The sequence below is a fragment of the Oncorhynchus nerka genome, linkage group LG22, assembly GCF_034236695.1.
Source record: "Oncorhynchus nerka isolate Pitt River linkage group LG22, Oner_Uvic_2.0, whole genome shotgun sequence".
Lineage (NCBI taxonomy): Eukaryota > Metazoa > Chordata > Actinopteri > Salmoniformes > Salmonidae > Oncorhynchus > Oncorhynchus nerka.
Window position 1 is genome coordinate 4231726 of NC_088417.1, and position 72089 is coordinate 4303814.

The following is a 72089-nucleotide window of genomic DNA, read 5'->3' on the forward strand; positions in this document are numbered from 1 at the left end:
TCCTCCAGGCTCCTCCCATCTAGCTCACCTCCTCCAGCCTCCTCCCATCTAGCTCAACTCCTCCAGGCTCCTCCCATCTAGCTCAACTCCTCCAGGCTCCTCCCATCTAGCTCAACTCCTCCAGGCTCCTCCCATCTAGCTCAACCCCTCCAGGCTCCTCCCATCTAGCTCAACCCCTCCAGCCTCCTCCCATCTAGCTCAACCCCTCCAGCCTCAACCCCCAGGCTCCTCCCATCTAGCTCAACCCCTCCAGCCTCCTCCCATCTAGCTCAACCCCTCCAGCCTCCTCCAGGCTCCTCCCATCTAGCTCAACCCCTCCAGCCTCCTCCCATCTAGCTCAACGCCTCCAGGTTCCTCCCATCTAGCTCAACCCCTCCAGGTTCCTCCCATCTAGCTCAACCCCTCCAGGTTCCTCCCATCTAGCTCAACCCCTCCAGCCTCCTCCATGGTACTCCCATCTAGCTCAACCCCTCCAGTCTCCTCCCATCTAGCTCAACCCCTCCAGCTTCCTCCCATCTAGCTCAACTCCTCCACCCTCCTCCAGGCTCCTCCCATCTAGCTCAACCCCTCCAGGCTCCTCCCATCTAGCTCAACCCCTCCAGCCTCCTCCATGGTGCTCCCATCTAGCTCAACCCCTCCAGGCTCCTCCATGGTGCTCCCATCTAGCTCAACCCCTCCAGGCTCCTCCCATCTAGCTCAACCCCTCCAGGCTCCTCCCATCTAGCTCAACCCCTCCAGCCTCCTCCCATCTAGCTCAACCCCTCCAGCCTCCTCCCATCTAGCTCAACCCCTCCAGCCTCCTCCCATCTAGCTCAACTCCTCCACCCTCCTCCAGGCTCCTCCCATCTAGCTCAACCCCTCCAGGCTCCTCCCATCTAGCTCAACCCCCCCAGGTTCCTCCCATCTAGCTCAACCCCTCCAGCCTCCTCCATGGTACTCCCATCTAGCTCAACCCCTCCAGGCTCCTCCCATCTAGCTCAACTCCTCCAGGCTCCTCCCATCTAGCTCACCTCCTCCAAGCTCCTCCCATCTAGCTCACCTCCTCCAGGCTCCTCCCATCTAGCTCACCTCCTCCAGGCTCCTCCCATCTAGCTCAACTCCTCCAGGCTCCTCCCATCTAGCTCACCTCCTCCAGGCTCCTCCCATCTAGCTCACCTCCTCCAGGCTCCTCCATGGTGCTCCCATCTAGCTCAACCCCTCCAGGCTCCTCCATGGTGCTCCCATCTAGCTCAACCCCTCCAGGCTCCTCCCATCTAGCTCAACCCCTCCAGGCTCCTCCCATCTAGCTCACCTCCAGCCTCCTCCCATCTAGCCCTCCAGCCTCCTCCCATCTAGCTCAACCCCTCCAGCCTCCTCCCATCTAGCTCAACTCCTCCACCCTCCTCCAGGCTCCTCCCATCTAGCTCAACCCCTCCAGGCTCCTCCCATCTAGCTCAACCCCTCCAGGTTCCTCCCATCTAGCTCAACCCCTCCAGCCTCCTCCATGGTAGCTCCCATCTAGCTCAACCCCTCCAGGCTCCTCCCATCTAGCTCAACTCCTCCAGGCTCCTCCCATCTAGCTCACCTCCTCCAAGCTCCTCCCATCTAGCTCACCTCCTCCAGGCTCCTCCCATCTAGCTCACCTCCTCCAGGCTCCTCCCATCTAGCGCAACTCCTCCAGGCTCCTCCCATCTAGCTCACCTCCTCCAGGCTCCTCCCATCTAGCTCACCTCCTCCAGGCTCCTCCCATCTAGCTCAACTCCTCCAGGCTCCTCCCATCTAGCTCAACTCCTCCAGGCTCCTCCCATCTAGCTCAACCCCTCCAGGCTCCTCCCATCTAGCTCAACCCCTCCAGCCTCCTCCAGGCTCCTCCCCTAGCTCAACCCCTCCAGACTCCTCCCATCTAGCTCAACCCCTCCAGCCTCCTCCAGGCTCCTCCCATCTAGCTCAACCCCTCCAGCCTCCTCCCATCTAGCTCAACGCCTCCAGGTTCCTCCCATCTAGCTCAACCCCTCCAGGTTCCTCCCATCTAGCTCAACCCCTCCAGGTTCCTCCCATCTAGCTCAAACCCTCCAGCCTCCTCCATGGTACTCCCATCTAGCTCACCTCCTCCAGGCTCCTCCCATCTAGCTCACCTCCTCCAGGCTCCTCCCATCTAGCTCAACTCCTCCAGGCTCCTCCCATCTCTCACCTCCTCCAGGCTCCTCCCATCTAGCTCACCTCCTCCAGGCTCCTCCCATCTAGCTCAACCCCCTCCAGGCTCCTCCCATCTAGCTCACCTCCTCCAGGCTCCTCCCATCTAGCTCACCTCCTCCAGCTCCTCCCATCTAGCTCAACTCCTCCAGGCTCCTCCCATCTAGCTCAACTCCTCCAGGCTCCTCCCATCTAGCTCAACTCCTCCAGGCTCCTCCCATCTAGCTCAACCCCTCCAGGCTCCTCCCATCTAGCTCAACCCCTCCAGCCTCCTCCAGGCTCCTCCCATCTAGCTCAACCCCTCCAGGCTCCTCCCATCTAGCTCAACCTCCAGCCTCCAGGCTCCTCCCATCTAGCTCACCTCCTCCAGGCTCCTCCCATCTAGCTCACCTCCTCCAGGCCTCCTCCCATCTAGCTCACCCCCAGGCTCCTCCCATCAGCTCAACCCCTCCAGGCTCCTCCCATCTAGCTCAACCCCTCCAGGCTCCTCCCATCTAGCTCAACCCCTCCAGCCTCCTCCCATCTAGCTCAACCCCTCCAGCCTCCTCCCATCTAGCTCAACCCCTCCAGCCTCCTCCCATCTAGCTCAACTCCTCCACCCTCCTCCAGGCTCCTCCCATCTAGCTCAACCCCTCCAGGCTCCTCCCATCTAGCTCAACCCCTCCAGGTTCCTCCCATCTAGCTCAACCCCTCCAGCCTCCTCCATGGTACTCCCATCTAGCTCAACCCCTCCAGGCTCCTCCCATCTAGCTCAACTCCTCCAGGCTCCTCCCATCTAGCTCACCTCCTCCAAGCTCCTCCCATCTAGCTCACCTCCTCCAGGCTCCTCCCATCTAGCTCACCTCCTCCAGGCTCCTCCCATCTAGCGCAACTCCTCCAGGCTCCTCCCATCTAGCTCACCTCCTCCAGGCTCCTCCCATCTAGCTCACCTCCTCCAGGCTCCTCCATGGTGCTCCCATCTAGCTCAACCCCTCCAGGCTCCTCCATGGTGCTCCCATCTAGCTCAACCCCTCCAGGCTCCTCCCATCTAGCTCAACCCCTCCAGGCTCCTCCCATCTAGCTCAACCCCTCCAGCCTCCTCCCATCTAGCTCAACCCCTCCAGCCTCCTCCCATCTAGCTCAACCCCTCCAGCCTCCTCCCATCTAGCTCAACCTCCTCACCCTCCTCCAGGCTCCTCCCATCTAGCTCAACCCCTCCAGGCTCCTCCCATCTAGCTCAACCCCTCCAGGTTCCTCCCATCTAGCTCAACCCCTCCAGCCTCCTCCATGGTACTCCCATCTAGCTCAACCCCTCCAGGCTCCTCCCATCTAGCTCAACTCCTCCAGGCTCCTCCCATCTAGCTCACCTCCTCCAAGCTCCTCCCATCTAGCTCACCTCCTCCAGGCTCCTCCCATCTAGCTCACCTCCTCCAGGCTCCTCCCATCTAGCGCAACTCCTCCAGGCTCCTCCCATCTAGCTCACCTCCTCCAGGCTCCTCCCATCTAGCTCACCTCCTCCAGGCTCCTCCCATCTAGCTCAACTCCTCCAGGCTCCTCCCATCTAGCTCAACTCCTCCAGGCTCCTCCCATCTAGCTCAACCCCTCCAGGCTCCTCCCATCTAGCTCAACCCCTCCAGCCTCCTCCAGGCTCCTCCCATCTAGCTCAACCCCTCCAGACTCCTCCCATCTAGCTCAACCCCTCCAGCCTCCTCCAGGCTCCTCCCATCTAGCTCAACCCCTCCAGCCTCCTCCCATCTAGCTCAACGCCTCCAGGTTCCTCCCATCTAGCTCAACCCCTCCAGGTTCCTCCCATCTAGCTCAACCCCTCCAGGTTCCTCCCATCTAGCTCAAACCCTCCAGCCTCCTCCATGGTACTCCCATCTAGCTCACCTCCTCCAAGCTCCTCCCATCTAGCTCACCTCCTCCAGGCTCCTCCCATCTAGCTCACCTCCTCCAGGCTCCTCCCATCTAGCGCAACTCCTCCAGGCTCCTCCCATCTAGCTCACCTCCTCCAGGCTCCTCCCATCTAGCTCACCTCCTCCAGGCCTCCTCCCATCTAGCTCACCTCCTCCAGGCTCCTCCCATCTAGCTCAACTCCTCCAGGCTCCTCCCATCTAGCTCAACCCCTCCAGGCTCCTCCCATCTAGCTCACCTCCTCCAGGCTCCTCCCATCTAGCTCACCTCCTCCAGGCTCCTCCCATCTAGCTCACCTCCTCCAGCCTCCTCCCATCTAGCTCAACTCCTCCAGGCTCCTCCCATCTAGCTCAACTCCTCCAGGCTCCTCCCATCTAGCTCAACTCCTCCAGGCTCCTCCCATCTAGCTCAACCCCTCCAGGCTCCTCCCATCTAGCTCAACCCTCCAGCCTCCCTCCAGGCTCCTCCCATCTAGCTCAACCCCTCCAGCCTCCTCCCATCTAGCTCAACCCCTCCAGCTCTCCAGGCTCCCATCTAGCTCACCCTCCTCCAGGCTCCTCCCATCTAGCTCAACCCCTCCAGGCTCCTCCCATCTAGCTCACCTCCTCCAGGCTCCTCCCATCTAGCTCAACCCCTCCAGGCTCCTCCCATCTAGCTCAACTCCTCCAGGCTCCTCCCATCTAGCTCACCTCTCCAGGCTCCTCCCATCTAGCTCAACCCTCCAGGCTCCTCCCATCTAGCTCAACGCCTCCAGGTTCCTCCCATCTAGCTCAACCCCTCCAGGCTCCTCCCATCTAGCTCAACCCCTCCAGCCTCCTCCAGGCTCCTCCCATCTAGCTCAACCCCTCCAGCCTCCTCCCATCTAGCTCAACTGCTCCAGGCTCCTCCCATCTAGCTCACCTCCTCCAGGCTCCTCCCATCTAGCTCACCTCCTCCAGGCTCCTCCCATCTAGCTCAACTCCTCCAGGCTCCTCCCATCTAGCTCACCTCCTCCAGGCTCCTCCCATCTAGCTCAACTCCTCCAGGCTCCTCCCATCTAGCTCAACTCCTCCAGGCTCCTCCCATCTAGCTCAACCCCTCCAGGCTCCTCCCATCTAGCTCAACCCCTCCAGCCTCCTCCAGGCTCCTCCCATCTAGCTCAACCCCTCCAGCCTCCTCCCATCTAGCTCAACGCCTCCAGGTTCCTCCCATCTAGCTCAACCCCTCCAGGTTCCTCCCATCTAGCTCAACCCCTCCAGGTTCCTCCCATCTAGCTCAACCCCTCCAGCCTCCTCCATGGTACTCCCATCTAGCTCAACCCCTCCAGGCTCCTCCCATCTAGCTCAACCCCTCCAGGTTCCTCCCATCTAGCTCAACCCCTCCAGGCTCCTCCCATCTAGCTCAACCCCTCCAGCCTCCTCCCATCTAGCTCAACCCCTCCAGGTTCCTCCCATCTAGCTCAACCCCTCCAGCCTCCTCCATGGTGCTCCCATCTAGCTCAACCCCTCCAGGCTCCTCCATGGTGCTCCCATCTAGCTCAACCCCTCCAGGCTCCTCCCATCTAGCTCAACCCCTCCAGGTTCCTCCCATCTAGCTCAACCCCTCCAGCCTCCTCCCATCTAGCTCAACTCCTCCACCCTCCTCCAGGCTCCTCCCATCTAGCTCAACCCCTCCAGGCTCCTCCCATCTAGCTCAACCCCTCCAGCCTCCTCCATGGTGCTCCCATCTAGCTCAACCCCTCCAGGCTCCTCCATGGTGCTCCCATCTAGCTCAACCCCTCCAGGCTCCTCCCATCTAGCTCAACCCCTCCAGCCTCCTCCCATCTAGCTCAACCCCTCCAGCCTCCTCCAGGCTCCTCCCATCTAGCTCAACCCCTCCAGCCTCCCATCCAACCCCTCCAGCCTCCTCCCATCTCCAGCTCCTCAACCCCTCCAGGCTCCTCCCATCTAGCTCAACCCCTCCAGCCTCCTCCAGGCTCCTCCCATCTAGCTCAACCCCTCCAGGCCTCCTCCCATCTAGCTCAACCCCTCCCCTCCAGGCTCCTCCCATCTAGCTCAACCCCTCCAGCCTCCTCCCATCTAGCTCAACCCCTCCAGGCTCCTCCCATCTAGCTCAACCCCTCCAGCCTCCTCCCATCTAGCTCAACGCCTCCAGGCTCCTCCCATCTAGCTCAACCCCTCCAGCCTCCTCCCATCTAGCTCAACCCCTCCAGGTTCCTCCCATCTAGCTCAACCCCTCCAGCTCCTCCTCTCCCATCTAGCTCAACCCCTCCAGGCTCCTCCCATCTAGCTCAACTCCTCCAGGCTCCTCCCATCTAGCTCACCTCCTCCAAGCTCCTCCCATCTAGCTCACCTCCTCCAGGCTCCTCCCATCTAGCTCACCTCCTCCAGGCTCCTCCCATCTAGCTCAGCCTCCTCCAGGCTCCTCCCATCTAGCTCACCTCCTCCAGGCTCCTCCCATCTAGCTCACCTCCTCCAGCCTCCTCCCATCTAGCTCAACTCCTCCAGGCTCCTCCCATCTAGCTCAACTCCTCCAGGCTCCTCCCATCTAGCTCAACTCCTCCAGGCTCCTCCCATCTAGCTCAACCCCTCCAGGCTCCTCCCATCTAGCTCAACCCCTCCAGCCTCCTCCCATCTAGCTCAACCCTCCAGCCTCCTCCAGGCTCCTCCCATCTAGCTCAACCCCTCCAGCCTCCTCCCATCTAGCTCAACCCCTCCAGCCTCCTCCAGGCTCCTCCCATCTAGCTCAACCCCTCCAGCCTCCTCCCATCTAGCTCAACCCCTCCAGGTTCCTCCCATCTAGCTCACCCCTCCAGCCTCCTCCATGGTACTCCCATCTAGCTCAACCCCCTCCTCCCATCAGGCCCTCCCATCTAGCTCAACCTCCTCCAGGCTCCTCCCATCTAGCTCAACCCCTCCAGGCTCCTCCCATCTAGCTCAACCCCTCCAGCCTCCTCCATGGTGCTCCCATCTAGCTCAACCCCTCCAGGCTCCTCCATGGTGCTCCCATCTAGCTCAACCCCTCCAGGCTCCTCCCATCTAGCTCAACCTCCTCCAGGCTCCTCCCATCTAGCTCAACCCCTCCAGGCTCCTCCCATCTAGCTCAACCCCTCCAGCTCCTCCCATCTAGCTCAACCCCTCCAGCCTCCTCCCATCTAGCTCAACTCCTCCACCTCCTCCAGGCTCCTCCCATCTAGCTCAACCCCTCCAGGTTCCTCCCATCTAGCTCAACCCCTCCAGCCTCCTCCAGGCTCCTCCCATCTAGCTCAACCCCTCCAGGCTCCTCCCATCTAGCTCAACTCCTCCAGGCTCCTCCCATCTAGCTCACCTCCTCCAGGCTCCTCCCATCTAGCTCACCTCCTCCAGGCTCCTCCCATCTAGCTCACCTCCTCCAGGCTCCTCCCATCAGCTCAACTCCTCCAGGCTCCTCCCATCTAGCTCAACTCCTCCAGGCTCCTCCCATCTAGCTCACCTCCTCCAGGCTCCTCCCATCTAGCTCACCTCCTCCAGGCTCCTCCCATCTAGCTCAACTCCTCCAGGCTCCTCCCATCTAGCTCAACTCCTCCAGGCTCCTCCCATCTAGCTCAACCCCTCCAGGCTCCTCCCATCTAGCTCAGCCTCCTCCAGGCTCCTCCCATCTAGCTCAACCCCTCCAGACTCCTCCCATCTAGCTCAACCCCTCCAGCCTCCTCCAGGCTCCTCCCATCTAGCTCAACCCCTCCAGCCTCCTCCCATCTAGCTCAACGCCTCCAGGTTCCTCCCATCTAGCTCAACCCCTCCAGGTTCCTCCCATCTAGCTCAACCCCTCCAGGTTCCTCCCATCTAGCTCAACCCCTCCAGCCTCCTCCCTCCCATCTAGCTCAACCCCTCCCAGCTCCTCCCATCTAGCTCACCTCCTCCAGGCTCCTCCCATCTAGCTCACCTCCTCCAGGCTCCTCCCATCTAGCTCAACCTCCTCCAGCTCCTCCCATCTAGCTCACCCCTCCAGGTTCCTCCCATCTAGCTCAACCCCTCCAGCCTCCTCCATGGTGCTCCCATCTAGCTCAACCCCCTCCAGGCTCCTCCCATCTAGCTCAACTCCTCCAGGCTCCTCATCAGCTCACCTCCTCCAAGCTCCTCCCATCTAGCTCACCTCGTCTCCAGGCTCCTCCCATCTAGCTCACCTCCTCCAGGCTCCTCCCATCTAGCTCAAGCCTCCTCCAGGCTCCTCCCATCTAGCTCACCTCCTCCAGCTCCTCCCATCTAGCTCAACCCCTCCAGGCTCCTCCCATCTAGCTCAACCCCTCCAGCCTCCTCCATGGTACTCCCATCTAGCTCAACCCCTCCAGGCTCCTCCCATCTAGCTCAACCCTCCAGGCTCCTCCCATCTAGCTCAACCCCTCCAGCTCCTCCCATCTAGCTCAACCCCTCCAGGCTCCTCCCATCTAGCTCAACCCCTCCAGGCTCCTCCCATCTAGCTCACCTCCTCCAGCCTCCTCCCATCTAGCTCAACTCCTCCAGGCTCCTCCCATCTAGCTCACCCCTCCAGCCTCCTCCAGGTAGTCCCATCTAGCTCACCTCCTCCAGGCTCCTCCCATCTAGCTCAACCCCTCCAGGCTCCTCCCATCTAGCTCAACCTCCTCCAGCCTCCTCCCATCTAGCTCAACCTCCTCCAGGCTCCTCCCATCTAGCTCAACTCCTCCAGGCTCCTCCCATCTAGCTCACCTCCTCCAGGCTCCTCCCATCTAGCTCAACTCCTCCAGGCTCCTCCCATCTAGCTCAACCCCTCCAGGCTCCTCCCATCTAGCTCAACCCCTCCTCCAGGCTCCTCCCATCTAGCTCAACCCCTCCAGCCTCCTCCCATCTAGCTCAACCTCCAGCCTCCTCCAGGCTCCTCCCATCTAGCTCAACCCCTCCAGCCTCCTCCCATCTAGCTCAACGCCTCCAGGTTCATCCCATCTAGCTCATCCCCTCCAGCCTCCTCCCATCTAGCTCAACGCCTCCAGGTTCCTCCCATCTAGCTCAACCCCTCCAGGTTCCTCCCATCTAGCTCAACCCCTCCAGGTTCCTCCCATCTAGCTCAAACCCTCCAGCCTCCTCCCTCCCATCTAGCTCAACCCCTCCAGGCTCCTCCCATCTAGCTCAACTCCTCCAGGCTCCTCCCATCTAGCTCACCTCCTCCAGGCTCCTCCCATCTAGCTCACCTCCTCCAGGCTCCTCCCATCTAGCTCACCTCCTCCAGGCTCCTCCCATCTAGCTCAACTCTCCAGGCTCCTCCCATCAGCTCACCTCCTCCAGGCTCCTCCCATCTAGCTCAACCTCCTCCAGCCTCCTCCCATCTAGCTCAACTCCTCCAGGCTCCTCCCATCTAGCTCAACTCCTCCAGGCTCCTCCCATCTAGCTCAACTCCTCCAGGCTCCTCCCATCTAGCTCAACCCCTCCAGGCTCCTCCCATCTAGCTCAACCCCTCCAGGCTCCTCCCATCTAGCTCAACCCCTCAGCCTCCTCCAGGCTCCTCCCATCAGGCTCCCCCTCCAGCCTCCTCCAGGCTCCTCCCATCTAGCTCAACCCTCCAGCCTCCTCCCATCTAGCTCAACGCCTCCAGGTTCCTCCCATCTAGCTCAACCCCTCCAGGCTCCTCCCATCTAGCTCAACCCCTCCAGCCTCCTCCCATCTAGCTCAACGCCTCCAGGTTCCTCCCATCTAGCTCAACCCCTCCAGGTTCCTCCCATCTAGCTCAACCCCTCCAGGCTCCTCCCATCTAGCTCAACCCCTCCAGCCTCCTCCCATCTAGCTCAACCCCTCCAGCCTCCTCCAGGCTCCTCCCATCTATCTCAACCCCTCCAGCCTCCTCCAGGCTCCTCCCATCTAGCTCAACCCCTCCAGCCTCCTCCCATCTAGCTCAACGCCTCCAGGTTCCTCCCATCTAGCTCAACCCCTCCAGGCTCCTCCCATCTAGCTCAACCCCTCCAGCCTCCTCCCATCTAGCTCAACGCCTCCAGGTTCCTCCCATCTAGCTCAACCCCTCCAGGTTCCTCCCATCTAGCTCAACCCCTCCAGGTTCCTCCCATCTAGCTCAACCCCTCCAGCCTCCTCCATGGTACTCCCATCTAGCTCAACCCCTCCAGTCTCCTCCCATCTAGCTCAACCCCTCCAGCTTCCTCCCATCTAGCTCAACTCCTCCACCCTCCTCCAGGCTCCTCCCATCTAGCTCAACCCCTCCAGGCTCCTCCCATCTAGCTCAACCCCTCCAGCCTCCTCCATGGTGCTCCCATCTAGCTCAACCCCTCCAGGCTCCTCCATGGTGCTCCCATCTAGCTCAACCCCTCCAGGCTCCTCCCATCTAGCTCAACCCCTCCAGGCTCCTCCCATCTAGCTCAACCCCTCCAGCCTCCTCCCATCTAGCTCAACCCCTCCAGCCTCCTCCCATCTAGCTCAACCCCTCCAGCCTCCTCCCATCTAGCTCAACTCCTCCACCCTCCTCCAGGCTCCTCCCATCTAGCTCAACCCCTCCAGGTTCCTCCCATCTAGCTCAACCCCTCCAGCCTCCTCCATGGTACTCCCATCTAGCTCAACCCCTCCAGGCTCCTCCCATCTAGCTCAACTCCTCCAGGCTCCTCCCATCTAGCTCACCTCCTCCAAGCTCCTCCCATCTAGCTCACCTCCTCCAAGCTCCTCCCATCTAGCTCACCTCCTCCAGGCTCCTCCCATCTAGCTCACCTCCTCCAGGCTCCTCCCATCTAGCGCAACTCCTCCAGGCTCCTCCCATCTAGCTCACCTCCTCCAGGCTCCTCCCATCTAGCTCACCTCCTCCAGCCTCCTCCCATCTAGCTCAACTCCTCCAGGCTCCTCCCATCTAGCTCAACTCCTCCAGGCTCCTCCCATCTAGCTCAACTCCTCCAGGCTCCTCCCATCTAGCTCAACCCCTCCAGGCTCCTCCCATCTAGCTCAACCCCTCCAGCCTCCTCCCATCTAGCTCAACCCCTCCAGCCTCCTCCAGGCTCCTCCCATCTATCTCAACCCCTCCAGCCTCCTCCAGGCTCCTCCCATCTAGCTCAACCCCTCCAGCCTCCTCCCATCTAGCTCAACGCCTCCAGGTTCCTCCCATCTAGCTCAACCCCTCCAGCCTCCTCCATGGTACTCCCATCTAGCTCAACCCCTCCAGTCTCCTCCCATCTAGCTCAACCCCTCCAGGCTCCTCCCATCTAGCTCACCTCCTCCAAGCTCCTCCCATCTAGCTCACCTCCTCCAGGCTCCTCCCATCTAGCTCTACCCCTCCAGCCTCCTCCCATCTAGCTCAACGCCTCCAGGTTCATCCCATCTAGCTCATCCCCTCCAGCCTCCTCCCATCTAGCTCAACGCCTCCAGGTTCCTCCCATCTAGCTCAACCCCTCCAGGTTCCTCCCATCTAGCTCAACCCCTCCAGGTTCCTCCCATCTAGCTCAAACCCTCCAGCCTCCTCCATGGTACTCCCATCTAGCTCAACCCCTCCAGGCTCCTCCCATCTAGCTCAACTCCTCCAGGCTCCTCCCATCTAGCTCACCTCCTCCAAGCTCCTCCCATCTAGCTCACCTCCTCCAGGCTCCTCCCATCTAGCTCACCTCCTCCAGGCTCCTCCCATCTAGCGCAACTCCTCCAGGCTCCTCCCATCTAGCTCACCTCCTCCAGGCTCCTCCCATCTAGCTCACCTCCTCCAGCCTCCTCCCATCTAGCTCAACTCCTCCAGGCTCCTCCCATCTAGCTCAACTCCTCCAGGCTCCTCCCATCTAGCTCAACCCCTCCAGGCTCCTCCCATCTAGCTCAACCCCTCCAGGCTCCTCCCATCTAGCTCAACCCCTCCAGCCTCCTCCCATCTAGCTCAACCCCTCCAGCCTCCTCCAGGCTCCTCCCATCTATCTCAACCCCTCCAGCCTCCTCCAGGCTCCTCCCATCTAGCTCAACCCCTCCAGCCTCCTCCCATCTAGCTCAACGCCTCCAGGTTCCTCCCATCTAGCTCAACCCCTCCAGGTTCCTCCCATCTAGCTCAACCCCTCCAGGTTCCTCCCATCTAGCTCAACCCCTCCAGCCTCCTCCTCCCATCTAGCTCAACCCCTCCAGTCTCCTCCCATCTAGCTCAACCCCTCCAGCTTCCTCCCATCTAGCTCAACTCCTCCACCCTCCTCCAGGCTCCTCCCATCTAGCTCAACCCCTCCAGGCTCCTCCCATCTAGCTCAACCCCTCCAGCCTCCTCCATGGTGCTCCCATCTAGCTCAACCCCTCCAGGCTCCTCCATGGTGCTCCCATCTAGCTCAACCCCTCCAGGCTCCTCCCATCTAGCTCAACCCCTCCAGGCTCCTCCCATCTAGCTCAACCCCTCCAGCCTCCTCCCATCTAGCTCAACCCCTCCAGCCTCCTCCCATCTAGCTCAACCCCTCCAGCCTCCTCCCATCTAGCTCAACTCCTCCACCCTCCTCCAGGCTCCTCCCATCTAGCTCAACCCCTCCAGGTTCCTCCCATCTAGCTCAACCCCTCCAGCCTCCTCCATGGTACTCCCATCTAGCTCAACCCCTCCAGGCTCCTCCCATCTAGCTCAACTCCTCCAGGCTCCTCCCATCTAGCTCACCTCCTCCAAGCTCCTCCCATCTAGCTCACCTCCTCCAGGCTCCTCCCATCTAGCTCACCTCCTCCAGGCTCCTCCCATCTAGCTCACCTCCTCCAGGCTCCTCCCATCCAGCTCCTCCTCCAGGCTCCTCCCATCTAGCTCACCTCCTCCAGGCTCCTCCCATCTAGCTCACCTCCTCCAGGCTCCTCCCATCTAGCTCAACTCCTCCAGGCTCCTCCCATCTAGCTCAACCCCTCCAGGCTCCTCCCATCTAGCTCAACCCCTCCAGCCTCCTCCAGGCTCCTCCCATCTAGCTCAACCCCTCCAGACTCCTCCCATCTAGCTCAACCCCTCCAGCCTCCTCCAGGCTCCTCCCATCTAGCTCAACCCCTCCAGCCTCCTCCCATCTAGCTCAACGCCTCCAGGTTCCTCCCATCTAGCTCAACCCCTCCAGGTTCCTCCCATCTAGCTCAACCCCTCCAGGTTCCTCCCATCTAGCTCAAACCCTCCAGCCTCCTCCATGGTACTCCCATCTAGCTCACCTCCTCCAAGCTCCTCCCATCTAGCTCACCTCCTCCAGGCTCCTCCCATCTAGCTCACCTCCTCCAGGCTCCTCCCATCTAGCTCACCTCCTCCAAGCTCCTCCCATCTAGCTCAACCCCTCCAGGTTCCTCCCATCTAGCTCAACCCCTCCAGCCTCCTCCATGGTACTCCCATCTAGCTCAACCCCTCCAGGCTCCTCCCATCTAGCTCACCTCCTCCAGGCTCCTCCCATCTAGCGCAACTCCTCCAGGCTCCTCCCATCTAGCTCACCTCCTCCAGGCTCCTCCCATCTAGCTCACCTCCTCCAGGCTCCTCCCATCTAGCTCAACTCCTCCAGGCTCCTCCCATCTAGCTCAACTCCTCCAGGCTCCTCCCATCTAGCTCAACCCCTCCAGGCTCCTCCCATCTAGCTCAACCCCTCCAGCCTCCTCCAGGCTCCTCCCATCTAGCTCAACCCCTCCAGACTCCTCCCATCTAGCTCAACCCCTCCAGCCTCCTCCAGGCTCCTCCCATCTAGCTCAACCCCTCCAGCCTCCTCCCATCTAGCTCAACGCCTCCAGGTTCCTCCCATCTAGCTCAACCCCTCCAGGTTCCTCCCATCTAGCTCAAACCCTCCAGCCTCCTCCATGGTACTCCCATCTAGCTCACCTCCTCCAAGCTCCTCCCATCTAGCTCACCTCCTCCAGGCTCCTCCCATCTAGCTCACCTCCTCCAGGCTCCTCCCATCTAGCGCAACTCCTCCAGGCTCCTCCCATCTAGCTCACCTCCTCCAGGCTCCTCCCATCTAGCTCACCTCCTCCAGCCTCCTCCCATCTAGCTCAACTCCTCCAGGCTCCTCCCGTCTAGCTCAACTCCTCCAGGCTCCTCCCATCTAGCTCACCTCCTCCAGGCTCCTCCCATCTAGCTCACCTCCTCCAGGCTCCTCCCATCTAGCTCACCTCCTCCAGGCTCCTCCCATCTAGCTCACCTCCTCCAGCCTCCTCCCATCTAGCTCAACTCCTCCAGTCTCCTCCCATCTAGCTCAACTCCTCCAGGCTCCTCCCATCTAGCTCAACTCCTCCAGGCTCCTCCCATCTAGCTCAACCCCTCCAGGCTCCTCCCATCTAGCTCAACCCCTCCAGCCTCCTCCAGGCTCCTCCCATCTAGCTCAACCCCTCCAGCCTCCTCCCATCTAGCTCAACCCCTCCAGCCTCCTCCAGGCTCCTCCCATCTAGCTCACCTCCTCCAGGCTCCTCCCATCTAGCTCAACTCCTCCAGGCTCCTCCCATCTAGCTCAACTCCTCCAGGCTCCTCCCATCTAGCTCACCTCCTCCAGGCTCCTCCCATCTAGCTCAACTCCTCCAGGCTCCTCCCATCTAGCTCAACTCCTCCAGGCTCCTCCCATCTAGCTCAACCCCTCCAGGCTCCTCCCATCTGGCTCAACCCCTCCAGCCTCCTCCAGGCTCCTCCCATCTAGCTCAACCCCTCCAGCCTCCTCCCATCTAGCTCAACGCCTCCAGGTTCCTCCCATCTAGCTCAACCCCTCCAGGTTCCTCCCATCTAGCTCAACCCCTCCAGGTTCCTCCCATCTAGCTCAACCCCTCCAGCCTCCTCCATGGTACTCCCATCTAGCTCAACCCCTCCAGGCTCCTCCCATCTAGCTCAACCCCTCCAGCCTCCTCCCATCTAGCTCAACCCCTCCAGGTTCCTCCCATCTAGCTCAACCCCTCCAGCCTCCTCCATGGTGCTCCCATCTAGCTCAACCCCTCCAGGCTCCTCCATGGTGCTCCCATCTAGCTCAACCCCTCCAGGCTCCTCCCATCTAGCTCAACCCCTCCAGGTTCCTCCCATCTAGCTCAACCCCTCCAGCCTCCTCCCATCTAGCTCAACCCCTCCAGCCTCCTCCCATCTAGCTCAACCCCTCCAGCTTCCTCCCATCTAGCTCAACTCCTCCACCCTCCTCCAGGCTCCTCCCATCTAGCTCAACCCCTCCAGGCTCCTCCCATCTAGCTCAACCCCTCCAGCCTCCTCCATGGTGCTCCCATCTAGCTCAACCCCTCCAGGCTCCTCCATGGTGCTCCCATCTAGCTCAACCCCTCCAGGCTCCTCCCATCTAGCTCAACCCCTCCAGGTTCCTCCCATCTAGCTCAACCCCTCCAGCCTCCTCCCATCTAGCTCAACCCCTCCAGCCTCCTCCCATCTAGCTCAACCCCTCCAGCTTCCTCCCATCTAGCTCAACTCCTCCACCCTCCTCCAGGCTCCTCCCATCTAGCTCAACCCCTCCAGGCTCCTCCCATCTAGCTCAACCCCTCCAGCCTCCTCCATGGTGCTCCCATCTAGCTCAACCCCTCCAGGCTCCTCCATGGTGCTCCCATCTAGCTCAACCCCTCCAGGCTCCTCCCATCTAGCTCAACCCCTCCAGGCTCCTCCCATCTAGCTCACCTCCTCCAGCCTCCTCCCATCTAGCTCAACTCCTCCAGGCTCCTCCCATCTAGCTCAACCCCTCCAGCCTCCTCCCATCTAGCTCAACGCCTCCAGGCTCCTCCCATCTAGCTCAACCCCTCCAGGCTCCTCCCATCTAGCTCACCTCCTCCAGCCTCCTCCCATCTAGCTCAACTCCTCCAGGCTCCTCCCATCTAGCTCAACCCCTCCAGCCTCCTCCCATCTAGCTCAACGCCTCCAGGTTCCTCCCATCTAGCTCAACCCCTCCAGGTTCCTCCCATCTAGCTCATCCCCTCCAGGTTCCTCCCATCTAGCTCAACCCCTCCAGGTTCCTCCTATCTAGCTCAACCCCTCCAGGTTCCTCCCATCTAGCTCAACCCCTCCAGCCTCCTCCATGGTACTCCCATCTAGCTCAACGCCTCCAGGTTCCTCCCATCTAGCTCAACCCCTCCAGGTTCCTCCCATCTAGCTCAACCCCTCCAGGTTCCTCCCATCTAGCTCAACCCCTCCAGCCTCCTCCATGGTACTCCCATCTAGCTCAACCCCTCCAGGCTCCTCCCATCTAGCTCACCTCCTCCAGGCTCCTCCCATCTAGCTCACCTCCTCCAGGCTCCTCCCATCTAGCTCACCTCCTCCAGGCTCCTCCCATCTAGCTCACCTCCTCCAGGCTCCTCCCATCTAGCTCACCTCCTCCAGGCTCCTCCCATCTAGCTCAACTCCTCCAGGCTCCTCCCATCTAGCTCACCTCCTCCAGGCTCCTCCCATCTAGCTCACCTCCTCCAGGCTCCTCCCATCTAGCTCAACTCCTCCAGGCTCCTCCCATCTAGCTCAACCTCCTCCAGGCTCCTCCCATCTAGCTCAACTCCTCCAGGCTCCTCCCATCTAGCTCAACTCCTCCAGGCTCCTCCCATCTAGCTCAACCCCTCCAGGCTCTTCCCATCTAGCTCAACCCCTCCAGCCTCCTCCAGGCTCCTCCCATCTAGCTCAACCCCTCCAGCCTCCTCCCATCTAGCTCAACCCCTCCAGCCTCCTCCAGGCTCCTCCCATCTAGCTCAACGCCTCCAGGTTCCTCCCATCTAGCTCAACCCCTCCAGGCTCCTCCCATCTAGCTCAACCCCTCCAGCCTCCTCCCATCTAGCTCAACCCCTCCAGGTTCCTCCCATCTAGCTCAACCCCTCCAGCCTCCTCCATGGTACTCCCATCTAGCTCAACCCCTCCAGGCTCCTCCCATCTAGCTCAACCCCTCCAGCCTCCTCCCATCTAGCTCAACCCCTCCAGCCTCCTCCCATCTAGCTCAACCCCTCCAGGTTCCTCCCATCTAGCTCAACCCCTCCAGCCTCCTCCCATCTAGCTCAACCCCTCCAGCTTCCTCCCATCTAGCTCAACTCCTCCACCCTCCTCCAGGCTCCTCCCATCTAGCTCAACCCCTCCAGGCTCCTCCCATCTAGCTCAACCCCTCCAGCCTCCTCCATGGTGCTCCCATCTAGCTCAACCCCTCCAGGCTCCTCCATGGTGCTCCCATCTAGCTCAACCCCTCCAGGCTCCTCCCATCTAGCTCAACCCCTCCAGGCTCCTCCCATCTAGCTCAACCCCTCCAGGCTCCTCCCATCTAGCTCAACCCCTCCAGCCTCCTCCCATCTAGCTCAACCCCTCCAGCCTCCTCCCATCTAGCTCAACCCCTCCAGCCTCCTCCCATCTAGCTCAACTCCTCCACCCTCCTCCAGGCTCCTCCCATCTAGCTCAACCCCTCCAGGCTCCTCCCATCTAGCTCAACCCCTCCAGGTTCCTCCCATCTAGCTCAACCCCTCCAGCCTCCTCCATGGTACTCCCATCTAGCTCAACCCCTCCAGGCTCCTCCCATCTAGCTCAACTCCTCCAGGCTCCTCCCATCTAGCTCACCTCCTCCAGGCTCCTCCCATCTAGCTCACCTCCTCCAGGCTCCTCCCATCTAGCTCACCTCCTCCAGGCTCCTCCCATCTCGCGCAACTCCTCCAGGCTCCTCCCATCTAGCTCACCTCCTCCAGGCTCCTCCCATCTAGCTCACCTCCTCCAGCCTCCTCCCATCTAGCTCACCTCCTCCAGGCTCCTCCCATCTAGCTCACCTCCTCCAGGCTCCTCCCATCTAGCTCAACTCCTCCAGGCTCCTCCCATCTAGCTCAACTCCTCCAGGCTCCTCCCATCTAGCTCAACTCCTCCAGGCTCCTCCCATCTAGCTCAACCCCTCCAGGCTCCTCCCATCTAGCTCAACACCTCCAGCCTCCTCCCATCTAGCTCAACCCCTCCAGCCTCCTCCAGGCTCCTCCCATCTAGCTCAACCCCTCCAGCCTCCTCCCATCTAGCTCAACCCCTCCAGCCTCCTCCAGGCTCCTCCCATCTAGCTCAACCCCTCCAGCCTCCTCCCATCTAGCTCAACCCCTCCAGGTTCCTCCCATCTAGCTCAACCCCTCCAGGCTCCTCCCATCTAGCTCAACCCCTCCAGCCTCCTCCCATCTAGCTCAACCCCTCCAGGCTCCTCCCATCTAGCTCAACCCCTCCAGCCTCCTCCATGGTACTCCCATCTAGCTCAACCCCTCCAGCTTCCTCCCATCTAGCTCAACTCCTCCACCCTCCTCCAGGCTCCTCCCATCTAGCTCAACCCCTCCAGGCTCCTCCCATCTAGCTCAACCCCTCCAGCCTCCTCCATGGTGCTCCCATCTAGCTCAACCCCTCCAGGCTCCTCCATGGTGCTCCCATCTAGCTCAACCCCTCCAGGCTCCTCCCATCTAGCTCAACCCCTCCAGGCTCCTCCCATCTAGCTCAACCCCTCCAGGCTCCTCCCATCTAGCTCAACCCCTCCAGCCTCCTCCCATCTAGCTCAACCCCTACAGCCTCCTCCCATCTAGCTCAACCCCTCCAGCCTCCTCCATGGTGCTCCCATCTAGCTCAACCCCTCCAGGCTCCTCCATGGTGCTCCCATCTAGCTCAACCCCTCCAGGCTCCTCCCATCTAGCTCAACCCCTCCAGGCTCCTCCCATCTAGCTCAACCCCTCCAGGCTCCTCCCATCTAGCTCAACCCCCTCCAGCCTCCTCCCATCTAGCTCAACCCCTACAGCCTCCTCCCATCTAGCTCAACCCCTCCAGCCTCCTCCCATCTAGCTCAACTCCTCCACCCTCCTCCAGGCTCCTCCCATCTAGCTCAACCCCTCCAGGCTCCTCCCATCTAGCTCAACCCCTCCAGGCTCCTCCATGGTACTCCCATCTAGCTCAACCCCTCCAGGCTCCTCCCATCTAGCTCAACCCCTCCAGGCTCCTCCCATCTAGCTCAACCCCTCCAGGCTCCTCCCATCTAGCTCAACCCCTCCAGGCTCCTCCCATCTAGCTCAACCCCTCCAGGCTCCTCCCATCTAGCTCAACCCCTCCAGGCTCCTCCAGAAACTCATCCCCCCTTTAGTCGGTTATACAGTCGGTTATACAGTCGGGTATACTTTATTACTGGAAAACATGTTGACTACTAGAGAGGGAGACATGACAGTACCCGAGACACACATAAGCTACTCAAAGAAGGCAGTCTGAAGCCTATAGCACATTTTCTATATTTGCCGATTAGGATTGGGTGTGGGCCTCAGATTTGCACTTTATCACAGTCTGGCGGTTTGGGGATTTGTTATTAGTTTGTTTGTCAAAGAAATCCGCCATTGTTGATTGCGCTCGGGAAGGAGATGACCACGCCTCCGAGTGACGCTGCTCAAAGAGGGAGGGTGCGGCCTTCCAATTCAAAAACAAGAGCAATACCGGCTTTTGTTGACCAATAGGAAAACTGCAATAAATCTAAAACACAATTTTGCCTTAAGTAGGCCCCATTTTAAGCTTCAAACATTATAATATAAAAATGAAAATAAATAAATCATATGGAATATATACAGTCTTTTGCCTTGTCGTGTCGTGTATATATATATATTACGGCCCCATACATTTTATTTTTATTTTCCATCACTCAGCTATCCTTTAACCTGCCTCTCCAATTGATATGTATAAAAAATCTCAAATCTGCCAAATTTTCCAAGAAGCTAGCCAGAAGCTAGCCAGAAACTCCAAGAAGCTAGCCAGAAGCTAGCCAGGAGCTAGCCAGAAGCTAATCGGAACATACCGGACCGATTTTTTCTCTCCATGACCTGCCGGACGATTTTTTCTCTCCATGATCCCTGGATTTCAACTGTTCTCTGTACATTCACTCCCCGGATCTCACAGCTAGCTGGCTGCTATCCGTGTGTCTATCTGCTTTCCCGGATCGATTCCGGAGCAAACATCAATTACTCCGGAGCTAGCCAGCTCCGTCAACCACTCCTGAGCTCCGTCAATCACTCCTGGGCTGCAGTCACCTATCCGGACCCGTTTTACTGCCTACACGGAGCCCCTCCGGGCCTTCACAACTGGACTGCCGCGTTATCTACCCGAAGGAGATCCGGCTGGCTCCTCCGTCGCGACGTTACCTGAATGCCCATCTGCGGCCTGCTAACCGTTAGCTGTCTTACCGGATGCTCTCAGAATAGACAATCGGACAATTTATTTATTTTTATTATTACTATGTTTCTTCTTGGGCCTCTATAACTATATCTATTGTTTTTATTTTTTTGTTGTTGTGTGATTTGGACTAATCCCCTCTACAACACGGAACTCCACTAATCTACTGACGGAACGCAAGAGGTGGCTAACAACAGACCTCCATCCTATGCTAGCTTGCTACCGATGTCCTGGCTAGCTGTCTAAATCGCCGTGACCCCCAAACCAACCTCTCCACTCCCTGGACCCTTTTGATCACTCGACTAAGGATGCCTCTCCTTAATGTCAATATGTCTTGTCCATTGCTGTTCTGGTTAGTGTTTATTGGCTTATTTCACTGTAGAGCCTCTAGTCCTGCTCACTATACCTTATCCAACTTATTAGTTCCACCACCCACACATGCAATGACATCTCCTGGTTTCAATGATGTTTCTAGAGACAATATCTCTCTCTTCATCACTCAATACCTAGGTTTACCTCCACTGTACTCACATCCTACCATACCTTTGTCTGTACATTATACCTTGATGCTATTTTATCGCCCCCAGAAACCTCCTTTTACTCTCTGTTCCAGACGTTCTAGACAACCAATTCTTATTGCTTTTAGCCGTACCCTTATTCTTCTCCTCCTATGTTCCTCTGGCGATGTAGAGGTGAATCCAGGCCCTGCAGTGCCTAGCTCCACTCCTATTCCCCAGGTGCTCTCTTTTGATGGCTTCTGTAACCGTAATAGCCTTGGTTTCATGCATGTTAACATTAGAAGCCTCCTCCCTAAGTTTGTTCTTTTCACTGCTTTAGCACACTCTGCCAACCCGGATGTTCTAGCTGTGTCTGAATCCTGGCTTAGGAAGACTACCAAAAATTCAGAAATTTTAATTCCAAACTACAACATTTTCAGACAAGATAGAACTGCCAAAGGGGGCGGTGTTGCAATCTACTGCAAAGATAGCCTGCAGAGTTCTGTCCTACTATCCAGGTCTGTACCCAAACAATTTGAACTTCTACTTTTAAAAATCCACCTCTCTAAAAACAAGTCTCTCACCGTTGCCGCCTGCTATAGACCACCCTCTGCTCCCAGCTGTGCTCTGGACACCATATGTGAACTGATTGCCCCATCTATCTTCAGAGCTCGTGCTGCTAGGCGACCTAAACTGGAACATGCTTAACACCCCAGCCATCCTACAATCTAAACTTGATGCCCTCAATCTCACACAAATTATCAATGAACCTACCAGGTACCCCCCCAAAGCCTTAAACACGGGCACCCTCATAGATATCATCCTAACCAACTTCCCCTCTAAATACACCTCTGCTGTCTTCAACCAAGATCTCAGCGATCACTGCCTCATTGCCTGCATCCGTAATGGGTCAGCGGTCAAACGACCTCCACTCATCACTGTAAAACGCTCCCTGAAACACTTCAGCGAGCAGGCCTTTCTAATCGACCTGGCCGGGGTGTCCTGGAAGGATATTGATCTCATCCCGTCAGTAGAGGATGCCTGGATATTTTTTTAAAATGCCTTCCTAACAATCTTAAATAAACATGCCCCATTCAAGAAAATTAGAACTAAGAACAGATATAGCCCTTGGTTCTCCCCAGACCTGACTGCCCTTAACCAACACAAAAACATCCTATGGCGTTCTGCATTAGCATCGAACAGCCCCCGTGATATGCAGCTGTTCAGGGAAGCTAGAAACCGTTATACACAGGCAGTTAGAAAAGCCAAGGCTAGCTTTTTCAAGCAGAAATTTGCTTCCTGCAACACTAACTCTAAAAAGTTCTGGGACACTGTAAAGTCCATGGAGAATAAGAACACCTCCTCCCAGCTGCCCACTGCACTGAAGATAGGAAACACTGTCACCACTGATAAATCCACCATAATTGAGAATTTCAATAAGCATTTTTCTACGGCTGGCCATGCTTTCCACCTGGCAACTCCTACCCCGGTCAACAGCACTGCACCCCCAACAGCAACTCGCCCAAGCCTTCCCCATTTCTCCTTCTCCCAAATCCATTCAGCTGAAGTTCTGAAAGAGCTGAAAAATCTGGACCCCTACAAATCAGCCGGGCTAGACAATCTGGACCCTTTCTTTCTAAAATTATCTGCCGAAATTGTTGCCACCCCTATTACTAGCCTGTTCAACCTCTCTTTCGTGTCATCTGAGATTCCCAAAGATTGGAAAGCAGCTGCGGTCATCCCCTCTTCAAAGGGGGGACACTCTTGACCCAAACTGCTACAGACCTATATCTATCCTACCATGCCTTTCTAAGGTCTTGAAAGCCAAGTCAACAAACAGATTACCGACCATTTCGAATCTCACCATACCTTCTCTGCTATGCAATCTGGTTTCAGAGCTGGTCATGGGTGCACCTCAGCCACGCTCAAGGTCCTAAACGATATCTTAACCGCCATCGATAGGAAACATTACTGTGCAGCCGTATTCATTGATCTGGCCAAGGCTTTCGACTCTGTCAACCACCACATCCTCATCGGCAGACTCGACAGCCTTGGTTTCTCAAATGATTGCCTCGCCTGGTTCACCAACTACTTCTCTGATAGAGTTCAGTGTGTCAAATCGGAGGGTCTGCTGTCCGGACCTCTGGCAGTCTCTATGGGGGTGCCACAGGGTTCAATTCTTGGACCGACTCTCTTCTCTGTATACATCAATGAGGTCGCTCTTGCTGCTGGTGAGTCTCTGATCCACCTCTACGCAGACGACACCATTCTGTATACTTCCGGCCCTTCTTTGGACACTGTGTTAACAACCCTCCAGGCAAGCTTCAATGCCATACAACTCTCCTTCCGTGGCCTCCAATTGCTCTTAAATACAAGTAAAACTAAATGCATGCTCTTCAACCGATCGCTACCTGCACCTACCCGCCTGTCCAACATCACTACTCTGGACGGCTCTGACTTAGAATACGTGGACAACTACAAATACTTAGGTGTCTGGTTAGACTGTAAACTCTCCTTCCAGACCCATATCAAACATCTCCAATCCAAAGTTAAATCTAGAATTGGCTTCCTATTTCGCAACAAAGCATCCTTCACTCATGCTGCCAAACATACCCTTGTAAAATTGACCATCCTACCAATCCTCGACTTTGGCGATGTCATTTACAAAATAGCCTCCAATACCCTACTCAACAAATTGGATGCAGTCTATCACAGTGCTATCCGTTTTGTCACCAAAGCCCCATATACTACCCACCATTGCGACCTGTACGCTCTCGTTGGCTGGCCCTCGCTTCATACTCGTCGCCAAACCCACTGGCTCCATGTCATCTACAAGACCCTGCTAGGTAAAGTCCCCCTTATCTCAGCTCGCTGGTCACCATAGCATCTCCCACCTGTAGCACACGCTCCAGCAGGTATATCTCTAGTCACCCCAAAACCAATTCTTTCTTTGGCCGCCTCTCCTTCCAGTTCTCTGCTGCCAATGACTGGAACGAACTACAAAAATCTCTTAAATTGGAAACACTTATCTCCCTCACTAGCTTTAAGCACCAACTGTCAGAGCATCTTACAGATTACTGCACCTGTACATAGCCCACCTATAATTTAGCCCAAACAACTACCTCTTTCCCAACTGTATTTAATTTATTTATTTATTTTGCTCCTTTGCACCCCATTATTTTTATTTCTACTTTGCACATTCTTCCATTGCAAAACTACCATTCCAGTGTTTTACTTGCTATATTGTATTTACTTTGCCACCATGGCCTTTTTTGCCTTTACCTCCCTTCTCACCTAATTTGCTCACATTGTATATAGACTTGTTTTTTTTTTTTTTTTTTTTTTTACTGTATTATTGACTGTATGTTTGTTTTACTCCATGTGTAACTCTGTGTCGTTGTATGTGTCGAACTGCTTTGCTTTATCTTGGCCAGGTCGCAATTGTAAATGAGAACTTGTTCTCAACTTGCCTACCTGGTTAAATAAAGGTGAAATAAATAAAAATAAAAAATAAATGAAGTGGAACGACATTTATTGGATATTTCAAACTTTTTTAACAAATCCAAAACTGAAAAATTTGGCGTGCAAAATTATTCAGCCCCCTTAAGTTAATACTTTGTAGCGCCACCTTTTGCTGCGATTACAGCTGTAAGTCACTTGGGGTATGTCTCTATCAGTTTTGCACATCGAGTGACTGAATTTTTTTCCCATTCCTCCTTGCAAAACAGCTCGAGCTCAGTGAGGTTGGATGGAGAGCATTTGTGAACAGCAGTTTTCAGTTCTTTCCACAGATTCTCGATTGGATTCAGGTCTGGACTTTGACTTGGCCATTCTAACACCTGGATATGTTTATTTTTTAACCATTCCATTGTAGATTTTGCTTTATGTTTTGGATCATTGTCTTGTTGGAAGACAAATCTCCGTCCCAGTCTCAGGTCTTTTGCAGACTCCATCAGGTTTTCTTCCAGAATGGTCCTGTATTTGGCTCCATCCATCTTCCCATCAATTTTAACCATCTTCCCTGTCCCTGCTGAAGAAAAGCAGGCCCAAACCATGATGCTGCCACCACCATGTTTGACAGTGGGGATGGTGTGTTCAGGGTGATGAGCTGTGTTGCTTTTACGCCAAACATAACGTTTTGCATTGTTGCCAAAAAGTTCCATTTTGGTTTCATCTGACCAGAGCACCTTCTTCCACATGTTTGCTGTGTCTCCCAGGTGGCTTGTGGCAAACTTTAAACAACACTTTTTATGGATATCTTTAAGAAATGGCTTTCTTCTTGCCACTCTTCCATAAAGGCCAGATTTGTGCAATATACGACTGATTGTTGTCCTATGGACAGAGTCTCCCACCTCAGCTGTAGATCTCTGCAGTTCATCCAGAGTGATCATGGGCCTCTTGGCTGCATCTCTGATCAGTCTTCTCCTTGTATGAGCTGAAAGTTTAGAGGGACGGCCAGGTCTTGGTAGATTTGCAGTGGTCTGATACTCCTTCCATTTCAATATTATCGCTTGCACAGTGCTCCTTGGGATGTTTAAAGCTTGGGAAATCTTTTTGTATCCAAATCCGGCTTTAAACTTCTTCACAACAGTATCTCGGACCTGCCTGGTGTGTTCCTTGTTCTTCATGATGCTCTCTGCGCTTTTAACGGACCTCTGAGGCTATCACAGTGCAGGTGCATTTATACGGAGACTTGATTACACACAGGTGGATTGTATTTATCATCATTAGTCATTTAGGTCAACATTGGATCATTCAGAGATCCTCACTGAACTTCTGGAGAGAGTTTGCTGCACTGAAAGTAAAGGGGCTGAATAATTTTGCACGCCCAATTTTTCAGTTTTTGATTTGTTAAAAAAGTTTGAAATATCCAATAAATGTCGTTCCACTTCATGATTGTGTCCCACTTGTTGTTGATTCTTCACAAAAAAAATACAGTTTTATATCTTTATGTTTGAAGCCTGAAATGTGGCAAAAGGTCGCAAAGTTCAAGTGGGCCGAATACTTTCGCAAGGCACTGTATATATATATATATATATATATAACTGAAGTGATAGCAGAAGCAGTGTGTGCTTTATCTTATTGTTACCAGGCGACTGCAATAAGATAGCTCACATGGCAGGTGCCTTTATGAATTCATGAGGCAATGGCCAAAATAATATCGTGATGACAATGGATCATGATAATTCCTTTTATGTGAGAGGAAGAACATGCAATTCATCGTTGAAGTGCTCGAAGAGTGTTTTATCCCTGCAACAATTTCACTGAAGCCTCTCAGGCATCTGGCCAGCTCTCCTGGCTCCCTCCCGACAGTGGCGAGGCTGTGTCTATGACCTAAAAAGGTCATTTGGGAGTCAGATTACCAGGCGCTCTGCAATAACACTGCTGACATGGATCCATTTTGCTCACGGGGACATGAATAGGTGGACTAATATCTAAACACACTGGTTCCATCCAATCATTCTGTTCAAAATGAAACAATATAATACATGGTATGTGTGAATGTAACCCAAAACGGATTTTTGTTTTGGAAATTATATTAACAAAAAAATTCCTCAGTGTGTACTGACTTGAGGTACAGTGTGACCATGAGTGTGTTGTTGGGCTGGTATTCAACAGCCCGTAATACAAGGATCAATGTTATTCACTTTTCCAAACCTTAAAGTGGTTATGATTATCTACAGGAAAAATCTGTGGAATATGAGAAACAGTTTGAAACGGGCCCTTTTATCTTGATGCAACTACTAGAGGTCATTGACCATTTTTGTCAGTACAGTTTCTAGTCCACCGCGTGACATCTCAATTGAATTCACGTTTTTCCCGATTAAATGCGCCGCTCGAGGATTCAATACAAGAGTCGTTGGTTGGATTTTCTGTTGTCCTGCACAGCACATCCTGGGAAAGGGAAAGAATTGTCTTTTTCACAACGCTTCCCCTCCCATCCCATGTGATATCCTGACGCAGCGTCACGTTTTGCGTCGCTCTGACGCAGGGGGTTTCCATCATGGCGTCGATGCAGGTAGGATCTCTACAGACAGTCATCACCTTCTATTATCTTTTCCTCTGATATTTCAACACATTTTAAAAAATAAATCAGTATTTGTATGTATATGAATAACACGGGTCTGTTTTAAGATGCGAGGTTTAAATTGTTTTATTTGGACGTTTTAACTGTTATTTTATAAGTTACTTCGGGTTTCAACGCCTGCATCTAGTTATCATGAACAGCTAGAAAGAACAGAGTTGCTAACGACGTTAGCAAGCGAACGTTCGTTAGTTAGATACTACTTCCCCCTGTTGGACTCTCAGTTTCACGTTTTAAATCGTTAGCTAGCTAGCAAACTGAACTAACAAACATAGTTACCGGTGGTTTATGAGTGCGGTGACATGGCGGCGAGCAACATAAACAGCTAGCTAGCATGCTAACGTTAGCTAGCTAAAGTTGTTCGCTATGTCAGGTGGCTGACTGGGTCAGCTTGTCTGAATTCATGAAGTGGATTAGCTAGCTTTGTGTTCTGAAACCCTATCTAGCTGACACCTTATCCAGGCAACTGGTTGTCCAAATTTTAGCTACCTGTTATGATAGTGAAGACTTCTAAGCTAATAGCTGTGCAACGTTAGTTATATTACTGTTAGTGTAGACAGAGTTAATGCGAGTAGCAGACGCAAGGTTAAGGCGTCCGTATACACACACTATACTACAAAAGTATATGGACACCCTTACAAATGAGTGGATTTGGCTATTTCAGCCACAAACGTTGCTGACAGGTATGAAATCGAGCACACCGCCATGCAATCTCCATAGCCTAACATTGACAGTAGAATGACCTTACTGAAGAGCTCAGTGACTTTCAATGTGGCACCGTCATAGGATGCCACCTTTCCAACAAGTCAGTTCATCAAATTTCTGCACTGCTAGAGCTGCCCCCAGTGTTGTTATTATTGTGAAGTGAAAACATTAAGGAACAACAACGGCGCAGCCACGAAGTGGTAGGCCACACAAGCTCACAGAACGGAACAGGTCCCTTAGTTCCAGTGAAGCGAAATCTTATCGCTACAGCATACAACGACATTCTAGACGATTCTGTGCTTCCAACTTTCAATCAAATGTATTTATAAAGTCCTTTTTACATCAGTCGATGTCACAAAGTGCTGTACAGAAACCCAGCCTAAAACCCCAAACAGCAAGTGATGTAGAAGAGAAAAACTCCCTTAGAAAAGCCAGAATCTAGTGTCATGACGTGGCCCTTTCTGGTTTTAGATCGTGGCTTCCCCCTCTCTCATTTTCTCCTACACCCATGTTCTGTTATCTCAGGTTGTAAATTCCTGGCAGAGACTCTACCCCAGGCCGTGCGGAAAGAGAGTGTGGAAAGAGAACAAGGGATTTCACTTGGCCGAACTCGTAAATCCCCAAAATGGGAGAATTAAACTGTATGTCCACTTGTAATAATGTGGGAAGTGTCTGTTGAGACGGGTGTGACGAGTGTGTTTCATTTGGTGACCTCATGGAAGACAGGAAACGCATTACTATCTCTGAATGTGTACATTTCTCAATTATGGGGTTTGCGTCTAATTCTTGTATAAATGAATGAGTAAAGATTAAAGTATTTGTGAAATGATGTAATGTGATTTTAACCTTTTTAGAATGAGAGAATTGTATTCCCTGTAAAGGTTAACTAGTCAGCGGCCACTCCCCTGTGAGCACAGACATGATCTGGCGTCATGGAACCACCCTTTTCTATTGTTACGGATAAAACCCCCTCCTGAGGAAATCCTCTTCAGAAAACCACGTGGCGCATTGGCTACACGTCTGGAAATGGTTAAACTCTTAAGACTATCGATCCCTACAGAATAAGAGCAAATCTTAGATACTAATTACTAGTCTGCAGCAAGAAATAATGTAAACCTGGAATACGAATACCGACAACCGCCGGAACATCTACTCTAAGAACAATGGACACCTGACGTATCCAATACAACAGACACCGTCAGGAGCCGCCGATAGAGCAACCACCATGAGTAACCAGAGACTCTCTGATGAACTGACTCTCCAGCAGACGGACCGGCGATTCCAACAGAGAAGACAACAATGACAAATGGGCGTAAATATATTGATTGCAATTATTCCCGACTGAGCGAGCGTTTTTTGTGCAAAGGAAAAATGACCCGCTGTGCGTAGTGATCCATTTAGCCTTTCCTGCTCATTTACCCCCTTTTCTTTCCAAGCTGTCATATCGGAAGACTAATTGATCAGATATTAAAGTATCTGAAGAGTTCTATTTGGGAAAACGTTAACTTTGTGACCGGAACATTTTCCGTGGTGCCCCGACTTCCTAGTTAATTAAATTTACATGATTAGTTTTAATCACGTAATAATAATTACATAGAATTGATTTGATAAAATAACAATCTTCACCTTTTGATGATACTGAAGACATGACACTATGATGAAACCTAGAGAGGAACCAGGCTCTGAGGGGTGGCCATTATAACAGAACATGGCCAGGATGTTCAAACGTTCATAGATGACCAGCAGGGTCAAATAATAATAATCATCATCATCATCCATCATCATCATCATCATCACAGTAGTTGTAGAGGTTGCAACAGGTCAGCACCTCAGGAGTAAATGTTAGTTGGCTTTTCATTGCCGATCATTCAGAGTTCGAGACAGTGAACAGGTCAGGGTTCCATGCCGCAGGCAGAACAGTTGAAACTGGAGCAGCAGCATGACCAGGTGGAATGGGGACAGCAAGGAGTCATCAGGCCAGGTAGTCCTGAGGCATGGTCCCAGGGCTCAGGTCCTCTAATTCTCTTTCTCTCTCTCTCTCTGAGGGAGCATACTTAAATTCACACAGGACACTGGTTAAGACCTGAGAAATACTCCAGATATAACAGACTGACCCTAGCACCCCGACACAAACTATTGCAGCGCAAATACTGGAGGCTGAGACAGGAGGGGTCGGAAGACACTGGCCCTGTCCGACGATACCCCCGGACAGGGCCAAACAGGCAGGATATAACCCCACCCACTTTGCCAAGGCACAGACCCCACACCACTAGAGGGATATCTTCAACCACCAACCTACTACCCTGAAACCAGGCTGAGTATAGCAATACAAGATGGCCTAGCAGTAGGACGTGTGTGTTTTGTCTTATCCCGTGTAAATAGCCGGGCTTTTACGTATATATCTTAATCATACTTTCTATCTACACACTAATTATACTTTCCAGCAACCCGCCTCACCCAATGTGGTACGGATCTGCTATTTCTATTCCATATAACTGGAACTACCATCAGGAGCTATCCAGCTAATTAGCTACTAGCCTTTGTTAGCCACGGCTAGCGGTCTTCACGTTTGTCTCGGTCACCAGTCAGCCTTAACTCGGACAACACCTGCCAGTCTGCACAGGTGCGATATCAACCCAGAGCATATCGGACTGCTTCTCTCTACCACATCACCGGATGCCTGCCCACTCCGGATCATTACGCCGGATCATCGCAGCTAGCTAGCTGCAAACGAGTGGCTAATGTTAGCTAACGCCTCTGTCCCGAAGCAAGCACCAGCTAGCCTCGAGCTAGGCCCATATACCAGCTAATTCTAGGGCTATAATAACCCCTTTGACAATTGGCATGGACCCTTATTGTCGACACGGAGCCCCGCCGATCCATCACGACTGGACTGCCGACGTGATCGCCCGGTGTGGTCTCAACAGGCTATTCTGTTACAATGTCGTGCCAAAGAACCATCTACTAGCCCCGGCCGCTAGCTTTTCTGAACGCTGTGTCCCCTGCTCGGCTAGCGTAGCAGTGACTACCGAACAGCACCCTGACTCACCTATTGCTGCTCTTTTTGACCCTAGGATCATTCGGCTACACAGCTGATGCCCCCTGGACTGTTTCAATAAACTTAATTTAGTTTACCTGTCGGCCCCAGCCTCGTACTCAGGTCCTGTCATTTACCCGTTGTTGTCTTAGCTCTCCTGATCAACACCTGTGATTGATTTATGCCTCTCTCTGTCAGTATGCATTCTCTACTGCTGTCTTGGCTAGTTCTTAATGTTTTATTTCACTGTAGAGCCCTCAGTCCCGTTCAAAATGCCTTAGATAGATAGCTCTTTCGTCCCACCCCACACACATGCGGAGACCTCATCTGGCTTAACTGGTGCCTCCAGAGACAAGATCTCTCAACACTCAACGCCTAGGTTTACCTCCACTGTACTCACATCCTACCATACCCTTGTCTGTACATTATGAATCTATTCTACCACGCCCAGAAATCTGCTCCTTTTATTCTGTCCCCAACGCACTAGACGACCAGCTCTTATAGCTTTTAGCCGTACCCTTACCCTGCTCCTCCTCTGTTCCTCTGATGTAGAGGTTAACCCAGGCCCTGGAGCCCCCAGTTCCACTCCTATTCCCCAGGCGCTCTCATTTTGTTGGCTTTGGTAACCGTAAAGGTAACCGTAAAAGCCTTGGTGTCATGCATGTTGACATCAGAAGTCTCCTCCCTAAGGTTGTTTTATTCACTGCTTTAGCACACTCCGCTAACCCTGATATCCTAGCCGTGTCTGAATCTTGGTTTAGGAAGGCCACCAAATATTCTGAAATTTCCAACTACAACATTGTCCACCAAGATAGAACTTCCAAAGCGGGTGGAGTTGCAATCTACTGCAGAGATATCCTGCGGAGTTCTGTCATACTATCCAGGTCTGTACCAAAAACATTTCGAGCTTCTATTTTAAAAAAATCCACCTTTCCAGAAATAAGTCTCTCACTGTTGCCACTTGCTATAGACCCCCCTCAGCCCCCAGCTGTGTCCTGGACACCATATGTGAATTGATTGCCCCCCCATTTATCTTCAGAGTTAGTTCTGCTAGGTGACCTAAACTGGGACATGCTTAACATCCCGGCCGTCCTACAATCTTAGCTAGATGCCCTCAATCTCACACAAATGATCAAGGAACCTACCAGGTACAACCCTTAATCCGTAAACACGGGGCACCCTCATATCATCCTGACCAACCTGCCCTCTAAGTACACCTCTGCTGTCTTCAACCAGGTTCTCAGCGTTCACTGCCTCATTGCCTGCGTCCGCAATGGGTCCGCGGTCAAACGACAACCCCTCATCACTGTCAAACGCTCCCTAAAACACTTCAGCGAGCAGGCCTTTCTAATCGATCTGGCCCTGGTATCCTGGAAGGATTTCTACCTCATTCCATCAGTAGAGGATGCCTGGTTATTCTTTTAAAAGTGATTTCCTTACTATCTTAAATAAGCATGCTCCTTTAAAAAAAAAAAATAGAACTAAGAAAGAAAAAACCCCACAAATGTAAAACCAGGAACACCACAAAATGTCGTCATATGCATGAACTGGGAAGCATGCAACAGGCTTTTATTTAGCAGTACCCTCCAAGCTAGAGGATATTACGACACATCCAGCTGGCTTGATTTGTATCTAGTCTCTGAACACTGGGGGATTTGTTTAATCTCGTCTGGGTTACCTCAGTTTAGCTTCATGTTTACACTTCTTTCTTTTTGTTCTCCACAAAAATCTGAAAATTGTACCTCCAAATATTCTAATCTGGCTACAGTTTAAACATGTTTGTTCTTCTCTTACAGAAAAGGCTACAAAAGGAACTAATGGCTTTGCAAAATGATCCACCCCCTGGAATGACACTCAATGAGAAAAGTGTACAGAACACCATCACACAGTGAGTGTACATCAGCATGCCGACTCTTATGTGTCCTAGTGTGGATATGCATGTCTTGCTTTGTTGCACAGATCTATAACGTCTCCCACTGGCTCATTTCATTGTGAAAGAAGATAAACACCAAGAACTTGCTCTGTACTCAGGGGCGTCAGTATGGATCTATCCATCATGTATAGAAGAAAAACACAGTACACAAATCCCAGGTTCAGGTGATTAGGTAGCTTTTTAAAATGTATTTAACAAGGGAGGATAGTTAAGCACAAATTCTTATTTACAATGACGGCCTACTAAAAGGACTCCTGCGGGGACGGGGGCTGGGATTAAAAAATAAAATATAGGTCAAACAGACATCACGACAAGAGAGACAACTACATAAACACTACATAAAGGGAGACCTAAGACAACAACACATGGTAGCAACACATGACAACAACATGGTAGCAGAAAAATATGGTAGCAGCACATGGCAGCACCACAACATGGTACAAACATTATTGGGCACAGACAACAGCACAGATTTTTTTATTTAACTAGGCAAGTCGGCCAAACCTGGACGATGCTGGGCTAATTGTGCGCCGCCCTATGGGACTCCCAATCACGGCCGGATGTGATACAGCCTGGATTCGAACCAGGGACTGTAGTGACGCTTCTTGCACTGAGATGCAGTGCCTTAGACATCTGCACCTCTTGGGAACAATACATCACGTGAAGCAGCCACAACTGTCACTAAGAGTGTCCATGATTGAGTCTTTGAATGAAGAGATTGAGATAAAACTGTCCAGTTTGAGTGTTTGTTGCAGCTCGTTCCAGTCGCTAGCTGCAGTGAACTGAAAAGAGTAGTGACCCAGGGATGTGTCTGCTTTGGGGACCTTTAACAGAATGTGACTGGCAGAACGGGTGTTGTATGTGGAGGATGAGGGCTGCAGTAGATATCTCAGATAAGGGGAAGTGAGGCCTAAGAGGGTTTAAAAATAAGCATCAACTAGTCGGTCTTGCGATGGGTATACAGAGATGACCAGTTTACAGAGGAGTATAGAGTGCAGTGATGTGTCCTATAAGGAGCATTGGTGACAAATCTGATGGCCGAATGGTAAAGAACATCTAGCCGCTCGAGAGCACCCTTACCTGCTGATCTATAAATTACGTCTCCGTAATCTAGCATGGATAGAATGGTCATCTGAATCAGCGTTAGTTTGGCAGCTGGGGAGAAAAAGGAGCGATTTACGATAGAGGAAACCAAGTCTAGATTTAACTTTAGCCTGCAGCTTTGATATGTGCTGAGAGAAGGACAGTGTACCATCTAGCCATACTCCCAAGTACGTGTATGCAGTGACTACCTCGAGCACTAAACCCTCAGAGGTAGTAATCACAACTGTGGGGAGAGGGGCATTCTTCTTACCAAACCACATGACCTTTGTTTTGGAGGTGTTCAGGACAAGGTTAAGGGTAGGTGAAGCTTGTTGGACACTAAGAAGGGAGGGGCCAGCTGAGTATAAGACTGTCATCTGCATATACATGGATGAGAGGGATTCCTACTGGTTGAGCTATTTTTTTAAATGTAAATTGAGAAGAGCGTGGGGCCTAGGATTGAGCCTTGGGGGTATTCCCTTAGTGACAGGCAGTGGCTGAGACAGCAGATGTTCTGACTTTATACACTGCACTCTTTGAGAGAGGTAGTTAGCAAACCAGGCCAAAGGCCCCTCAGAGACACCAATACTCCTTAGCCGGCCCACAAGAATGGAATGGTCTATCGTATCAAAAGCTTTAGCCAAGTCATTAAAAACAGCAACACAATGTTGCTTAGAATCAGAAGAAGTTAATTGTGACATCATTGAGGACCTTTAAGGTTGCAGTGACATCCATAACCTGAGCGGAAACCAGATTGCATACCAGAGAGAATACTATAGACATCAAGAAAGCCAGTCAGTTGATTATTGCCAAGTTTTCCCAACACTTTTGAGAAACAGGGCAAAATAGAAATGGGCCTATAACAGTTAGGATCAGCTTGATCTCCCTCTTTAAATTAAATATGAACCGTGGCTGCCTTCCAAGCAATGGGAACCTCCCCAGAGAGGAGAGACAGGTTAAAAAGGTCAGAGATAGGCTTGGCGATGATTGGGGCAGCAACCTTAAAGAAGAAAGGGTCTAAACCATCTGAACCAGATGTTTTGTCAAATTTAAGGAGCTCCTTTAGCACCTTGGACTCAGTGACCGCCTGCAGGGAGAAACTTTGTAGCAGGGCAGGAGAAAAGAGGGAGGAGCATCGGGGATAGTTGCATTAGAAGGGGTGGGAGATGAGGAAATGTTGGACAGGTAAGGAGGCGTGGCTGAGTCAAATAGGAATCCTGACTTAATGAAGTGGTGATTAAAGAGCTCAGCCATGTGCTTCTTGTCAGTAACAACATTAAAGGACATGGGCACCTGTGAGGAGGAGGGTTTATTCTCCAGGTCTTTAACCGTTTTCCAGAACTTCTTGGGGTTCGACCCACAGAGAGAGAACTGCTCCTTAAAGTAACTAACTTTGGCCTTCCGGACAGCCTGAGAGCACTGATTTCTCATGTGCCTGAACGAGAGCCAGTCATCCTGAGTATGCGTGTGCCGAGCCTTTCGCCAAATGTGATTCTTGAGGTAGAGTAACTCTGCCAGATCACGGTCGAACCAGGAGCTGAACCTGTTTTTAATTGCCATTTTCTTTATGCGTGTGTGTTTGTTAACAATATCACTGAAAATATATATTTTTTAAAGAAGGTCCATGCGTCTTCGACAGAGGGGGTCAAGCTGATTTCTATACCAATTTACAGAGGCCAGGTCATGAAGGAAGGCTTGCTCATTAAAGGTTTTTTTAATAGTGAGAAAGTATAATGGTTCTCTTCAGAGACACCCAGAGATAAGAGACTGCCTCTCTAGCCACGGCCATGTTGCTGGGCTGTGGATCACACAAGGTTTTTTATTTTTTTATTTCACCTTTATTTAACCAGGTAGGCTAGTTGAGAACAAGTTCTCATTTGCAACTGCGACCTGGCCAAGATAAAGCATAGCAGTGTGAACAGACAACACAGAGTTACACATGGAGTAAACAATTAACAAGTCAATAACACAGTAGAAAAAAAGGGGAGTCTATATACAATGTGTGCAAAAGGCATGAGGAGGTAGACGAATAATTACAATTTTGCAGATTAACACTGGAGTGATAAATGATCAGATGGTCATGTACAGGTAGAGATATTGGTGTGCAAAAGAGCAGAAAAGTAAATAAATTAAAAAAAAACAGTATAAAAACAGTATGGGAATGAGGTAGGTGAAAATGGGTGGGCTATTTACCAATAGACTATGTACAGCTGCAGCGATCGGTTAGCTGCTCAGATAGCTGATGTTTGAAGTTGGTGAGGGAGATAAAAGTCTCCAACTTCAGCGATTTTTGCAATTCGTTCCAGTCACAGGCAGCAGAGTACTGGAACGAAAGGCGGCCAAATGAGGTGTTGGCTTTAGGGATGATCAGAGAGATACACCTGCTGGAGCGCGTGCTACTGATGGGTGTTGCCATCGTGACCAGTGAACTGAGATAAGGCGGAGCTTTACCTAGCATGGACTTGTAGATGACCTGGAGCCAGTGGGTCTGGCGACGAATATGTAGCGAGGGCCAGCCGACTAGAGCATACAAGTCGCAGTGGTGGGTGGTATAAGGTGCTTTGGTGACAAAACGGATGGCACTATGATAGACTGCATCCAGTTTGCTGAGTAGAGTGTTGGAAGCAATTTTGTAGATGACATCGCCGAAGTCGAGGATCGGTAGGATAGTCAGTTTTACTAGGGTAAGTTTGGCGGCGTGAGTGAAGGAAGCTTTGTTGCGGAATAGAAAGCCGACTCTTGATTTGATTTTCATCCCAGACCCCCTGACTGGTACACTAGCTATTGTCGCATTCACGTGCAAGTCGGAACTAGGAAACTCGGAAATGTCAGACTTGCTTACTGGTTGTAGTGATACACGTACCGCGTTCAACCAGTTAGCTGGTTGGACATTTTCTATTTCCGACTAGCACATGAACAGGACATAAAGCCCATCAGTCGAGCATCTCTTAATGCACAGGGTCACTGTTCATCCTCATAAAATATAGTAACGGTGTAATGGAGACGCGCGGTGACGGTGTAATGGAGACGCGTGGTGACGGTGTAATGGAGACGCGCGGTGACGGTGTAATGGAGACGCGCGGTGACGGTGTAATGGAGACGGTGTAATGGAGACGGTGTAATGGAGACGGTGTAATGGAGACGCGCGGTGACGGTGTAATGGAGACGCGCGGTGACGGTGTAATGGAGACGGTGTAATGGAGACGGTGTAATGGAGACGGTGTAATGGAGACGCGCGGTGACGGTGTAATGGAGACGCGCGGTGACGGTGTAATGGAGAGGCGCGGTGACGGTGTAATGGAGAGGCGCGGTGACGGTGTAATGGAGAGGCGCGGTGACGGTGTAATGGAGAGGCGCGGTGACGGTGTAATGGAGACGCGCGGTGACTGTGTAATGCAGACGCGCGGTGTAATGGAGACGCGCGGTGTAATGGAGACGCGCGGTGACGGTGTAATGGAGACGGTGTAATGGAGAGGCGCGGTGACGGTGTAATGGAGAGGCGCGGTGACGGTGTAATGGAGAGGCGCGGTGACGGTGTAATGGAGAGGCGCGGTGACGGTGTAATGGAGAGGCGCGGTGACGGTGTAATGGAGAGGCGCGGTGACGGTGTAATGGAGAGGCGCGGTGACGGTGTAATGGAGACGGTGTAATGGAGACGCGCGGTGACGGTGTAATGGAGACGCGCGGTGACGGTGTAATGGAGACGCGCGGTGACGGTGTAATGGAGACGCGCGGTGACGGTGTAATGGAGACGCGCGGTGACGGTGTAATGGAGACGCGCGGTGACGGTGTAATGGAGACGCGCGGTGACGGTGTAATGGAGACGCGCGGTGACGGTGTAATGGAGACGCGCGGTGTAATGGAGACGCGCGGTGTAAAGACGCGCGGTGTAATGGAGACGCGCGGTGTAATGGAGACGCGCGGTGTAATGGAGACGCGCGGTGACTGTGTAATGCAGATGCGTGGTGACTGTGTAATGGTGACGGTGTAATGCAGACGCGTGGTGACTGTAATGGTGACGGTGTAATGGAGAGGCGTGGTGACTGTGTAATGGTGACGGTGTAATGGCGACGGTGTAATGGCGACGCGTGGTGACGGTGTAATGGTGACGGATGGTGATGGGGGACTTGTAAGAAAATGTATGCACTCATTACTGGAGTGTCTCTGGATAAGAGAGTCTATTAAATTACTCACTACTGTAGTGTCTCTGGATAAGAGAGTCTGCTAAATGACTCACTACTGTAGTGTCTGGTTCAGAGAGTCTGTTAAATGACTCACTACTGTAGTGTCTCTGGATCAGAGAGTCTGTTAAATGACTCACTACTGTAGTGTCTCTGGATCAGAGAGTCTGCTAAATGACTCACTACTGTAGTGTCTCTGGATCAGAGAGTCTGCTAAATGACTCACTACTGTAGTGTCTGGTTCAGAGTCTGTTAAATGACTCACTACTGTAGTGGCTCTGGATAAGAGTCTGCTAAATGACTCACTACTGTAGTGTCTCTGGATCAGAGAGTCTGCTAAATGACTCACTACTGTAGTGTCTCTGGATCAGAGAGTCTGCTAAATGACTCACTACTGTAGTGTCTCTGGATCAGAGAGTCTGCTAAATGACTCACTACTGTAGTGTCTCTGGATCAGAGAGTCTGTTAAATGACTCACTACTGGAGTGTCTCTGGATCAGAGAGTCTGCTAAATGACTCACTACTGTAGTGGCTCTGGATAAGAGAGTCTACTAAATGACTCACTACTGTAGTGGCTCTGGATAAGAGAGTCTGTTAAATGACAAATTCAGAAGTGGATAGACTGAATGCTGCTGAGCAGAACAAGCTCAGTAGTAGTTTCAGCTGTTCTGCATTGCATAAGGAAACACACTCTTCTTTCCTACCTACCTGAATTTGTCCAATATGAAACTCTCTTTATTTTCATTGCGAAACATATTGCAACAATGAATACACCCCCAGATCTCTGTCTGTCGAGAATGGTATGAGTCACTGGAATGAGAACCTTCCAGAACCTGTTGAGCTGGATCTTATCCTTGTTTTAGGGCGGTACGGCCCGGGGTGTGGCTTTGCTATGAGAGCTTCAGCTTGGCAATACTCCGTGTGCCTGGCCGAAGTCTGTCTCTGTTATGTAATGGTTACTATGACGATTTGATTTAGATTTAGATTTATTCACAGACTTGCCTGAAAGACACTAGCAGCATATTTTATTTATTATTTTGTTTTCTTTTGTTCCATACGATGTCCTTTTTAAAAAAAAAATGTAAATACATTTTTTAGGATTGTGTAACAGCCAGCCCTTCTTGTCTGATACGTAAGATTGTAACATGTTGAGTGTGTTTCTCAATGAAACAACAGCCCCAAAACAAATCAATTCATTCCATGTGATAGAGAGGAATATCAGGCCCGTGTCCTACTCGTGGTCTCAGCGTGCGTGTTAAGGGTTTTAGTATCTGTTGTTGATGGAAGAGCTGTCATACCATAACGATTTTGCTCGATAACAACCAAAACAACGATCAAATATTGGAAAGAACTGCTTAAGTTGTCATTTTCTGCTCATTCACTTTATTACTCTGCCTTTTCTTTTGTCAAGCCCCCCCCCCCTCTCCGTTCTTGACTTTTTCTAAATAAATCTATAACATATTGTTATAAACATTAATATCACAAAGAGAACTGGACTTATTACCAGTTTTATGATTTATGATTTTCCCTACTCCTTTACTCCAGGGTCTGCTCTGTTCAGTCTCCTTACTGCGGGGCCTGCTCTGATCAGTCTCCTTACTGCGGGGCCTGCTCTGATCAGTCTCCTTACTCCAGGGCCTGCTCTGATCAGTCTCCTTACTGCGGGGCCTGCTCTGATCAGTCTCCTTACTGCGGGGCCTGCTCTGTTCAGTCTCCTTACTGCGGGGCCTGCTCTGATCAGTCTCCTTACTGCGGGGCCTGCTCTGTTCAGTCTCCTTACTGCGGGGCCTGCTCTGATCAGTCTCCTTACTGCGGGGCCTGCTCTGATCAGTCTCCTTACTCCAGGGCCTGCTCTGATCAGTCTCCTTACTGCGGGGCCTGCTCTGATCAGTTTTCTTACAGCAGGGCCTGCTCTGATCAGTCTCCTTACAGCAGGGCCTGCTCTGATCAGCCTCCCGACAGCGGGGCCTGCTCTGATCAGCCTCCCGACAGCAGGGCCTGCTCTGATCAGTCTCCTTACTGCAGGGCCTGCTCTGATCAGTCTCCTTACTGCAGGGCCTGCTCTGATCAGCCTCCCGACAGCGGGGCCTGCTCTGATCAGCCTCCCGACAGCAGGGCCTGCTCTGATCAGCCTCCCGACAGCAGGGCCTGGTCTGATCAGCCTCCCGACAGCAGGGCCTGGTCTGATCAGCCTCCCGACAGCAGGGCCTGGTCTGATCAGCCTCCCGACAGCAGGGCCTGGTCTGATCAGCCTCCCGACAGCAGGGCCTGCTCTGATCAGCCTCCCGACAGCAGGGCCTGCTCTGATCAGTCTCCTTACAGCAGGGCCTGCTCTGATCTGTCTCCTTACTGCAGGGCCTGCTCTGATCAGCCTCCCGACAATGGAATATGCGGAGCCCAGTTGATAATCACCCCGATAATTGCCTCAAAACGGAACCTAAACTATATCTAAACTAATTTCACACATTTAACAACAGATTAAGTAATGTATTCTATATATATACAAAAGTATGTGGACACCCCTTCAGTTTGTTGAGTGTAAACATTGTCTGTCCTCGGTTGCAACACTCACTACCGAGTTCCAAACTGCCTCTGGAAGCAACGCCAGCACAATAATTATTTTTCGGGAGCTTCATGAAATGGGTTTCCATGACCGAGCAGCCTCACACAAGCCTAAAATCACCAATGCCAAGCGTCGGCTGGAGTTGTGTAAAGCTTGCCACCATTGGACTTTTGGAAACGCGTTTTAGATTATTGTCCTGCTGAAAGGTGAATTAATCTCTGTGTGGAAAGCAGATAACCAGGTTTTACTCTAGGATTGATTTTTTTTTATCCTGAAAAACTCCCCAGTCCTTAGCGATTACAAGCATACCCATAACATGATGCAGACGCCACTATTCTTGAAAATATGTAAAGTGGTACTCAGTAATGTGTTGTGTTGGATTTGCACTTTGTATTCAGGGCAAAAGGTTAATTGCTTTGCCACATTTTTTGCAGAATTACATTAGTGCCTTGTCGCAAGCAGGATGCATGTTTTGGAATATTTTCATTCTGTGCAAGCTTCTTACATTTCACTAAGAAGTGAACTAGTGTTGTGGAGTAACTGCAAAGTTGTTAATCCGTTCTCAGTTTTCTCCTGTCGCAGCCATTAAACTCGGTAACTGTTTCAAAGTCAACATTGGCCTCATGGTGAAATCACTGAGCCAGTTTTTTGTAGTGACTAACTTCACCATGTTCAAAGGGATATTCAATATCTGCTTTTTTTAGTTTAGTTTTACCATCAATCTACCAATTGATGGCCTTCTTTACGAGGCATTGAAAAACCTCCCTGGTCTTTGGTTGAATCGGTGTTTGAAATTCACTGTTCGACTGAGGGACCTTTCTAGATAATTGTATGTGTGGAGTACAGAGATTTATTTATATTTTTTGTTTAACCTTTATTCAACTAGGCAAGTCCGTTAAGAACAAATTCTTATTTACAAAGACGGCCTACCGGGGAACAGTGGATGAACTGCCTTGTTCAGGGGCAGAACGACAGATTTTTACCTTGTCAGCTCAGGGAATCAATCTAGCACCCTTTCGGTTACTAGTCCAACGCCCTAACCACTATCGGCTACCTGCCACCTCTACACTCTAACCACTAGGCTACCTACCACCTCTACACTCTAACCACTAGGCTACCTGCCACCTCTACACTCTAACCACTAGGCTACCTGCCACCTCTACACTCTAACCACTAGGCTACCTGCCACCTCTACACTCTAACCACTAGGCTACCTGCCACCTCTACACTCTAACCACTAGGCTACCTGCCACCTCTACACTCTAACCACTAGGCTACCTGCCACCTCTACACTCTAACCACTAGGCTACCTGCCACCTCTACACTCTAACCACTAGGCTACCTGCCACCTCTACACTCTAACCACTAGGCTACCTACCACCTCTACACTCTAACCACTAGGCTACCTGCCTCCTCTACACTCTAACCACTAGGCTACCTGCCACCTCTATACTCTAACCACTAGGCTACCTGCCGCCCCTAATGAGGTAGTCATTAAAAAATATATATGTTATTTAAACACTTATTGCACGCAGTCCATGCTACTTTTATGTGACTTGTTAAGCACATTTTTTTTACTCCTGAACATATTTAGGATTACCATAACACATGGGGTTGAGTACTTATTGACTCAATTTCAGCTTTTCATTTTTAATTCATTATTACAAATTTTTATTAAAAAAACAGATGTTCAGTTCATTTTTTTCATCCCAGATCTATGATAAACCAAGTCGTCTTTTAAGTTGAAAATGTATTGATTCAGAGTTCACACTGAAAATAGTGTTTTACACCCATCCAGACTTGACACTGACATACACACAGGAGTTGGGGGAGGGGAAGCAGCTAGAGAATATTCACTGTTTGCTGCCTAGTGCCTGCCCTGGTCCCACAAATCATCTGGTTTGACTGGGGAGGACCGCTAAGGACTGTGGGAGTTCAAAACCAGTGTTTCTGTCTAAGTGTCTCTCTCCTGATGGAGAGTCAACAAACGGTGAGGAGGGGACAGACATGACCTGATCCTCAGAGGTCATCTGGACGATCTGTTGTACTGGACAGACATGACCTGATCCTCAGAGGTCATCTGAACGATCTGTTGTACTGGACAGACATGACCTGATCCTCAGAGGTCATCTGAACGATCTGTTGTACTGGACAGACATGACCTGATCCTCAGAGGTCATCTGAACGATCTGTTGTACTGGACAGACATGACCTGATCCTCAGAGGTCATCTGAACGATCTGTTGTACTGGACAGACATGACCTGATCCTCAGAGGTCATCTGAACGATCTGTTGTACTGGACAGACATGACCTGATCCTCAGAGGTCATCTGAACGATCTGTTGTACTGGACTGGTCAGGTGTCTTAACTCCTACTGGGTCTTCTATAACGACACATCATGACAGGGATTTATCATTGGCTCTTTCTGTCAGAATGAGCACTAAGTGAATGGATTATCCTCAGGCATGGTGACCAGGCCAAGGGACCGATCCCATCCTCTCCATCTCTGATTGACCTATGACCCAGACCATACATGAACACACACACACACTTATTTGTTTATATTGGAGAATCAAATATACAGTAATATGTAATAATTTAATATGTTATCTGTTGTCTTGTCTTCCAGATGGATTGTAGATATGGAAGGAGCCACGGGCACACTCTATGAAGGAGAGAAATTTCAGCTGCTTTTCAAATTCAGTAGTCGGTATCCTTTCGATTCACCTCAGGTAAGTAGCTTGCCTAGCGCCTCCTCGTTGATGAATACTGTTGCTACTAGCTAGCCTAGCGCTGCCTCATTGAGTACTGGTGCTACGAGCTAGCCTAGCGCCGCCTCATTGACGAGTACTGGTGCTACGGACTAGCCTAGCGCCTCCTCATTGACGAGTACTGGTGCTACGGACTAGCCTAGCGCCGCCTCATTGAGTACTGGTGCTACGAGCTAGTCTAGCGCCGCCTCATTGAGTACTATAGCTACTAGCTACCCTAGCGCCGCCTCATTGAGTACTGGTGCTACGGACTTGCCTAGCGCCGCCTCATTGATTACTATAGCTACTAGCTAGCCTAGCGCCGCTTCATTGAGTACTATAGCTACTAGCTAGCCTAGCGGCTCCTCATTGATGAATAGTACTGTATAGCTTAGTAACTAACTATTGAATCAGCAAGCCAGGACACTGTCAATATCCATCCATGCTCTGTGAGTACGCTGAGTAGGCATGTTGCTTAGTAACGGGTCATTCATCGAACTGAATGAAGAGGGTGGATATCATTCTGTAAGGTAGAGATGGTTCTAGTCTATTGCGCTATTTTAAACACAGCATATCTTCAACATTTTTTTTGAAGACAATAATTGCTTCTAATAATAATAAAATAATAATAATAAAATAATAAAATGGCTGTTTTAGCTGGGCGTTGGGTAAATGGCTGTTTTAGCTGGGCGTTGGGTAAATGGCTGTTTTAGCTGGGCGTTGGGTAAATGGCTGTTTTAGCTGGGCGTTGGGTAAATGGCTGTTTTAGCTGGGCGTTGGTTGGACTTAGCATTGGGGAAATGGGGAGCTATGTTTGCTAGGATGGCCATTATACTGGGCGGGGGGTTATTGGCTCTGGGTATTGTATTTTGTTGTGTTTTACCCTGGTTGAAATCACTTGTGATCCAGACAACGGTTAAACAGATGTTTGTAAGTAGAGCTGACCCTCCGGTGATAGTTAATCCTGTGCCGGGTAGGCCAGGCCACTATACTGATGAATATGGACAGTTATGCAATGCGGTTGGTGGACCCCTTAATAACACACAGAAATACGAGCCTTTGGTCATTAATATGGTCGAAAACAAAACGTTTATTTCAGTGAAATACGGAACCGTTCTGTATTTTATCTAACGGGTGGCATCCATCAGCCTAAATATTCCTGTTACATTGCACAACCTTCAATGTTATGTCATAATTACGTAAAATTCTGGGAAATTAGTTCGCAATGAGCCAAGCTGCCCAAACCTTTGCATATACCCAGACTCTGCGTGCAATGAACGCAAGAGAAATTACACATATTAACCTGGTTAATATTGCCTGCTAACGTGGTTGGCTGTGTGTGTGTGTGTGTGTGGTTGTGTGTGTGTGTGTGTGTGGTTGTGTGTGTGGTTGTGTGTGTGGTTGTGTGTGTGGTTGTGGTTGTGTGTGTGTGTGTGTGGTTGGCTGTGTGGTGTGTGTGTGTGTGTGTGTGTGTGTGGTTGGCTGTGTGTGTGGTTGGCTGTGTGTGTGGTTGGCTGTGTGTGTGGTTGGCTGTGTGTGTGTGTGGTTGTGTGTGTGGTTGTGTGTGTGTGTGTGTGGTTGTGTGTGGTTGTGTGTGTGTGGTTGTGGTTGTGTGTGTGTGTGTGTGTGGTTGGCTGTGTGTGTGTGTGTGGTGTGTGTGTGTGTGTGGTTGTGTGTGTGTGTGTGGTTGTGTGTGTGGTTGTGGTGTGTGTGTGTGTGTGTGGTTGTGGTTGTGTGTGTGTGGTTGTGTGTGTGTGTGTGTGTGTGGTTGGCTGTGTGTGTGTGTGTGTGTGTGGTTGGCTGTGTGTGTGTGTGGTTGGCTGTGTGTGTGTGTGGTTGTGTGTGTGTGTGTGGTTGGCTGTGTGTGTGTGTGGTTGGCTGTGTGTGTGTGGTTGTGTGGTTGTGTGTGTGGTGTGTGTGTGGTTGTGTGTGTGGTTGTGTGTGTGTGTGTGTGTGTGGTTGGCTGTGTGTGTGTGTGGTTGGCTGTGTGTGTGTGTGGTTGGCTGTGTGTGTGTGTGGTTGTGTGTGTGGTTGTGTGTGTGTGTGGTTGTGTGTGTGGTTGTGTGTTTGTGTGTGTGGTTGTGTGTGTGTGTGTGTGTGTGGTTGTGTGTGTGTGTGTGGTTGTGTGTGTGTGGTTGTGTGTGTGTGTGGTTGTGTGTGTGGTTGGCTGTGTGTGTGTGTGGCTTGAGATGTTACAATTTTGATAGTCCTGTTGGTAGTTTAATCTTACGCGAAGGACATCGAATTTATTCACCAGAGAGAGGTCTCTGGTGGCTGCTGAGTTTAGAGAGCGAGCTGTGAGGTCACGTTATCCTCCCTAATTAAGTGTGCAGCTCTCTCTCTCCTCCCATTTGACCTCTTACCCTCATCTCTCTTCCCCCTCCCTTATCCACTCTTCTTCCTCCCCTCTTCTTTCCCCATCCCTACAGTCATCCCCTGCCTACTCTCTTCCTCCTGCTCCCCCATCTTCTCCCTGCTCCCCCTCCCCCTATCTTCTTCCTCCTCCCCCTCTCTTGTTCCTGCGCCTCTTCCTCTCTCTTCTCTTCTTCCTGCTCCTCCTCTCCTCCTCTTGTCTATCCTCTCCTCTATGTACTCCTCCCCTTTCTCCCCTCTTCCTGGCACCCCTCTCCTAATCTGCCACCTCACATGTAAAACGCAGGAAAACTGTATTTTAATCATATCGGGGTCCAAATTTAAAGGGCAATTTCACCACTTTTCAACCTAATTTTCCATTATCTCAAGAACAATTCCAGTGTATACATATGTGACAATTGCACATTTCTACATTTTATATAAAGTTCTACCCGATGACATCATCAAAAGAAAAAAACGTGACGTGGGGAACAAGAAAACCCCCCACCCTCTGGCTAGAAAGTCGTTTGGAAAATGTATTTTAATCCTACGCTGACATTTTGTTTAGGACCTAATCTTTTTAGACACAGATCAAGGAACGCACTGTTTTCACATTTTTAGACACAGATCAAGGAACGCACTGTTTTCACATTTTTAGACACAGATCAAGGAACGCACTGTTTTCACATTTTTAGACACAGATCAAGGAACGCACTGTTTTCACATTTTTAGACACAGATCAAGGAACGCCCTGTTTTCACATTTTTAGACACCGTCTGGAGATAATGAATATGAGGTTGAAAAGTGACAGAGATGACCTTAAGACAAATACATTCGGAAAGTATTTAGACCCCCTGACTTTTTCCCAATTTTTTTTACGTTATAGACTTATTCTAAAAATGGAATACGTTGTTATTTTCCCCTCATCGATCTACATACAATAGCCCATAATGACATCACAATAGCCCATAATGACATCACAATAGCCCATAATGACATCACAATAGCCCATAATGACAAAGCAAAAACGGGTTTTTAGAAATTTTTGCAAATGCATTCAAATATAAAAAAACTGAAATATCACATTTACATAAGTATTCAGACCCTTTGCTCAGTACTTTGTTGAAGCACCTTTGGCAGTGATTACAGCCTCGAGTCTTCTTGGGTGTGACGCTACAAGCTTGGCACACCTGTATTTGGGGAGTTTCTCCCATTCTTCTCTGTAGATCCTCTCGAGCTCTGTCAGGTTGGATGGGGAGCGTCACTGCACAGCTATTTTCAGGTTTCTCCAGAGATGTTCGATTGGGTTCATGTCTGGCTGGGCCTCTCCTGCGTTGTTTTGGCTGTGTACTTAGGGTTGTTGTCCTGTTGGAAGGTGAACCTCCGCACCAGTCCGAGGTCCTGAGTGCTCTGGAGCAGGTTTTCATCAAAGATCTCTCTGTACTTTGCTCCGTTCAATGGAAAAGTGTTGCATTATGGGGTATTGTGTGTAGGTTGATGAGGATTTTTATTTATTTAATCCATTTTTAGAATAAGGCTTTAACGTGACAAAATGTGGAAAATGCACTGTATATAGTAGATATAGTAGTCTGATCATGTTGTTGGTTTTCCATTTCAGGTAATGTTCATGGGAGAGAATATACCTGTACATCCTCACGTTTATAGCAACGGTCACATCTGTCTTTCAATACTAACAGAAGACTGGTCGCCAGCCCTCTCAGTGCAGTCAGTCTGTCTCAGCATTATCAGTATGCTGTCCAGCTGCAAAGAAAAGGTAAGTGGGCGACAACAGACCCTTGGGGAACGCCAAATTCGAATAAAATGCTAAATGCCTGGCATAATGTTACCGGTACAGGGGTTAGTACATTATACACTGAACAAAAATATAAACACAACATGTAAAGTGTTGGTCCTGTGTTTCATGAGCTGAAATAAAAGATCCCAGAAATGTTCCATACGAACAAAAAACATATTTCTCTCTGTTGTGCACACATTTGGTTACGTCCCTGTTAGTGAGCATTTCTCCTTTTCCAAGATAATCCATCAGCGTGACACTTGTGGCATATCAAGAAGCTGATTTAAACAGCATGATCATTACACAGGTGCACCTTGTGCTGGGGACAATAAAAGGCCACTCTAAAATGTGCAGTTTTGTCACACAACACAAGGCCACATATGTTTCAAGTTTTGAGGGAGTGTGTAATTGGCATGCTGACTGCAGGAATGTCCACCAGAGCTTTTGCCATAGAATTGAATGTTAATTTCTCTACCATAAGCCACCTCCAACATCGTTTTAGAGATTTTGGCAATACGTCCAACCAGCCTCACCACCGCAAACCTGACGTAAACACCATGCCCCTTGTTGGCAGTGGGGTTATGGTATCGGCAAGCATAAGCTACGGACAACAAACACAATTGCATTTTATCGATGGCAATTTGAATGCACAGAGATACCGTGATGAGATCCTGAGGCCCATCGTCGTGTCATTCATCCGCCGCCATCACCTCATGTTTCAGCATGATAATGCACAAATATACCGTGATGAGATCCTGAGGCCCATTGTCGTGTCATTCATCTGCCTCCATCACTTCATGTTTCAGCATGATAATACAAGGCCCCATGTCACAAGGATCTGTACACAATTCCTGGAAGCTGAAAATGTCCCAGTTCTTCCATGGCCTGTATACTCACCAGACATGTCACCCTCCATTGAGCATGTTTGGGATGCTCTGGATCGATGTGTATGACAGCATGTCACAGTTCTTCCATGGCCTGTATACTCACCAGACATGTCACCCTCCATTGAGCATGTTTGGGATGCTCTGGATCAACGTGTACGACAGCGTGTTCCAGTTCCCTCCAATATCCAGCAACTTCTCACAGCCATTGAAGAGGAGTGGGACAACATTCCACAAGCCACAATCAACAGCCTCATCAACTCTATGTGAAGGAGATGTGTCACGCTGCATGAGGCAAATGGTCCCACCAGATACTGACTGGTTTTCTGATCCACACCAGATACTGACTGGTTTTCTGATCCACACCAGATACTGACTGGTTTTCTGATCCACGCCAGATACTGACTGGTTTTCTGATCCACGCCAGATACTGACTGGTTTTCTGATCCACGCCAGATACTGACTGGTTTTCTGATCCACGCCAGATACTGACTGGTTTTCTGATCCACGCCAGATACTGACTGGTTTTCTGATCCACGCCAGATACTGACTGGTTTTCTGATCCACGCCAGATACTGACTGGTTTTCTGATCCACGCCAGATACTGACTGGTTTTCTGATCCACGCCAGATACTGACTGGTTTTCTGATCCACGGCAGATACTGACTGGTTTTCTGATCCACGCCAGATACTGACTGGTTTTCTGATCCACGCCAGATACTGACTGGTTTTCTGATCCACGCCAGATACTGACTGGTTTTCTGATCCACACCCAGATACTGACTGGTTTTCTGATCCACACCCAGATACTGACTGGTTTTCTGATCAACACCAGATACTGACTGGTTTTCTGATCCACACCCAGATACTGACTGGTTTTCTGATCCACACCCAGATACTGACTGGTTTTCTGATCCACACCCAGATACTGACTGGTTTTCTGATCCACACCCAGATACTGACTGGTTTTCTGATCCACACCCAGATACTGACTGGTTTTCTGATCCACACCCAGATACTGACTGGTTTTCTGATCCACACCCAGATACTGACTGGTTTTCTGATCCACTCCCCTACTTTCCTTTTTCGCCGGTGTATGTGACAGACCAACAGATACATCTGCATATCTGTATTCCCAGTCATGTGAAATCCATAGATGAGGGGACCTAATGAATTTATTTCAATTGACTGATTTCCTTATGAAACGTAAACTCAGTCAAAATCTTTTGTAATTGTTGCGTTTGATATTTTTGTTCAGTAGACAATTTTAAACACGCCCATTGACACTGTAATAGGCTGTCACTGTCATGGAGGACTCCGTGTCTGCTGGTTTTAGGTTTCTCCTTTCAATCTGTAGTTTATGACCTTTAGAACCAGGCGAGGGGAGGTCCTGACTACTCAATGACATTTAGGACCAGGCGAGGGGAGGTCCTAACTACTCAATGACCTTTAGAACCAGGCGAGGGGAGGTCTTAACTACTCAATGACCTTTAGAACCAGGCGAGGGGAGGTCTTAACTACTCAATGACCTTTAGAACCAGGCGAGGGGAGGTCTTAACTACTCAATGACCTTTAGAACCAGGTGAGGGGAGGGGTCCTAACTACTCAATGACCTTTAGAACCAGGTGAGGGGAGGGGTCCTAACTACTCAATGACCTTTAGAACCAGGTGAGGGGAGGGGTCCTAACTACTCAATGACCTTTAGAACCAGGTGAGGGGAGGGGTCCTAACTACTCAATGACCTTTAGAACCAGGCGAGGGGAGGGGTCCTAACTACTCAATGACCTTTAGAACCAGGCGAGGGGAGGGGTCCTAACTACTCAATGACCTTTAGAACCAGGCGAGGGGAGGTCCTAACTACTCAATGACATTTAGAACCAGGTGAGGGGGAGGTCCTAACTACTCAATGACCTTTAGAACCAGGTGAGGGGAGGTCCTAACTACTCAATGACATTTAGAACCAGGCGAGGGGAGGTCCTAACTACTCAATGACCTTTAGAACCAGGTGAGGGGAGGTCCTAACTACTCAATGACCTTTAGAACCAGGTGAGGGGAGGTCTTAACTACTCAATGACCTTTAGAACCAGGTGAGGGGAGGTCCTACCTGCTCAATGACCTTTAGAACCAGGCGAGGGGAGGTCCTAACTACTCAATGACCTTTAGAACCAGGCGAGGGGAGGTCCTAACTACTCAATGACCTTTAGAACCAGGCGAGGGGAGGTCCTAACTACTCAATGACCTTTAGTTCATCAATCATGTACAAGGGATGAGAGAGAACCTGCAGACACACGGCCCTCTGGAATGACTTTGACACGTGAGGTAGAGGGGGAATCAGAATAAAGCTCTTTGCACGATTGAACCTCAATCTAAATGACTGTCTAGAGGTAACTTCACCTCCACTCTGAATGAGGTTGCGTCTACACTATTGAACCTCAATCTAAATGACTGTCTAGAGGCAACTTCACCTCCACTCTGAGTGAGGTTGCCTCTACACTATTGAACCTCAATCTAAATGACTAGAGGTAACTTCACCTCCACTCTGAATGAGGTTGCCTCTACACTATTGAACCTCAATCTAAATGACTAGAGGTAACTTCACCTCCACTCTGAGTGAGGTTGCCTCTACACTATTGAACCTCAATCTAAATGACTAGAGGTAACTTCACCTCCACTCTGAATGAGGTTGCCTCTACACTATTGAACCTCAATCTAAATGACTAGAGGTAACTTCACCTCCACTCTGAATGAGGTTGCCTCTACATGCCATATTTATACCAGCACTTCTCTGATCATGACGGTTGTCTCTCTCTGCAGAGACGGCCCCCTGATAACTCCTTTTACGTAAAAACGTGTAACAAGAATCCGAAGAAGACAAAATGGTGGTATCACGGTGAGTGGTTACGTCCTCTGAGATGTGACGATGTTAATACGTAAAGGGTTAAACCTTTCCAACATCACACAGATGTTATGTTCACCTGGAACGGTCATCCGCTCTACAGGTGTTGTGTTCACCTGGAACGGTCATCCGCTCTACAGGTGTTGTGTTCACCTGGAACGGTCATCCGCTCTACAGGTGTTGTGTTCACCTGGAACGGTCATCCGCTCTACAGGTGTTGTGTTCACCTACTGGAATGGTCATCCGCTCTACAGGTGTTGTGTTCACCTACTGGAATGGTCATCTGCTCTACAGGTGTTGTGTTCACCTACTGGAATGGTCATCCGCTCTACAGGTGTTGTGTTCACCTACTGGAATGGTCATCTGCTCTACAGGTGTTGTGTTCACCTGGAACGGTCATCCGCTCTACAGGTGTTGTGTTCACCTACTGGAATGGTCATCCGCTCTACAGGTGTTCACCTACTGGAATGGTAATCTGCTCTACAGGTGTTGTGTTCACCTACTGGAATGGTCATCCGCTCTACAGGTGTTGTGTTCACCTACTGGAACGGTCGTTCACCTACTGGAACGGTCATCCGCTCTACAGGTGTTGTGTTCACCTGGAACGGTCATCCGCTCTACAGGTGTTGTGTTCACCTGGAACGGTCATCCGCTCTACAGGTGTTGTGTTCACCTACTGGAACGGTCATCCGCTCTACAGGTGTTGTGTTCACCTACTGGAACGGTCATCCGCTCTACAGGTGTTGTGTTCACCTACTGGAACGGTCATCCGCTCTACAGGTGTTGTGTTCACCTACTGGAACGGTCATCCGCTCTACAGGTGTTGTGTTCACCTACTGGAACGGTCATCCGCTCTACAGGTGTTGTGTTCACCTACTGGAACGGTCATCCGCTCTACAGGTGTTGTGTTCACCTACTGGAACGGTCATCTGCTCTACAGGTGTTGTGTTCACCTACTGGAATGGTCATCCGCTCTACAGGTGTTCACCTACTGGAACGGTCATCCGCTCTACAGGTGTTGTGTTCACCTGGAACGGTCATCTGCTCTACAGGGGTTGTGTTCACCTGGAACGGTCATCCGCTCTACAGGTGTTGTGTTCACCTGGAACGGCCATCCGCTCTACAGGTGTTGTGTTCACCTACTGGAATGGTCATCTGCTCTACAGGTGTTGTGTTCACCTGGAACGGTCATCTGCTCTACAGGTGTTGTGTTCACCTGGAACGGTCATCCGCTCTAGTTAGTGGGAATATGTACAGAAATCCAACACTTGACTACAGATTAGATTAGGAAGAATCAATATTTATGGACGTTAGCGTTCATATCATCACGTTGGTGTGTTTTAATTGTGTGTGTGTGTGTGTGTGTGTGTGTGTGTGTGTGTGTGTGTGTGTGTGTACTCACCTATGTGCTTGTTTTTCTTTTCCAGATGATACATGCTAATTCACTTTCTAAAAGTCCTACTGTCCCACATAAAGCACTTTTGAATCATACAGTCACTGAACTCTGACCTTTTGACTGGAACAATGGACACCGTGATGCCCCGGAGACTCTTTTTTATTTTATTTTTATTTTATTTTTAAACTGCATTTCCCAGAGGGCAGTTGGGTGCATGTTTTTGCCGGTTGTAATAAAGGAACGTTATATGTCCCAACAATGGATTGTTTTGGCAAAAAGCAATGGTTTTGAAGTGAAGATTATTATATTATTATTGTTTTGAGATGATTCTTGTTTCCTTTTGTGTTTGTTTGAGTACATTTAAAAGGTCGTCATCATGTGTTGTGTAATAATAATAACAACGGTGGATGCATACCAGGAAGAGGATCTGAACATCTAATACCAGGAAGAGGATCTGAACATCTTATACCAGGAAGAGGATCTGAACATCTTATACCAGGAAGAGGATCTGAACATCTTATACCAGGAAGAGGATCTGAACATCTTATACCAGGAAGAGGATCTGAACATCTAATACCAGGAAGAGGATCTGAACATCTTATACCAGGAAGAGGATCTGAACATCTAATACCAGGAAGAGGATCTGAACATCTTATACCAGGAAGAGGATCTGAGCATCTTATACCAGGAAGAGGATCTGAACATCTTATACCAGGAAGAGGATCTGAACATCTAATACCAGGAAGAGGATCTGAACATCTAATACCAGGAAGAGGATCTGAACATCTAATACCAGGAAGAGGATCTGAGCATCTTATACCAGGAAGAGGATCTGAGCATCTTATACCAGGAAGAGGATCTGAACATCTTATACCAGGAAGAGGATCTGAACATCTAATACCAGGAAGAGGATCTGAACATCTTATACCAGGAAGAGGATCTGAACATCTAATACCAGGAAGAGGATCTGAACATCTAATACCAGGAAGAGGATCTGAGCATCTTATACCAGGAAGAGGATCTGAACATCTTATACCAGGAAGAGGATCTGAGCATCTTATACCAGGAAGAGGATCTGAGCATCTTATACCAGGAAGAGGATCTGAGCATCTTATACCAGGAAGAGGATCTGAGCATCTTATACCAGGAAGAGGATCTGAGCATCTTATACCAGGAAGAGGATCTGAGCATCTTATACCAGGAAGAGGATCTGAGCATCTTATACCAGGAAGAGGATCTGAGCATCTTATACCAGGAAGAGGATCTGAACATCTTATACCAGGAAGAGGATCTGAACATCTTAACCCCAAAAAACTACAATATTTTTGCTTTTACTGAAATTAAATGCACTGTGAAAAAAATCTAGGGGTACAACTAACTCAATGTTAGTTATTCCAGACATGCAGTTAACGTCTACTGTAAAAACACAAACATCACCACTTCCTGTTTTCAGGGGATAATACGGTTTTAAATGGCTTTACTTTTAACCCTTTAATCAAGTGCAGTACTTCCTCTCTGCCTTCCATCTTCCAAGGACTGACTTGATTTCAGAAGTTGTGAATGTGTCTGGTCTATGTGTTGGCTAGAATGTTGGTACTGACCAGGTTGAGACAAGAACGACAGTTGGAACGCTTTAATTCGCTGAGACTGTTTACGTACCTCTCTAGAATAATATAGGCTGCACACATAGTGGTGTTTGCTAGTCCATTCGGTAAAGCCCAGTGGTGTGTGAAAACATCACCTCTGTGTAAAGCCCAGAGTTGTGTGTGAAAACATCACTTCCGTGAAAACATCGCCTCTGTGTAAAGCCCAACGGTGTGTGAAAACATCACCTCCGTGTAAAGCCCAACGGTGTGTGAAAACATCACCGTGTAAAGCCCAACGGTGTGTGAAAACATCACCTCTGTGTAAAGCCCAACGGTGTGTGAAAACATCACCTCCGTGAAAACATCACCGTGTAAAGCCCAACGGTGTGTGAAAACATCACCTCCGTGTAAAGCCCAACGGTGTGTGAAAACATCACCTCCGTGTAAAGCCCAACGGTGTGTGAAAACATCACCTCCGTGTAAAGCCCAACGGTGTGTGAAAACATCACCTCCGTGTAAAGCCCAGAGTTGTGTGAACATCACCTCCGTGTAAAGCCCAACGGTGTGTGTGAAAACATCACCTCCGTGTAAAGCCCAACGGTGTGTGAAAACATCACCTCCGTGTAAAGCCCAACGGTGTGTGAAAACATCACCTCTGTGTAAAGCCCAGAGTTGTGTGTGAAAACATCACCTCCGTGTAAAGCCCATAGTTGTGTGTGAAAACATCACCTCCGTGTAAAGCCCAGAGTTGTGTGTGTGAACATCACCTCCGTGTAAAGCCCAACGGTGTGTGAAAACATCACCTCTGTGTAAAGCCCAGAGTTGTGTGTGAAAACATCACCTCCGTGTAAAGCCCAGAGTTGTGTGTGTGAACATCACCTCCGTGTAAAGCCCAGAGTTGTGTGTGTGAACATCACCTCCGTGTAAAGCCCAACGGTGTGTGAACATCACCTCCGTGTAAAGCCCAACGGTGTGTGAACATCACCTCCGTGTAAAGCCCAACGGTGTGTGAACATCACCTCCGTGTAAAGCCCAGAGTTGTGTGAACATCACCTCCGTGTAAAGCCCAACGGTGTGTGAACATCACCTCCGTGTAAAGCCCAACGGTGTGTGAAAACATCACCTCCGTGTAAAGCCCAACGGTGTGTGAAAACATCACCTCTGTGTAAAGCCCAACGGTGTGTGAACATCACCTCCGTGTAAAGCCCAACGGTGTGTGAACATCACCTCCGTGTAAAGCCCAACGGTGTGTGAACATCACCTCCGTGTAAAGCCCAACGGTGTGTGAACATCACCTCCGTGTAAAGCCCAACGGTGTGTGAACATCACCTCCGTGTAAAGCCCAACGGTGTGTGAACATCACCTCCGTGTAAAGCCCAACGGTGTGTGAACATCACCTCCGTGTAAAGCCCAACGGTGTGTGAACATCACCTCTGTGTAAAGCCCAACGGTGTGTGAACATCACCTCTGTGTAAAGCCCAACGGTGTGTGAACATCACCTCTGTGTAAAGCCCAACGGTGTGTGAACATCACCTCTGTGTAAAGCCCAACGGTGTGTGAACATCACCTCCGTGTAAAGCCCAACGGTGTGTGAAAACTGTTGTGCTCCATTTGTATGATACGTTGGTTTGTTTTGTTTTTGATGAGATGAATGCTTTAATCTCCTAAAAACATATTTTACGATGTTTGTCTTGTTGGTTTTCTGTACTGTTTTTCAGCTAGCTGACACTTTATTTTTTTAAAGGGGGAGTTGTGTATTTAATGAACATCTTTTATTTTGATCTCCAGAGTGGTAGTAACAGTGAAAGGAATCAGAACTGTTGTTTAGACTGATTCCCTGGTCAGCGATTGGCTCGACTGATTCCCTGGTCAGAGATTGGCTCGACTGATTCCCTGGTCAGAGATTGGCTCGACTGATTCCCTGGTCAGAGATTGGCTCGACTGATTCCCTGGTCAGAGATTGGCTCGACTGATTCCCTGGTCAGAGATTGGCTCGACTGATTCCCTGGTCAGAGATTGGCTCGACTGATTCCCTGGTCAGAGATTGGCTCGACTGATTCCCTGGTCAGAGATTGGCTCGACTGATTCCCTGGTCAGAGATTGGCTCGACTGATTCCCTGGTCAGAGATTGGCTCGACTGATTCCCTGGTCAGAGATTGGCTCGACTGATTCCCTGGTCAGAGATTGGCTCGACTGATTCCCTGGTCAGAGATTGGCTCGACTGATTCCCTGGTCAGAGATTGGCTCGACTGATTCCCTGGTCAGAGATTGGCTCGACTGATTCCCTGGTCAGAGATTGGCTCGACTGATTCCCTGGTCAGAGATTGGCTGACTGATTCCCTGGTCAGAGATTGGCTCGACTGATTCCCTGGTCAGAGATTGGCTCGACTGATTCCCTGGTCAGAGATTGGCTCGACTGATTCCCTGGTCAGAGATTGGCTCGACTGATTCCCTGGTCAGAGATTGGCTCGACTGATTCCCTGGTCAGAGATTGGCTCGACTGATTCCCTGGTCAGAGATTGGCTCGACTGATTCCCTGGTCAGAGATTGGCTCGACTGATTCCCTGGTCAGAGATTGGCTCGACTGATTCCCTGGTCAGAGATTGGCTCGACTGATTCCCTGGTCAGAGAGACTGATTCCCTGGTCAGAGATTGGCTCGACTGATTCCCTGGTCAGAGATTGGCTCGACTGATTCCCTGGTCAGAGATTGGCTCGACTGATTCCCTGGTCAGAGATTGGCTCGACTGATTCCCTGGTCAGAGATTGGCTCGACTGATTCCCTGGTCAGAGATTGGCTCGACTGATTCCCTGGTCAGAGATTGGCTCAGAGATTGATTCCCTGGTCAGAGATTGGCTCGACTGATTCCCTGGTCAGAGATTGGCTCGACTGATTCCCTGGTCAGAGATTGGCTCGACTGATTCCCTGGTCAGAGATTGGCTCGACTGATTCCCTGGTCAGAGATTGGCTCGACTGATTCCCTGGTCAGAGATTGGCTCAGGTACTTTTTTTTGAATACGAGCTCACCTTGGAAAAAGATATCCTCCTGTCAGATATTTTGCATTTTAACTATATTTTCACCAAAAAAAAAAGAGACTTATGTTGTGAAATTACAGCGTATGAAACTATTATATATATAAGTCTTAAATTGTAGAAATGACGGTGTTACGGAAGTTGGAAATGGGTGCATTTAATTATTAATTTTTTTACTAATTAGAGTGATTAATAGGAGTGTTTTTGAGTTTCTCTGCAATGTTTGTGGTCAATAGGATGTGTACAGCTGCATAGTTTTCAACAACACCTCCACTGTTGGTCTGACGAGGTTGGTCTGACGAGGTTGGTATGCTTGCTGAGTTTATATGGACTTTTGTGCCATTTTATATTATCAAGCGAAACTAATGAAGTCTAAAACAAATGTCTTTAGTTTTGCCACAAAAAAAAACAAAAACCCAAAAGTATTGAGAGAAAAAATATATATACCGCAAGGAAATAATTTTGAAGTGTGCGAACCACTTAATTCAGAATGATTATTTTCAATTATAACTATTGTGATTAAACGCCTTCTCCTTTGCCTGCATTATTATAATAAAAAATAATAATAAGAGGGAGGGTTAGTCAGGGGGTTAGTCAGGGGGTTAGTCAGGGGGCAGCAGGCTAAGAGGGAGGGTTAGTCAGGGGGCAGCAGGCTAAGAGGGAGGGTTAGTCAGGGGCAGCAGGCTAAGAGGGAGGGTTAGTCAGGGGCAGCAGGCTAAGAGGGAGGGTTAGTCAGGGGGGTTAGTCAGGGGGAAGCAGGCTAAGAGGGAGGGTTAGTCAGGGGGGTTAGTCAGGGGAAGCAGGCTAAGAGGGAGGGTTAGTCAGGGGGGTTAGTCAGGGGGGTTAGTCAGGGGGAGGGTTAGTCAGGGGAGGGTTAGTCAGGGGAAGCAGGCTAAGAGGGAGGGTTAGTCAGGGGGGTTAGTCAGGGGGAAGCAGGCTAAGAGGGAGGGTTAGTCAGGGGAGGGTTAGTCAGGGGGCAGCAGGCTAAGAGGGAGGGTTAGTCAGGGGGCAGCAGGCTAAGAGGGAGGGTTAGTCAGGGGCAGCAGGCTAAGAGGGAGGGTTAGTCGGGGGGCAGCAGGCAAAGAGGGAGGGTTAGTCAGGGGGAGGGTTAGTCGGGGGGTTAGTCAGGGGGCAGCAGGCTAAGAGGGAGGGTTAGTCAGGGGGCAGCAGGCTAAGAGGGAGGGTTAGTCAGGGGGCAGCAGGCTAAGAGGGAGGGTTAGTCAGGGGGCAGCAGGCTAAGAGGGAGGGTTAGTCAGGCGGCAGCAGGCTAAGAGGGAGGGTTAGTCAGGGGGCAGCAGGCTAAGAGGGAGGGTTAGTCAGGCGGCAGCAGGCTAAGAGGGAGGCGTTTGAACACAGTGTTTCACTGAAAACTATTTTTTTTATTTTATTCATTTGTTCACGCATTTCAAAATGATTTCCTTGAATATTATTGCACTCAATACTTTTGGGTTTATTTTGCTTTCGATTTGGTTCTCCGACTTCAGAAGTTTTGCTTGATATTAATGGCACAAAATGAACTCCCTATTCCCTACGTAGTGCACTACTTTAGACCAGAGCCCTATAGAACCCTATTCCCTATATATAGTGCACTACTTTAGACCAGAGCCCTATTGAACCCTATTCCATATATATAGTGCACTACTTTAGACCAGAGCCCTATAGAACCCTATTCCCTATATATAGTGCACTACTTTAGACCAGAACCCTATGTACGGTGGTCAAAAACAGTGCACTATAAAGAGAATAGGGATCCGTTTTGGGACGCGCCCAGCCAGTGTCGGGCAGCAGCTCTCACTCCATTCCTATAGTTGTCTCCTTCCATTCAGAAATCATTATTCCCATCATTGGGATTGTTTTTATGTCTTGTAATCGGGTTCTCTTTTCCCTTTGGCTCTATAAGAGAAGATGTATTTCTGTCACAATATTAACCCTCTTGACTCAGTGAATGTGTTTGTTATAGATATGACCGTGGCACACTGGTGACTAGGAAGCGTATTTATGACTATATAAAGGAGTCTTTATCTATTTAAAACAAATGATTTTGTATATGACACTGTAGAAGGGTTATCTGCTGCCTGGTGTTGACAAAACCCTATCTTCCTACATTCCTACACTACTTTAAACCAGAATATGGGCCCTGGTCTAAAGTAGTGCACTATACAGGGGGAATAGGGTTCTATAGGGCTCTGGTCAAAGTAGTGCACTATATAGGGAATAGTCTCTGGTCAAAGTAGTGCACTATATAGGGAATAGGGTTCTATTTGGGAAAGTAAACCACAGTCTGTCACATTATGACATTTGGTGCAGGGACAAAAAAAAGCCTTCATCCACAGACCAGCAGACATGTTAAAACCAGGAGTGGATCTGTCAACAGGATCGGATGGCTCTCTCTTTTTGTTTCTACTTTTTCTACATCCACAGACCAGCAGACATGTTAAAACCAGCAGACATGTTAAAACCAGGAGTGGATCTGTCAACAGGATCGGATGGCTCTCTTTTTATTTTCCTGATTTTTATTTATATATATATTTTCCCATTTTAATGTGGTTTGGATTCTTGGCCTGCAGATTGTGATTGATCAATATTGATTATTGGTAATATTGTTATATTTCTAATATATTTTGAGATATACAAGCTCAGAGATGCCTGTTCATCTTAATAATCAATAATAAAAATGTGAAGGTTCACTTTTTAAAAAATTCATCCTTGTCTCACGTTGCTGATCTGATCTGATCTGATCTGATCTGATCTGATCTGATTGGGAGTAAGAGGAGACGTTCTGTTTAGTTATTATGGTACAGAATGTTGTGGTAGCCATGCCGGCCACATTTGTGAGCTACAGACGTTGACTTTGACTTTGACTTTTACAGTGTATATACATTTACCACTAGGCTACCTGCCTCCTCTACACTCTAACCACTAGGCTACCTGCCACCTCTACACTCTAACCACTAGGCTACCTGCCTCCTCTACACTCTAACCACTAGGCTACCCTGCCACCTCTACACTCTAACCACTAGGCTACCTGCCTCCTCTACCCTCTAACCACTAGGCTACCCTGCCACCTCTACACTCTAACCACTAGGCTACCTGCCGCCTCTACACTCTAACCACTAGGCTACCTGCCTCCTCTACACTCTAACCACTAGGCTACCCTGCCACCTCTACACTCTAACCACTAGGCTACCTGCCTCCTCTACACTCTAACCACTAGGCTACCCTGCCACCTCTACACTCTAACCACTAGGCTACCTGCCTCCTCTACCCTCTAACCACTAGGCTACCCTGCCACCTCTACACTCTAACCACTAGGCTACCTGCCGCCTCTACACTCTAACCACTAGGCTACCTGCCGCCTCTACACTCTAACCACTAGGCTACCTGCCGCCTCTACACTCTAACCACTAGGCTACCTGCCACCTCTACTCTCTAACCACTAGGCTACCTGCCGCCTCTACACTCTAACCACTAGGCTACCTGCCGCCTCTACACTCTAACCACTAGGCTACCTGCCACCTCTACACTCTAACCACTAGGCTACCTGCCACCTCTACTCTCTAACCACTAGGCTACCTGCCACCTCTACACTCTAACCACTAGGCTACCTGCCTCCTCTACACTCTAACCACTAGGCTACCTGCCACCTCTACACTCTAACCACTAGGCTACCTGCCACCTCTACACTCTAACCACTAGGCTACCTGCCACCTCTACTCTCTAACCACTAGGCTACCTGCCACCTCTACACTCTAACCACTAGGCTACCTGCCACCTCTACTCTCTAACCACTAGGCTACCTGCCACCTCTACACTCTAACCACTAGGCTACCTGCCACCTCTACTCTCTAACCACGAGCCTACCTGCCACCTCTACACTCTAACCACTAGGCTACCTGCCACCTCTACTCTCTAACCACGAGCCTACCTGCCACCTCTACACTCTAACCACTAGGCTACCTGCCACCTCTACTCTCTAACCACTAGGCTACCTGCCACCTCTACACTCTAACCACTAGGCTACCTGCCACCTCTACTCTCTAACCACTAGGCTACCTGCCACCTCTACACTCTAACCACTAGGCTACCTGCCTCCTCTACTCTCTAACCACTAGGCTACCTGCCACCTCTACACTCTAACCACTAGGCTACCTGCCACCTCTACACTCTAACCACTAGGCTACCTGCCACCTCTACTCTCTAACCACTAGGCTACCTGCCACCTCTACTCTCTAACCACTAGGCTACCTGCCACCTCTACACTCTAACCACTAGGCTACCTGCCTCCTCTACACTCTAACCACTAGGCTACCTGCCACCTCTACACTCTAACCACTAGGCTACCTGCCACCTCTACTCTCTAACCACTAGGCTACCTGCCACCTCTACACTCTAACCACTAGGCTACCTGCCACCTCTACTCTCTAACCACTAGGCTACCTGCCACCTCTACACTCTAACCACTAGGCTACCTGCCTCCTCTACACTCTAACCACTAGGCTACCCTGCCACCTCTACACTCTAACCACTAGGCTACCTGCCACCTCTACTCTCTAACCACGAGCCTACCTGCCACCTCTACACTCTAACCACTAGGCTACCTGCCACCTCTACTCTCTAACCACGAGCCTACCTGCCACCTCTACACTCTAACCACTAGGCTACCTGCCACCTCTACTCTCTAACCACTAGGCTACCTGCCACCTCTACACTCTAACCACTAGGCTACCTGCCTCCTCTACTCTCTAACCACTAGGCTACCTGCCACCTCTACACTCTAACCACTAGGCTACCTGCCTCCTCTACACTCTAACCACTAGGCTACCTGCCACCTCTACACTCTAACCACTAGGCTACCTGCCTCCTCTACACTCTAACCACTAGGCTACCTGCCTCCTCTACCCTCTAACCACTAGGCTACCCTGCCACCTCTACACTCTAACCACTAGGCTACCTGCCGCCTCTACACTCTACCCACTAGGCTACCTGCCACCTCTACATTCTAACCACTAGGCTACCTGCCTCCTCTACCCTCTAACCACTAGGCTACCCTGCCACCTCTACACTCTAACCACTAGGCTACCTGCCGCCTCTACACTCTAACCACTAGGCTACCTGCCGCCTCTACACTCTAACCACTAGGCTACCTGCCGCCTCTACACTCTAACCACTAGGCTACCTGCCACCTCTACTCTCTAACCACTAGGCTACCTGCCGCCCTACACTCTAACCACTAGGCTACCTGCCGCCCTACACTCTAACCACTAGGCTACCTGCCGCCTCTACACTCTAACCACTAGGCTACCTGCCACCTCTACACTCTAACCACTAGGCTACCTGCCACCTCTACTCTCTAACCACTAGGCTACCTGCCACCTCTACACTCTAACCACTAGGCTACCTGCCTCCTCTACACTCTAACCACTAGGCTACCTGCCACCTCTACACTCTAACCACTAGGCTACCTGCCACCTCTACACTCTAACCACTAGGCTACCTGCCACCTCTACTCTCTAACCACTAGGCTACCTGCCACCTCTACACTCTAACCACTAGGCTACCTGCCACCTCTACCTCTAACCACTAGGCTACCTGCCACCTCTACACTCTAACCACTAGGCTACCTGCCACCTCTACTCTCTAACCACGAGCCTACCTGCCACCTCTACACTCTAACCACTAGGCTACCTGCCACCTCTACACTCTAACCACGAGCCTACCTGCCACCTCTACACTCTAACCACTAGGCTACCTGCCACCTCTACTCTCTAACCACTAGGCTACCTGCCACCTCTACACTCTAACCACTAGGCTACCTGCCACCTCTACTCTCTAACCACTAGGCTACCTGCCACCTCTACACTCTAACCACTAGGCTACCTGCCTCCTCTACTCTCTAACCACTAGGCTACCTGCCACCTCTACACTCTAACCACTAGGCTACTACACTCTAACCACTAGGCTACCTGCCGCCTCTACACTCTAACCACTAGGCTACCTGCCACCTCTACACTCTAACCACTAGGCTACCTGCCACCTCTACACTCTAACCACTAGGCTACCTGCCACCTCTACACTCTAACCACTAGGCTACCTGCCACCTCTACACTCTAACCACTAGGCTACCTGCCTCCTCTACACTCTAACCACTAGGCTACCTGCCACCTCTACACTCTAACCACTAGGCTACCTGCCACCTCTACACTCTAACCACTAGGCTACCTGCCACCTCTACTCTCTAACCACTAGGCTACCTGCCACCTCTACACTCTAACCACTAGGCTACCTGCCACCTCTACTCTCTAACCACTAGGCTACCTGCCACCTCTACACTCTAACCACTAGGCTACCTGCCACCTCTACTCTCTAACCACGAGCCTACCTGCCACCTCTACACTCTAACCACTAGGCTACCTGCCACCTCTACTCTCTAACCACGAGCCTACCTGCCACCTCTACACTCTAACCACTAGGCTACCTGCCACCTCTACTCTCTAACCACTAGGCTACCTGCCACCTCTACACTCTAACCACTAGGCTACCTGCCACCTCTACTCTCTAACCACTAGGCTACCTGCCACCTCTACACTCTAACCACTAGGCTACCTGCCTCCTCTACTCTCTAACCACTAGGCTACCTGCCACCTCTACACTCTAACCACTAGGCTACCTGCCACCTCTACACTCTAACCACTAGGCTACCTGCCACCTCTACTCTCTAACCACTAGGCTACCTGCCACCTCTACACTCTAACCACTAGGCTACCTGCCTCCTCTACACTCTAACCACTAGGCTACCTGCCACCTCTACACTCTAACCACTAGGCTACCTGCCACCTCTACACTCTAACCACTAGGCTACCTGCCACCTCTACTCTCTAACCACTAGGCTACCTGCCACCTCTACACTCTAACCACTAGGCTACCTGCCACCTCTACTCTCTAACCACTAGGCTACCTGCCACCTCTACACTCTAACCACTAGGCTACCCTACCACCTCTACCCTCTAACCACTAGGCTACCCTACCACCTCTACCCTCTAACCACTAGGCTACCCTACCACCTCTACTCTCTAACCACTAGGCTACCCTACCACCTCTACCCTCTAACCACTAGGCTACCTGCCACCTCTACTCTCTAACCACTAGGCTACCTGCCACCTCTACACTCTAACCACTAGGCTACCTGCCTCCTCTACTCTCTAACCACTAGGCTACCTGCCACCTCTACACTCTAACCACTAGGCTACCTGCCACCTCTACTCTCTAACCACTAGGCTACCTGCCACCTCTACACTCTAACCACTAGGCTACCCTACCACCTCTACCCTCTAACCACTAGGCTACCCTACCACCTCTACCCTCTAACCACTAGGCTACCCTACCACCTCTACTCTCTAACCACTAGGCTACCTGCCTCCCTCCTCTAACCACTAGGCTACCTACCACCTCTACAGTCTAACCACTAGGCTACCTTCCTCCCTCCTCTAACCACTAGGCTACCTACCACCTCTACTCTCTAACCACTAGGCTACCTGCCTCCCTCCTCTAACCACTAGGCTACCTACCACCTCTACCCTCTAACCACTAGGCTACCTGCCACCTCTACCCTCTAACCACTAGGCTACCCTACCACCTCTACCCTCTAACCACTATGCTACCTGCCACCTCTACACTCTAACCACTAGGCTACCTGCCACCTCTACACTCTAACCACTATGCTACCTGCCACCTCTACACTCTAACCACTATGCTACCTGTCACCTCTACACTCTAACCACTAGGCTACCTGCCACCTCTACACTCTAACCACTAGGCTACCTGCCACCTCTACACTCTAACCACTAGGCTACCTACCACCTCTACACTCTAACCACTAGGCTACCTGCCACCTCTACTCTCTAACCACTAGGCTACCCTGCCACCTCTACACTCTAACCACTAGGCTACCTGCCACCTCTACACTCTAACCACTAGGCTACCTGCCACCTCTACTCTCTAACCACTAGGCTACCTGCCACCTCTACACTCTAACCACTAGGCTACCTGCCACATCTACTCTCTAACCACTAGGCTACCTGCCACCTCTACACTCTAACCACTAGGCTACCCTACCACCTCTACCCTCTAACCACTAGGCTACCCTACCACCTCTACCCTCTAACCACTAGGCTACCCTACCACCTCTACTCTCTAACCACTAGGCTACCCTACCACCTCTACCCTCTAACCACTAGGCTACCTGCCACCTCTACTCTCTAACCACTAGGCTACCTGCCACCTCTACACTCTAACCACTAGGCTACCTGCCTCCTCTACTCTCTAACCACTAGGCTACCTGCCACCTCTACACTCTAACCACTAGGCTACCTGCCACCTCTACTCTCTAACCACTAGGCTACCTGCCACCTCTACACTCTAACCACTAGGCTACCCTACCACCTCTACCCTCTAACCACTAGGCTACCCTACCACCTCTACCCTCTAACCACTAGGCTACCCTACCACCTCTACTCTCTAACCACTAGGCTACCTGCCTCCCCTCCTCTAACCACTAGGCTACCTACCACCTCTACAGTCTAACCACTAGGCTACCTTCCTCCCTCCTCTAACCACTAGGCTACCTACCACCTCTACTCTCTAACCACTAGGCTACCTGCCTCCCTCCTCTAACCACTAGGCTACCTACCACCTCTACCCTCTAACCACTAGGCTACCTGCCACCTCTACCCTCTAACCACTAGGCTACCCTACCACCTCTACCCTCTAACCACTATGCTACCTGCCACCTCTACACTCTAACCACTAGGCTACCTGCCACCTCTACACTCTAACCACTATGCTACCTGCCACCTCTACACTCTAACCACTATGCTACCTGTCACCTCTACACTCTAACCACTAGGCTACCTGCCACCTCTACACTCTAACCACTAGGCTACCTGCCACCTCTACACTCTAACCACTAGGCTACCTACCACCTCTACACTCTAACCACTAGGCTACCTGCCACCTCTACTCTCTAACCACTAGGCTACCCTGCCACCTCTACACTCTAACCACTAGGCTACCTGCCACCTCTACCCTCTAACCACTAGGCTACCTGCCACCTCTACTCTCTAACCACTAGGCTACCTGCCACCTCTACACTCTAACCACTAGGCTACCTGCCACCTCTACCCTCTAACCACTAGGCTACCTGCCACCTCTACACTCTAACCACTAGGCTACCTGCCACCTCTACACTCTAACCACTAGGCTACCTGCCACCTCTACCCTCTAACCACTAGGCTACCCTGCCACCTCTACACTCTAACCACTAGGCTACCCTACCACCTCTACACTCTAACCACTAGGCTACCTACCACCTCTACACTCTAACCACTAGGCTACCTGCCACCTCTACACTCTAACCACTAGGCTACCCTGCCACCTCTACACTCTAACCACTATGCTACCTGCCACCTCTACACTCTAACCACTAGGCTACCTGCCAGCTCTACACTCTAACCACTAGGCTACCTACCACCTCTACACTCTAACCACTAGGCTACCTGCCACCTCTACACTCTAACCACTAGGCTACCTGCCACCTCTACACTCTAACCACTAGGCTACCTGCCACCTCTACACTCTAACCACTAGGCTACCTGCCACCTCTACACTCTAACCACTAGGCTACCCTACCACCTCTACACTCTAACCACTAGGCTACCTACCACCTCTACACTCTAACCACTAGGCTACCTGCCACCTCTACACTCTAACCACTAGGCTACCTGCCACCTCTACACTCTAACCACTAGGCTACCTGCCTCCTCTACACTCTAACCACTAGGCTACCTGCCTCCTCTACTCTCTAACCACTAGGCTACCTGCCACCTCTACACTCTAACCACTAGGCTACCTGCCGCCTCTACACTCTAACCACTAGGCTACCTGCCACCTCTACACTCTAACCACTAGGCTACCTGCCACCTCTACACTCTAACCACTAGGCTACCTGCCACCTCTACACTCTAACCACTAGGCTACCTGCCACCTCTACACTCTAACCACTAGGCTACCTGCCACCTCTACACTCTAACCACTAGGCTACCTGCCTCCTCTACACTCTAACCACTAGGCTACCTGCCTCCTCTACTCTCTAACCACTAGGCTACCTGCCACCTCTACACTCTAACCACTAGGCTACCTGCCGCCTCTACACTCTAACCACTAGGCTACCTGCCACCTCTACTCTCTAACCACTAGGCTACCTGCCTCCCTCCTCTAACCACTAGGCTACCTACCACCTCTACAGTCTAACCACTAGGCTACCTTCCTCCCTCCTCTAACCACTAGGCTACCTGCCACCTCTACACTCTAACCACTAGGCTACCTGCCACCTCTACTCTCTAACCACTAGGCTACCTACCACCTCTACACTCTAACCACTAGGCTACCTGCCACCTCTACACTCTAACCACTAGGCTACCTGCCACCTCTACCCTCTAACCACTAGGCTACCCTGCCGCCTCTATACTCTAACCACTAGGCTACCCTGCCTCCTCTATACTCTAACCACTAGGCTACCCTGCCGCCTCTATACTCTAACCACTAGGCTACCCTACCACCTCTACACTCTAACCACTAGGCTACCTACCACCTCTACACTCTAACCACTAGGCTACCTGCCTCCTCTACTCTCTAACCACTAGGCTACCCTGCCGCCTCTATACTCTAACCACTAGGCTACCTGCCACCTCTACACTCTAACCACTAGGCTACCTGCCACCTCTACACTCTAACCACTAGGCTACCTACCACCTCTACACTCTAACCACTAGGCTACCTACCACCTCTACACTCTAACCACTAGGCTACCTGCCACCTCTACACTCTAACCACTAGGCTACCTACCACCTCTACACTCTAACCACTAGGCTACCTGCCACCTCTACACTCTAACCACTAGGCTACCTACCACCTCTACACTCTAACCACTAGGCTACCTGCCACCTCTACACTCTAACCACTAGGCTACCTACCACCTCTACACTCTAACCACTAGGCTACCTACCACCTCTACACTCTAACCACTAGGCTACCTGCCACCTCTACACTCTAACCACTAGGCTACCTACCACCTCTACACTCTAACCACTAGGCTACCTGCCACCTCTACACTCTAACCACTAGGCTACCTACCACCTCTACACTCTAACCACTAGGCTACCTGCCACCTCTACACTCTAACCACTAGGTTACCTGCCTCCTCTACACTCTAACCACTAGGCTACCTACCACCTCTACACTCTAACCACTAGGCTACCCTGCCGCCTCTATACTCTAACCACTAGGCTACCTACCACCTCTACACTCTAACCACTAGGCTACCTACCACCTCTACACTCTAACCACTAGGCTACCCTGCCGCCTCTACACTCTAACCACTAGGCTACCCTGCCACCTCTACACTCTAACCACTAGGCTACCTACCACCTCTACACTCTAACCACTAGGCTACCCTGCCGCCTCTATACTCTAACCACTAGGCTACCTGCCACCTCTACACTCTAACCACTAGGCTACCCATCTTCACTGCTGACCTTATTTAGGCTTCGCCATAAACAAAGGGGTTGAATACTTATTGACTCAAGACACTTCAGCATAAATGTAATTCATTTGTAACAACATTTTGAAAAACATCATTCTACTTTGACATTCTGGAATATTGTGTAGCCAGTGACGACAACTCTCCATTTAAAATGCAGGCTGTTACAATGTTTAGTGGTGTGAATGAAGGCGCTAGAGGCCCGATGAAGAAAACGCTTTGGCGCCATCTGCTGGTCATGTTTAGAAAGTCCCACCATTCATTATCATGACATTATTATCAGCTGATGTTTTTCATCCTTTTCTTTCACCCATCAGTCCAGTATGAGATACGTACAGAATGTTTTTATTGAAATTGTCTGCAGTGTGTTTGAATAAAATACTTGATTGATCCATTGTCCTTTTAAACTTACACTACCGGTCAAACGTTTTAGACCACCTACACATTCTAGGATTTATCTTTATTTATTTACTATTTTCTACATTGGGAAATAATAGTGAAGGCATCAGAACTATGAAATAACACACATGGAGTCATGTAGTAATGAAAAATGTGTTAAACAAATAAAAAAATTTTTTATATTTGAGATTCTTCAAAGTAGCCACCCTTTGCCTTGATGACAGTTTTGCACACTCTTGGCATTCTCTCAACCAGCTTCATGAGGTAGTCACCTGGAATGCATTTCAATTAACAGGTGTGACTTAATTTGTAGGAATGATTTATTTCCTAATATATTTGAGTCAATTAGTTGTGTTGTGACAAGGTAGGGGTGGTATACAGAATATAGCCCTATTTGGTAAAAGACAAGTCCATATTATGGCAAGAACAGCTCAAATAAGCAAAGAGAAACGACAGTCCATCATTACTTTAAGACAGGAAGGTCAGTCAATACGGAAAATGTCAAGAACTTTGAAAGTTTCTAAGTGCAGTCGCAAAAACCATCAAGCGCTATGATGAAACTGGCTCTCATGAGGACCACCACAGGACAGGAAGACCCAGAGTTACCTCTGCTGCAGAGGATAAGTTCATTAGAGTTACCAGCCTCAGAATGCAGCCCAAATAAATGCTTCACAGAGTTCAAGTAACAGACACATCTCAACATCAACTGTTGAGAGGAGACGGTGTGAATCAGGCCTTCATGGTCGAATTGCTGCAAAGAAACCACTACTAAAGGACACCAATAAGAAGAAGAGACTTGATTGGGCCAAGATACATGAGCGATGGACATTAGACCGGTGGAAATTCTGTCCATTAGTCTGATGGGTCCAAATGTGTGATTTCTGGTTCCAACCGTTGTCTTTGTGAGACACTGGTGAACGGATGATCTCTGCATGTGTGGTTCCCACCGTAAAGCATGGAGGAGGAGGTGTGATGGTGTGGGGGTGCTTTGCTGGTGACACTGTCTGTGATTTACTTAGAATTCAAGGCACACTTAACCAGCATGGTTACCACAGCATTCTGCAGTGATACTCCATCACATCAGGTTTGAGCTTAGTTCCACTATCATTTGTTTTTCAACAGGAAAATTACCAAACAACTCCAGGCTGTGTAAGGGCTATTTGACTAAGAAGGAGAGTGATTGAGTGCTGCATCAGATGACCTGGCCTAGTCAATCAACTGACCTAAGATCCAATTGAGATGGTTTGGGATGAGTTGAATGGCAGAGTGCAGGAAAAGCAGCCAACAAGTGCTCAGCATATGTGGGAACTCCTTCAAGACTGTTGGAAAAGCATTCCAGGTGAAGTTGGTTGAGAAAATGCCAAGAGTATGCAAAGCTGTCATCAAGGAAAAGTGTGGCTATTTTGAAGAATTGCAAATAAACAAATCAAAATGTATTTTATAACACTTTTTTGGTTACTACATGATTCTGTGTTATTTCATAGTTTTGATGTCTACACTATTCTACCATGAGGAAAATAGTAAAAATAAAGAAAAACCCTTGAATGAGAAGGTGTTTCCAAACGTTTGACTGATACTGTATAAAAAACATGTTTCTTTAAATACGGTACATGACCAAAGTCATGGGCATTAATATGGAGTTGGTCCCCCCTTTGCTGCTATTGGGGCAGCAGGGTAGCCTAGTGGTTAGAGCTTTGGACTAGTAACCGGAAGGTTGCGAGTTCAAACCCCTGAGCTGACAAGGTACAAATCTGTCATTCTGCCCCTGAACAGGCAGTTAACCCACTGTTCCCAGGCCGTCATTGAAAATAAGAATGTGTTCTTAACTGACTTGCCTGGTTAAATAAAGGTAAATTTTTTTTTTTTTTTAAATTACACCCTACACTCTTTTGGGAAGGCTTTCCACTAGATGGAATTTGCTTCCATTCAGCCGCAAGAGCATTAGTGAGGTCGGGAACTGATGTTGGGAGTGATTAGGCCTGGCTCGCAGTCGGAGTTCCAATTCATCCCAAAGGTGTTCGATGGGGTTGAGGTCAGGGCTCTGTGCAGGCCAGTCAAGTTCTTCCACACCGATCTCGACAAACCATTTCTGTATGAACCTCGCTTTGTGCATGGGGGCATTGTCATGCTGAAACAGGAAAGGGTCTTCCCCAAAATGTTGCCACAAAGTTGGAAGCCCAGAATCATCTAGAATGTCATTGTATGCTGTAGCGTTAAGATTTCCCTTCACTGGAACTAAGGGGCCCGAACCATGAAAAACAGCCCCAGACCATGATTCCTCCTCCACCAAACTTTACAGTTGTCACTATTCATTGGGGCAAGTAGCCCAGATTCTACACTCGGACTGCCAGATAGTGAAGTGTGATTCATCACTCCAGAGAACGCGTTTCCAACTGCTCCAGAGTCCAATGGCGGCGAGCTTCACACCACTCCAGCTGCCGCTTGGCATTGCACATGGTGATCTTAGGCTTGTGTGCGGCTGCTCGTCCATGGGAAAACCATTTTGATGAAGCTCCCGACAAACAGTTCTGTGTGCTGACGTTGTTTCCAGAGGCAGTTTGGAACTCGGTAGTGAGTTGCAGCCGCTTCAGCGCTTGGCAATCCTTTTCTGGGAGATTGTGTGGCCTACCACTTAGTGGTTAAGCCGTTGTTGCTCCTAGGCGTTTCCACTTCACAATAACAGCACTTACAGTTGAGTGGGGCAGCTCAAGCCGGGCAGAAATTTGACGAACTGTTAAAAAGGTGGGTCTATGGAGATTGCATGGCTGTGTGCTTGTGTCAGCAACGAGTGTTACTGAAATGGCAGAATCCACAAATGTGTGTGTATATATATACACAGGCTCCATATAGTCTATACAAGCACAGGCTCCAATGAAGAGTTGACCTTCTCCTCTAGTCTTCAATTTCCAAGGAGGAAGCTTATCCCATTTCTTAGTAATCATTATGCACAACAACAGACTGCATCAAGTTATTGTGATATATTCCAAATGACCAAATTTAAAATTTCCAAGTATTCTTTCTAGTAGGTGTACAAGTTTCATGAAAACCCGAAACATTGCGTTCTTGCTAAATCACTATTCACTCAAAGTTGAAAATGTCTAACTTTAAAATGAATAACATTTGGCCGATCATTAATAAATCACAACACAATTCAATATTCGAATCATTCAGCCGCCATTGCTATAGATATGATAATTCCATAACATTCACGGCTAAATGAACTTGATGACTACATTGATTGTGGTGGTCTCAGC

General features: G+C 50.2%; 1 protein-coding gene across 1 annotated transcript; it reads left to right on the forward strand.

Moving 5' to 3' along the window:
• The first annotated feature begins 26462 nt into the window (after window positions 1–26462).
• Window positions 26463–52547, forward strand: ube2wb (ubiquitin conjugating enzyme E2 Wb). Its single transcript, XM_065006869.1, has 6 exons — window positions 26463–26583; window positions 32188–32279; window positions 42782–42884; window positions 46873–47028; window positions 50748–50823; window positions 52257–52547. Exons 1-6 carry the CDS (start codon window positions 26569–26571, stop codon window positions 52268–52270), a joined length of 456 nt encoding a protein of 151 aa, XP_064862941.1. The 5' UTR covers window positions 26463–26568; the 3' UTR covers window positions 52271–52547.
• Window positions 52548–72089: the final 19542 nt, after the last annotated feature.

Bases quoted from the DNA above. Each gene is read 5' to 3' on its own strand.
- ube2wb (XM_065006869.1), top strand. The intron at 32,280-42,781 runs GTGAGTGTACAT...CTTGTCTTCCAG, and splicing joins GTACAGAACACCATCACACA to ATGGATTGTAGATATGGAAG. The intron at 42,885-46,872 runs GTAAGTAGCTTG...TTTCCATTTCAG, and splicing joins ATCCTTTCGATTCACCTCAG to GTAATGTTCATGGGAGAGAA.